This window comes from Capra hircus, chromosome 10 (genome assembly GCF_001704415.2).
Source record: "Capra hircus breed San Clemente chromosome 10, ASM170441v1, whole genome shotgun sequence".
Classification (NCBI taxonomy): Eukaryota; Metazoa; Chordata; class Mammalia; order Artiodactyla; family Bovidae; genus Capra; species Capra hircus.
Genome location: NC_030817.1, coordinates 85,477,305 through 85,549,393, shown reverse-complemented (window position 1 = coordinate 85,549,393; position 72,089 = coordinate 85,477,305). Strand labels below are relative to the sequence as shown.

General features: G+C 38.6%; 1 protein-coding gene across 1 annotated transcript; it reads left to right on the top strand.

Moving 5' to 3' along the window:
• On the top strand, positions 36,318 to 71,368 carry SPESP1 (sperm equatorial segment protein 1). The gene is made up of 2 exons (XM_018053814.1): positions 36,318 to 36,460; positions 70,183 to 71,368. The coding sequence occupies exons 1-2, from the start codon at positions 36,388 to 36,390 to the stop codon at positions 71,202 to 71,204; spliced, it is 1,095 nt and encodes a 364-aa protein (XP_017909303.1). The 5' UTR covers positions 36,318 to 36,387; the 3' UTR covers positions 71,205 to 71,368.

Genomic DNA, 72,089 nt, shown 5'->3' with positions numbered 1-72,089 from the left:
GTTTTTGCCCCACAACAAAAGATCCTACATGATGCAACAAAGATTCTGAGTGCCACAACTAAGACCCTACACAGCAGAACAAACGAAGAAACAGACAAACAAAATAAGGTACCCCAGAGATTTGAGTTTTGATCTCTTTATAGTATCTTCTGCTCTGTTGAAAGTGAAATTTTTCCTCATTGCTCTTAAAAAAAAATTCCCTGAATACTCTTGCATGTTTGATTTTCCAGGTGAGTTTTTGAGTGAGCTTATCAAGTTTTATAAACAATTCAAATAAGATTTTTGATCTCACATTGAATCACCATTTCTAACGTGACAATTCAAGCTTCAGAAAAAATTGTTATTTATTGAAACAAGCTAAGGTTCGTGGCATTGTACAGGAGACAGGGATCAAGACCATCCCCATGGAAGAGAAATGCAAAAAGGCAAAATGGCTGTCTGCGGAGAACTTGAAAATAGCTGTGAAAAGAAGAGAAGCAAAAAGCAAAGGAGAAAAGGAAAGATATAAGCATCTGAATGCAGAGTTCAAAGAATAGCAAGGAGAGATAAGAAAGCCTTCCTCAGCGATCAATGCAAAGAAATAGAGGAAAATGACAGAATGAGAAAGACTAGAGATCTCTTCAAGAAAATTAGAGATACCAAGGGAACATTTCATGCAAAGATGGGCTCGACTGCAGCCATGAAATTAAAAGATGCTTACTCCTTGGAAGGAAAGTTATAACCAACCTAGATAGCATATTTAAAAGCAGAGACATTACTTTGTCAATAAAGGTCCATCTAGTCAGGGCTATGGTTTTTCCAGTGGTCATGTATGGATGTGAGAGTTGGACTGTGAAGAAAGCTGAGCGCTAAATAATTGATGCTTTTGAACTATGGTGTTGGAGAAGACTCTTGAGAGTCCCTTGGACTGCAAGGAGATCCAACCAATCCATTCTAAGGGAGATCACCCCTGGGTGTTCTTTGGAAGAAATGATGCTAAAGCTGAAACTCCAGTACTTTGGCCACCTCATGCAAAGAGTTGACTCATTGGAAAAGACTCTGATTCTGGGAGGGATTGGGGGCAGTAGGAAAAAGGGACGACAGAGGATGAGATGGCTGGATGGCATCACTGACTCGATGGATGTAAGTTTCAATGAACTCCGGAAGTTGGTGATGGACAGGGAGGACTGGTGTGCTGCGATTCATGGGGTTGCAAAGAGTCAGACACGTCTGAGCGACGGAACTGAACTGAACTGAACTGAAAGGACAGAAATGGTATGGACCTAACAGAAGCAGAAGATATTAAGAAGAGGTGGCAAGAATACACAGAAGAACTGTACAAAAAAGATCTTCATGACCGAGATAATCACGATGGTGTGATCACTCACCTAGAGCCAGACATCCTGGAATGTGAAGTCAAGTGGGCCTTAGAAAGCATCACTACGAACAAAGCTAGTGGAGGTGATGGCATTCCAGTTGAGCTATTTCAAATCCTGAAAGATGATGCTGTGAAAGTACTGCACTCAATATGCCAGCAAATTTGGGAAACTCAGCAGTGGCCACAGGACTGGAAAAGGTCAGTTTTCATTCCAATCCAAAAAAAAGGCAATGCCAAAGAATGCTCAAACTACCGCACAATTGCACTCATCTCACACGCTAGTAAAGTAATGCTCAAAATTCTCGAAGCCAGGCTGCACCAATACGTGAACTGTGAACTCCCTGATGTTCAAGCTGGTTTTCGAAAAGGCAGAGGAACCAGAGATCAAATTGCCAACATCCGCTGGATCATGGAAAAAGCAAGAGAGTTCCAGAAAAACATCTATTTCTGCTTTATTGACTATGCCAAAGCCTTTGACTGTGTGCATCACAATAAACTGTGGAAAATTGTAAAAGAAATGGGAATACCAGACCATCTGACCTGCCTCTTGAGAAACCTATATGCAGGTCAGGGAGCAACATTTAGAACTGGACATGAAATAACAGACTGGTTCCAGATAGGGAAAGGAATATGTCAAGTCTGTATATTGTCACCCTGCTTATTTAACTTATATATTCAGAGTACTTCAAGAGAAATGCTGGGCTGGAAGAAGCACAAGCTGGAATCAAATTGCTGGGAGAAATATCAATAACCTCAGATACACAGAAGACACCACCATTATGGCAGAAAGTGAAGAGAACTACAAAGCCTCTTGATGAAAGTGAAAGAGGAGAGTGAAAAAGTTGGCTTAAAGCTCAACATTCAGAAAACAAAGATCATGGCATCTGGTCCCATCACCTCATGAGAAATAGATGGGGAAATAGTGGAAACAGTGTCAGACTTTATTTTGGGGGGCTCCAAAATCACTGCAGATGGTGATTGCAGCCATGAAATTAAAAGATGCTTACTCCTTGGAAGGAAAGTTATGACCAACCTAGATAGCATATTTGGAGAAGGCAATGGCACCCCACTCCATTACTCTTGCCTGGAAAATCCCATGGATGGAGGAGCCTGGTAGGCTGCAGTCCATGGGGTTGCTAAGAGTCAGACACGACTGAGAGACTTCACTTTCACTTTCACTTTCATGCATTGGAGAAGGAAATCTCAACCCACTCCAGTATTCTTGTTTGGAGAATCCCAGGGACGGTGGAGTCTGGTGGGCTACTGTCTGTGGGGTTGCACAGAGTTGGACACGACTAAAGCGACATAGCAGCAGCAGCAGCAGCAGATAGCATATTAAAAAGTAGAGACATTACTTTGCCAACAAAGGTCCGTCTAGTCAAGGCTATGGTTTTTTCAGTGGTCATGTATGGATATGAGAGTTGGACCATGAAGAAAGCTGAGCGCTGAAGAATTGATGCTTTTGAACTGTGGTGTTGGAGAAGACTCTTGAGAGTCCCTTGGACTGCAAGGAGATCCAACCAGTCCATTCTAAAGGAGGTCAGTCCTGGGTGTTCATTGGAAGGACTGATGCTAAAACTGAAACTCCAATACTTTGGCCACCTCATGGGAAGAGTTGACTCATTGAAAAAGACTCTTATGCTGGGAAGGATTGAGGGCAGGAGGAGAAGGGGATGACAGAAGATGAGATGGCTGGATGGCATTACTGATCGATGGACGTTAGTTTGATTAAACTCCGGGAGATGGTGATGGACAAGGAGGCCTGGCATGCTGCTATTCATGGGGTTGCAAAGAGTTGGACACAACTGAGTGACTGAACTGAACTGAACTGAAGTCTATTTTAAAAGCCATGAGACCCTAATGACACCAAATAGAGAAGCTCTTTTATTTTCAAATAAATAGTCCTATACTCAGGTTAATTTTATTCAGGTCAAAAATATTTTGTTTAATTTTAACTGTAAGTAATAAACCATAATTGAAAAGAAAAATATTAACTGAAAGGATATTTTCAGGATGTTTTCATTATACCCTTACAAAAGGTTAAGACTCTTCCCATGGATTGTCAGTGATGATGCTCATGAGACTTTCTGCTCCTTAAACATACGATGTTGGAAGAGGGAGGGGCATGGAGGGTGTTGGGGAGGAATCTAAAGAGTGAAATTACAACCTCAAAATTTCAAAATAGGTTTGTATCAGACAACCTAACATTACTAACTAGATTTTAGCCATCTTGTGCCATAAAATAGTTTGATTTTCCCTAAATTCCATCCATTGTATCCCAGCCCACTGCAGGGTGAGTTTCGTTGACCCTCACAAATGCTCTAATTCAATATGGTATGTGGAATTTTTGTAGCCCCGTAGTCCTTAAGGTATTGTCTCATAATTATACTCTCTTTGATAGTGAATGTACATCTTTAAGAACACTTTTAAAATTATGCCTAGGACCATGGAGCTTATAATGTGATGTAGGATAGGGTGCCTTTCCCCAAAGAGAAATCTATTAAAACCCTACCAGTTCCCTCTTCTAAGCAGAGGCAAACAGCTTATTTCATGTAGTAAAAAGATTGGAGAGGGTTACCTAGGAGCTGGAACTCCCAATATAGAGAGTAAATGAAGATAAATGGAATAAATGCACAGAGTCCTTCCTTAGTGTGAGTGGTAGAATTTGGTGTTGGAAAATTCCTAGACTGATCATCAGATCAGAATCCAATGCATTATAGTTCTGTTTTTAGAAGCGTCCTGGCTTCACCCATCTTGGTGATGATTGTTCCATGTGTTCTAGAACATTGAAAGTCTTCTCTGGATGGCATTTTAATTGTACCAAATTTGAATTAACCACTTCATAAGTTGAATTATTTAAAAGGTATATAACTACATGCTTAACATCAAAATTTATTTTTGTCTGAATGAAATAATGTATTTGCAGCAACATGGATGGACCTAGAGATTATCATACTGAGCAAAGCAAGTCACAAAGAGAAAGGCAAATACCTTATGATATCATTTATATGTGAAATCTAAAACACAAGTGAATCTATCTCCGAAACGGAAACAGACTCAGACATAGAGAACAGACTTGTGGTTGCCAAAGAGGGAGCGGGGAGGAGGAGGGAAGGGTTGGGAGTTTGGGATTAGCGGATGCAAACTGTCTCATATAGAATGGATGAATAACAAGGTCCTACTGTACAGCGCAGGGATCTATGCTATAATGAAAAAGAATGTGTATAACTGAATCGCTTTGCTGTACAGTGGAAATTAACACAACATTATGAATCAATTATACTTAAATAAAATTTAAAAAAACACAATTTTTTACAGTGCACATTAGAAAAAACACTCCCCTCCGTATTTTACATAGAGAACTTATATTTGTAATTCCTAAGATAATTTTTATATGATTTTGATTATTTTTCATATATCAAAAAGAAATAGAGTTACATCCCTCATTTAAGGCTGTGTGGTTTATGCCATTTGGCATTATTAAGAATGGGACAACCGGTTGTACTGTGTCTCTTGAAGAGATGCAGAATGCAGTGCAGAGCTGCACATCAGCAGTGCTCTTGCCTGAAAAAAAAAAATCTTGAACCTGAGTCTAATCAACCAGTGGCTCCAACAACACTAAACAACATCACAAGGACATAATCAGCCTAAAGCTACTTTTATGTTAAAGAATATCACTACCTTTCAGATAATTGGTATACACATTTGAACTAGTTTCAGAAAATTAAAAAACATGTTAATTCACCATAGTCAACAAGACTTCATCTTACTGCACCTTGACTAGCACTGCTTATTGTAATTAATTTTTAATAATGTACACTATTTGAATTAAGCAAAATGGCATTTGTTATATTAATTTGTATACAGTTGAGGTGAACTATATTTTTACCTATTAATTAGCTAATTATTTTTTTCTTTTTTTGAACTATTTATATTTTTTGCCTGTTAATCTGTTTGATCCTTGATGGTTTTCTTGTTTCTACATGAGATCTTTATTTGGTAAAGACATTTGTTATTCCTCATATTTGTTGCAATCTTTTTCTAGCTTCTAGTTGGTCTTTTAATTTTGTTTATAGTCTCATATAGATTTCAAACATTTCAATGTTAAATATGTTGCTACTTTCCTTTGAATTTCTAACATTGCTCTTTAGATATGCAACTCTTTTTTCTCTTTATGGCTTGATGCTTATATATTTAACTGCTTGATCTACCTACACATTTTTTGCCATAAGGTATGAAATAGGTATGAAAAGAACTTATTTCCCCCCAAATAAAAAAACAGAGGCTTGAATACTATATTGAATAATTCCTATTTTCATGTAATTATTAGTAAGTGAAGCTATAATGTTATAAGATCTAGAAATACCAGTTTTGCCGAAATCTGAATGGCTTTTGTCTGAATATATTTTGCTCTATTTTGTTGTTTCTTTAAGGTGGAAATGGGGACTAGCTTTTTCCTCACTTATATTACTGAGTAACAAACAAGGAGATCAACTCATTGGCACTGTATCTTAGTGAATATTTTGCCTGTTTCACATTTTTTAAGTTAATATCATTAAACTTTCACTGGTAGCAATCACATTTTGATTCTGTTTGCATGCACTAGTCTAAAGTTAGGAAAGTCAGTTTCTTAAATCTCTAAAGGTGAAATCCTGACTGATTCTGGCTTTAAAATATACTCCTAAAGGGAAGTTCAAAAAAAAAATCAATTCACAGTGAGAATAAATAACAGCTAGCATGTCTATTGAATTGAAGGACCATATGAAATAAAGAGAAGGTAAATTTTGTCATGGGAGGAAGGGAGAAGAGGGCTGCCTGTCTGGGGACAGCGCCAGAGCAGAGCAGGCTGCCCAGACATTCCAGAGTCGCTGGGAGATCCAGGGAGAACCCAGCAGGGCTGCGTTCTGGTATGCTGCTGGAAGACGTCTTTTAATATATTTAAAACCCCATGGTGAAAACGCTGTCTGCCTCAGATATACCACTGGGTTTAGATACACTAAATGATGCCAAAGACGGAGCATGTGCCAAGTTTACATACACCTTGTACAGCCATTCCTGTGTGTCAGAGTCGAGCACAGGGACCGAGTAGAAAAACCATCCAGTGAAGATAGCGGAGCTGTGTTATCCCCTGAATTATTAATACATTATTAAACTATTTCACTCCTCACACATCTGACATTTTGAGTGCATTCCTTTACACATTAGTAAACAAACAAGTCAAATTGTTCAAGCTAAGTTATACAAACTTTTCAAAGGTAAAAGCAGAAAATGTTCATTGAGGGCACACACCCAGCTAGACCAGAATGTCTAAATAAAGATGCACCTTAGTTTACCATGCTTCCATAATAAATATAAAGTGTTTGTATTGACATTGTATTTTGTGTCCTCTCCCCACAGTGGGTAAAAACACCCATGAATGTCTGTCCTTAGAAGCAGAGAGTATTAAAGACATCTGTATGACTCATCACTGAAGGGTAGCCTGGGAAGAAAATGGAGAGCTTTGGAACAACCTGTGCCTTCATTGGACATGTAAAACATCTCTACCTGATGTCATTAACAGCATAATGGAACACTCTGTGACAGCGCCTAAGGTCTGTTTATATATTGGACCAAGGTGGAATTGGCCATGCAGATGAGTGGTACAATGCAACATCTTCACGTGTATGCTATAGGTCTCTCCCCAACCTCAACCACTAACTCCTGGGACCCTTTGTGGGTCTCACTTTGCCCATAAACTGGCAGGGATGAGGCACTAACCCCTGAATATTCTTGCTTCTGGTCTAGCTCTCAGCAAACTCTCTATGTACTCAATGAAGAGCATTCCAGAGGGGCCCACAGTTTACAGAGACGCTGTCTGGAAGGTCTCACAGAGAGTCATTTATATTTAGAAAAAAAGGAAAAGAAAACATTTGGGAGAACCATGGCTACTCTCGTGTGCAAAATAAAATTCTACACAAAAAGATGTTTTGCCTTGTAAACAATAGATTCTTTTGCCGCTGAACTTCTAGACCCACATTTTTTAGACCTTGAATTACGCTTGAAAAACGAGCAAGAACAGATGGTGAAAGATGTCTGCAAGGTTGTGGAAAGTACTGACGTCGGAGTCAGAAGAACAGAGTTTAAATTTCTGTTCGTTTAGTTTCTGACTGTGTGATCTTGAGCAAGCCACTTGACCCATAAAAGACACAAACAAAATAGAAGAAAACATTAACAGATATACACTAATGTATTTAACATCCTGTATCCTCTAAATAACCTTTACAAGATTGTTTTCTGTAATAATCAGTAATAATAATTTTCTTGATTTGTTCTTTAGCTTTGTAACAACTATTTAAAAAGAATAGCCAATATAAATCTTAAAGGAATTTCACACGTGAAGTAAAATTTGCACTTAACAATAAAAAATAAATTTCTCAATGACACACTATTTCAATTTTCAATTTTAAACACAAGTGAAAACTCCAAGTCAAACCAATCCATCCTAAAGGAAATCAACCCTGGACATTCATTGGAAGGACTGATGCTGAAGCCAAATCTCCACCTGATGAGTTTAGCCATCTGATGAGAAGAGCCAACTCTTTGGAAAAGACCCTGATGCTGGGTAAGATTGAGGGCAGGAGGAGATGGCGATGACAGAGGGTGAGATGGTTAGATGGCATCACCGACTCAATGGACATGAGTCTGAGTGAACTCCAGGAGATAGTGAGGGACAGGGAAGCCTGGAGTACTGCAGTCCATGGGGTCTCAAAGGGTCAGACATGACTGAGCCACTGAATAACAACAAGGAAAAAACTCCCAAGAGATCATGAAGAGTGATGAAACTGAAATACCTCAGACCCTGCTTCTTTATCTCTATAACTTGTGTCATCTTTGCTTATGCCAAATTTACCATCTAAATGCATCTAAATGCACCTAAAATCACATCACAAGCTTTGTGGGCACATACAACATCAAAGAGAACTTGAAGAATCATGAATGGTTTGAACTGAACCTCAAAACAAAAGTGCATAGGTGAGTGTTGGGGTCAGCTATAAAACTGAGAGTTCTTCAAATTAGTCTCCACGAAAAGTATGATGCTTACCAAAGTATGTGATAAACAAATGTGCTAATTCAGAGCTTACATGTATGTTCTTAAAATTCAACAATAACTACTATTGTTTAGAATGTAGGCCAATAACATTTTTTTTGGGGAGGGGAGGGAAGAGTATTTTTTTTTAAATTTTATTGAAGTATAGTTGATTTACAATGTTGTATTCATTTCTGCTATACAGTGAAGTATTTATCTAAGTCATATATATATATCTGAGTCATACACACACACACACACACACACACACACACACACACAGAGTCTTCTTGGGTCAGCAAGATCCCTGGAGAAGAAATGGCAACCCACTCCAGTATTCTTGACTGGGAAATCCCATGGACAGAGGAGCCTGATGGGCTACAGTCCATGGGGTTGCAAGTCAGGAATGACTTGGTGAATAAACCACCATCACCACCACTATATATATATATATAAATCAGATTCTTTTCCATTAGTTTATCACAGGATACTAAATATAGTTCCCTGTGCTACACTGTAGGAACTTATTGTTTATCCATCCTAGATATTAATATAATAGTTTGAATCTGGTAATCCTAAACCCCCAATGCTTCTCTCCCCCTGGAGAACAGTATTTTATCATTGATATTTTTTAGAATTGTCAGAAGTAGTGATAACAAAAAGGAGATCAGCTTTTAGTCAGTTTTATTTTTTTTTATTTATTTTTTTATTATTTTATTTTATTTTATTTTTAAATTTTTTATTTTTTTTAAATTTTAAAATCTTTAATTCTTACATGCGTTCCCAAACATGAACCCCCCTCCCACCTCCCTCCCCACAACATCTCTCTGGGTCATCCCCATGCACCAGCCCCAAGCAAGCTGCACCCTACGTCAGACATGGACTGGCGATTCAATTCTTACATGACAGTATACATGTTAGAATTCCCATTCTCCCAAATCATCCCACCCTCTCCCTCTCCCTCTGAGTCCAAAAGTCCATTATACACATCTGTGTCTCTTTCCCTGTCTTGCATACAGGGTCGTCATTGCCATCTTCCTAAATTCCATATATATGTGTTAGTATACTGTATTGGTGTTTTTCTTTCTGGCTTACTTCACTCTGTATAATTGGCTCCAGTTTCACCCATCTCATCAGAACTGATTCAAATGAATTCTTTTTAATGGCTGAGTAATACTCCATTGTGTATATGTACCACAGCTTTCTTATCCATTCATCTGCTGATGGACATCTAGGTTAGTCAGTTTTATTATTTTAAAATTCTCTTCAATGTTTCCCTGTTGCCTGCTTCCTTTGCTCTTGGTAATCCACCCTCCCAAGTTACTTGCATTTTGTGACTTTAACGTGCGACAACCACTGACTCATTCCCACCCTCACCCCCCAGCCAGCCTATCATGGCCCAGACCTCATATGCACAGAGAGTTGTACATTTAGATGTACCATCTATATGAGGCTACCCTTGTGGCCACAGAGATAGACCAGCAAGAATGAAGGAAGATGTTCACCTTACAATTTTTGACTTGTCTCATTCCTGGACTCTACATGTACATTCAGTTCAGTTCAGTTCAGTCGCTCAGTCGTGTCCGACTCTTTGCGACCCCATGAATCGCAGCATGCCAGGCCTCCCTGTCCATCACCATCTCCTGGAGTTCACTCAGACTCACGTCCATCAAGTCCGTGATGCCATCCAGCCATCTCATCCTCTGTCATCCCCTTCTCCTCCTGCCCCCAGTCCCTCCCAGCATTAGAGTCTTTTCCAATGACTCAACTCTTTGCATGAGGTGGCCAAAGTACTGGAGTTTCAGCGTTAGCATCATTCCTTCCAAAGAAATCCCAGGGCTGATCTCCTTTAGAATGGACTGGTTGGATCTCCTTGCAGTCCAAGGGACTCTCAAGAGTCTTCTCCAACACCACAGTTCAAAAGCATCAATTCTTCGGCTCTCAGCTTTCTTCACAGTCCAACTCTCACATCCATACATGACCACAGGAAAAACCATAGCCTTGACTAGACGAACCTTTGTTGGCAAAGTAATGTCTCTGCTTTTTAATATGCTGTCTAGGTTGGTCATAACTTTCCTTCCAAGGAGTAAGTGTCTTTTAATTTCATGGCTGCAATCACCATCTGCAGTGATTTTGGAGCCCCCAAAATAAAGTCTGACACTGTTTCCAGTTTCCCCATCTATTTCCCATGAAGTGATGGGACCAGATGCCATGATCTTCATTTTCTGAATGTTGAGCTTTAAGCCAACTTTTTCTCTCTCCTCTTTCACTTCATCAAGAGGCTTTTTAGTTCCTCTTCACTTTCTGCCATATGGGTGGTGTCATCTGCGTATCTGAGGTTATCGATATTTCTCCCGGCAATCTTGATTCCAGCTTGTGCTTCTTCCAGCCCAGCGTGTCTCATGATGTACTCTGCATAGAAGTTAAATAAGCAGGGTGACAATATACAGCCTTGACATGCTCCTTTTCCTATTTGGAACCAGTCTGTTGTTCCATGTCCAGTTCTAACTGTTGCTTCCTGACCTGCATACAGATTTCTCAAGAGGCAGGTCAGGTGGTCTGGTATTCCCATCTCTTTCAGAATTTTCTACAATTTATTGTGATCCACACAGTCAAAGGCTTTGGCATAGTCAATAAAGCAGAAATAGATGTTTTTCTGGAACTCTCCTGCTTTTTCCATGATCCAGCGGATGTTGGCAATTTGATCTCTGGTTCCTCTGCCTTTTGTAAAACCAGCTTGAACATCTGGAAGTTCACGGTTCATGTATTGCTGAAGCCTGGCTTGGAGAATTTTGAGCATTACTTTACTAGCATGTGAGATGAGTGCAATTGTGCAGTAGTTTGAGCATTCTTTGGCATTGCCTTTCTTTTGGATTGGAATGAAAACTGACCTTTTCCAGTCCTGTGGCATTACATTTACATGTACATTAATTTTGTTTAAAAATCTGAAAATTTCTTGTGATTAGCACAAGCATAATGGATTGTACATTTGAGGTATTTAAAATAGGTATACTACCCAAAGCAGAAAGTAACACCACATTGTAAATCAACTATACTCCAATAAAACTTTTGAAAAAAGTTATATAAGTAAATATTAAAATATACCAAATTTTTAATAAGTTTTGTCATTTCTATAAAATGACAAAATAATAGGTGTATTGAGCCTGTAAGCACTGCTAAAGTGACCAATCCTATGAGTTTTCCAGGGACTAAGAGGCTTTCCAGGATACAGGACCTTCAGTACTAAAATTGGGACAGTTCAGGCAAGCCCAGGTTGTTAGCCACCCTACCTGAGCTCCTCGGAGAGCAGCACACCACAATCTCATAGAAGACTGGTTTCTCACTGACCAAGTCTTTTCTGGAGGGATGGAGAAGCCAGCCGTTTCTTCTTGATGCTGAAACAGGCTCTCAGACTAGGAGGCTTCAGCCTAGAAGCATGGCTGCCTCTTTATACTGATGTCCTCCCTTCCCTAAACTGACCACCTCTCTCTGATTCAAACAGAGGATTTGTTTGATGACAACAGCAAATGCTATTAGGGAATGTCCTTTATATAAGTCACCATAGAGTGTTTTACAACTAAACACACAGTGAATGTAGAAATTTTGCAATTTTTAAAGAACATAGCAGAGACTTAGGTTTCTGAAGATCCCCGAGGCTGCTGCCACACCTGGGTGATGTAAATCAGAAAGCCCTAGATTTGAGGTTCCAGAGTTGAAATTTGAAGTGTCCAAGATAGTTGGGGGATCCAAACCCTTGAATATGTAATGAAACAAGAGGCTTGGAGAGTATATTATCCTGCTAAAACTGTACCCCATGTGAGTAAAATAACTAAAAAATCAATACATAGTGTCACTGACAACCAAGCTATTGTCTTTTGGTGATTCTGTGCTGAAACAGATAATTGTAAAAGAGAATGATGGTGTTTTTCATGCATCATACGTTGCCCTCAAACCAATAGCGTGATCTATAAATAATGATTTGTGGCAGGACTCAAGCACTGAAATAAAGTCATTTGTGAAAGTTTGATGAACACCTTTGCCTGTTTTTATTTTCAAAACAGTAAAATAAAAGATATCTAAGCCTGAAAGATAGTGTTTAAAGAATAGGTTACAGCTTTCTGGTGACAGAGTCTGGAAAAGATGTGTAGAAATGATACTTCATAAGGGGAATGGAAGAAGGAAGAGCAGGCCATTTTCTCCTTCAAGTTTGGCCCTCAGGTGGCTGGAGAGAGCATGTATGTGGTATTGCACATCTGTGCATCCTTCAGTGACACTTCTGTCCATGTCACTGACCCTTCTGGCAAGGAAGCCATCTCCTGTGTAACTGGTGGGATGAAGGTGAAGACCGGCTGAGATGAACCGTCTGCATATGCTGCTGTGCTGGCTGCCTGGGATGTAGCCCCGAGGTCACAGAGCTGGGCATCATGGCTGTCCACATCAAACTCCAGGCCACGGGAGGAGAGAGGACCAAGACTCCTGGGCAGGGGTCTCAATCAGTCCTCAGAAGTCTGCTTGCTCAGGAACGAAGATTGGGCAGATTGAGGATGTCACACCCATCCCCTCTGACAGCACTCACCAGAAGGGGGTTGCTTTGATTGCCATCTGTGAACAGGACTCCTCAGATTATTATTGTTTTCTGTTAAATTGCCATGACGTAAGCTCAAAAAAAAAAAAAAAAAAGAAAAACTAGGTTACAGAAACTTCATCGACTGACCACTTAAAATTTGGCCTTTTGCCCACCTGCGAGACTTTTTTGTTTGTTTGTTTTTTAATTTTTATTTTTACTTTATTTTACTTTACCATACTGTATTGGTTTTGCCATACATTGACATGAATCCACCACGGGTGTACATGCATTCCTAAACATGAACCCCCCTCCCACCTCCCTCCCCATAACATCTCTCTGGGTCATCCCCGTGCACCAGCCCCCAGCATGCTGTATCCTGCATCGGACATAGACTGGCGATTTGATTCTTACATGATAGTATACATGTTTCAATGCCATTCTCCCAAATCATCCCACCCTCTCCTTCCCCCTCAGAGTCCAAAAGTCCGCTCTACACATCTGTGTCTCTTTTGCTGTCTCGCATACAGGGTCATCATTGCCATCTTTCTAAATTCCATATATATGTGTTAGTATACTGTATTGGTGTTTTTCTTTCTGGCTTACTTCACTCTGTATAATCAGCTCCAGTTTCATCCATCTCATTAGAACTGATTCAAATGTATTCTTTTTAATGACTGAGTAATACTCCATTGTGTATATGTACCACAGCTTTCTTATCCATTCATCTGCTGATGGACATCTAGGTTGTTTCCATGTCCTGGCTATTATAAACAGTGCTGTGATGAACATTGGGGTACACGTGTCTCTTTCAATTCTGGTTTCCTCAGTGTGTATGCCGAGCAGTGGGATTGCTGGGTCATCAGGCAGTTCTATTTGCTGTTTTTAAAGGAATCTCCACACTGTTCTCCATAGTGGCTGTACTAGTTTGCATTCCCACCAACAGTGTAGGAGGGTTCCCTTTTCTCCACACCCTCTCCAGCATTTATTGCTTGCACACTTTTGGATCGCAGACATTCTGACTGGTGTGAAGTGGTACCTCATTGTGGTTTTGGACACCTTATCTTTGACAAAGGAGGCAAGAATATACAATGGAGTAAAGACAATCTCTTTAACAAGTGGTGCTGGGAAAACTGGTCAACCACTTGTAAAAGCATGAAACTAGATCACTTTCTAACACCACACGCAAAAATAAACTCAAAATGGATTAAAGATCTAAATGTAAGACCAGAAACTATAAAACTCCTAGAGGAGAACATAGGCAAAACACTCTCCGACATAAATCACAGCAGGATCCTCTATGATCCACCCCCCAGAATTCTGGAAATAGAAGCAAAAATAAACAAATGGGGTCTAATTAAAATTAAAGGCTTCTGCACAACAAAGGAAAATATAAGCAAGGTGAAAAGACTTCTGAATGGGAGAAAATAATAGCAAATGAAGCAACTGACAAACAACTAATCCCAAAAATATACAAGCAACTTATGCAGCTCAATTCCAGAAAAATAAACGACTCTATCAAAAAATGGGCCAAAGAACTAAATAGACATTTCTCCAAAGAAGACATACGGATGGCTAACAAACACATGAAAAATGCTCAACATCACTCATTATCAGAGAAATGCAAATCAAGACCACAATGAGGTACCACACCTGCGAGACTTAAACTGCAAGGTCAGTCAAAACAAAGGCAGTTGCTGTTGATGAATGATTGAACATTAGCTATGTGAAAGTGGAGCGCCAAACAGGAAGGTCCCACAACTAGAACACTAGCATCTGTGTTTGTTGGAAGGGATATTGGTACAAATTTTTGGAAGGTCGTTTGACCTTATAAACAAAATTTTAAATGCAATGTCCTCTGATTGAGCAAGGCCATTTCTAAGAATTTGGTACATTGACATAATGGCACGGATTTGCAAAACAAGGAAAGCTTATTGCTGAACGTTGATATTATTTGTGATCGTTGTCCATCTAGACAGCCTAAATCTATCAGTAGAGTTAAGAACTTCATTGTAGTTACCAGAGGCAGAGGTATGGGGAGGAGGGATTGGATGAAGATAGTCAAAAGGTACACACTTTCAGTTATAACGTACTAGAGATGTAATGTACTAGGGATGTAATAAATGTCATTAACACTGCTTTAATTTATAGAAGAGTTTAGAGAGTAAATCTCAAGAGTTCTCTTCATAAGAAAAATACTTTTTTTTCTATTTCTCTACTATTGTTACCCGCATGATCACTAAGTTTATTGTGATAATCATTTCATATGTATGAAAGTCAAATCATTGTGCTGCCACACCTGAAATTTATGCAGTGCTCTATGTTAATTGTATGTCAATAAAACTGGAAGAAAAACAACTTTATCGGCATTCCACATTGAAGAAAACTAGCCACCAGGAAGAAGGAGGTAGGTTATGTGCATTGGCTTGGGAATAAGGCTAGAATATACTGGGGAGAAATGACAAGTTGCAGAGCAGCATGCATTGTGTAATTTTATTTTGTAAAATAAATATAAGAAAACAATCTGAATACACATTTGTGTGTGCACTCATAAATCATTTAGAAAATATGTTCGCGGCAAACTGTTGAGTGGTTAATGCTTAGAAACGGGAGCAGAGGTGCTTCATTTGAATTTTTGGGGATGTACTTACATTGCTTTCTCTGTTTGAAGGCAGAATTTCCTTTTTGTTTCTTTTAAGAACAAGAAAGCATGTTGTCAGTTAGGTCCTAACTGAAAATCATTGTACTTCTTTCTTGCACTGACCATATCAGAGACAAATGGCAGTGGTGACTGGATATAAAAAGACACCATGGACAGTAGGTAAAATCAGTCCTCTCCATCTAAAGAGAGAGCCACTCTACCCTACAGTACTTCTGGCAAAAGGCTTCAACCAGGTAATGTACTAAAATCACTTATCAAATAAAGGTAATATATTATTTAAGGAATTAAAGTTATCTATTTGTATCTATTTATATCACTCTATTTCAAGTTTGGAGGATGAAGGATGCTTTTTCCTCTTACCCAAGTTATTTCTCTTCCCAGGCCTACATCTGTCTCTCTCTAGACACTACTCAATTAAAATAAATTTTAAGATATTTTAAAACAGGAGGCAGAAGCTATCTCACGAATGGTTCTAAAAGAAGGGTTATTTCTGGAGGTTTCCAAATGGGCTAAGGGAATAGAGTGGGTCGGCACATACTTGTGGGATCCAACAAGTAACCCAACAGTTACTGAGAGACTGAAGAGCAACTACCCAAAGACCAAGAGTAACTCACCAATATGGCACTTGTATCTCCACCTGTTAACAATGCCTGTCTATCAGTTTAGTACCTGTGATAGCAACCCAAGAACTAACAGAAAGTATTAAAAATATAGTACTCAATTACTTTGAATAATAGCAGTTTAATCTTGGAAAACATCATTTGAACTCTTTTAAAGGGGTTAAAAAATGTTCATTGCAGTATATAAACACAAAATTACACATATAATAAATGAACAGCTTGTTAAATTTTCACAAATGCAACTCTTCCATGTAAGCAGCATCCAGATTAAGAAACAGTACATTAACAATACCCCAGAAACAACTAATTTTTTTAAATGTCAGGGGACAATATATTTTTGGGCCTGTTTTTGGATTGCCTTGGAAAAGATCAATGTCACAATATTGAATTCTCCAATTTATGAAGGTGGTTTATCTCTTACAAAGGGAAGCTGTGTAATTTAACAGCCTTCCTGGAAATGCTGGAAAGTCAGGAAGAGTGACTAAGTCCATCAGTTTCTTCTGAGAGTCCCTGCAGGGAGATGTCCTGCTTCACCGCTTCCTCCAGGAAGGATATGGATGTGCTCCTTGACTTCGTTGTATGGGTAGACTTGCCAGGTGACGCCTCCAGTTTTCTAGCCATCACTCTCATTTTACCATCCCAGTCACGGAAGGTGTTCAGTGTCTTCCTCCCTGCACAGAACATACTCCATCATCTTATGCCACGTTTTCCCCTCCATTTCCTCTGCCAAGAATTTTTAGGTTGGCTCAGAGCAACGCACTTTGGTGATCTTCCATCTTAGGGCGAGGCTCTTGGTCCAGCCTCCTTCTTTGCTGGTTGTTCTAGTGGTGCTGCTGGCTGTTCCTTGTGGATTTTGACCTCCTATCCAGGAAATTTCCTAAATTTATTCTTCATACAAGTATGTCTCCAGGGCAAACAGGGATATATTCTTATTTTTTATAGAAGTATACTTGATGCACAATATAAGTCACAGGTATACGCCATAGGATGCACAACTATTAAAGGTTACAGTCCACTTATTAAAAACATTGCCTGTATTCCCTGTGTTCTATAGTATATCCTTGTAGCTTAATTTATACCTACTGGTTTGTACCTCTTAATCCCTGCCCCTATGTTGCCCCTCCCTTCTCTCTCCCCATGGGGAACCACTGGTTTATTCTCTATGCCCATCAGTCTGTCCTTTTTCTTATAGTATTCACTAGTTGGTATATTTTCAGATTCCATATATAAGTGATACCATACAGTATTCGTCTTTCTCTGTCTGACTTATTTCACGTTAGCATAATGCCCTCCAAGTCCATCCGTGTTGCTGCAAATGGCAAAATTTCATTCTTTTTTTAATGGCTGAGTAGTATAGCATTGTGCATATGTATACCACATCTTCTTTATACATTTATCTGTTGATGGATGTCAGCAAATATCTTGGCATGTCCCGTATGCCATATCTTGGCAATTGTAAATAATGCTGTTATGAATATTGAGCTGCATGTATCTTTTTGAATTAGTCTTTTAATTTTCATTGGAGTATAGTTGATTTACAATGTTGTGTTAGTTTTAGGTATAGAGCAAAGTGAATCCGTTATACATATATGTATATCCATCTTTTTTAGATTCTTTCTCCACATAGGCCACTACAGAGTACTGAGTAGAGTTCCCAGTGCTCTACAGTAGGTCGTTATTAGTTATCTATTTTATATAGTAGTGTGAGTATATAAATTCCCATCTCCCAATTTATTCTTTCTCCTTCTTCCCTCTGGTAACCATAAGTTTATTTTCTACATCTGCAGATATAGCTAGAAGTGGACCTATACCCAGGAGTGGAATTGCTGGGTCATATGGTAGTTCTATTTTTAGTTTTTTGAGAAACTACCGTATTGTTTTCCACAGTGGCTTTACCAGTTTACATTCTTACCAACAGTGTACAATGGTGCCCTTTTCTCCACATCTTCCCAACATTTGTTATTGGTCTTCTTTTGGATGATTGCCTTTCTGACAGGTATGAGATGGTATCCCATCGTGGTTTTGTTCTGCGTTTCTCTGATGACTAGCAATGTTGAACATCTTTTCATGTGCAGGTTGGACACCTACATTTCCTCTTTGAACAAAGTGTCGATTGAGGTCTACACCCCATTTTTTGATTGGGTTGTTATTTTTATGCTGAACTGTATGAGCCAAAAGGGATACATTCTTAACCTGAAATGCTTCCCCCTAATTTCCATGATAAAATTTTTAACATAAAAACAGAACAAATTGAATAGTTCAACAAATAAGCTAGAGTTAACAATTGTTAATGCTGACCATATTTGCCACACTGATCTTGTTAAGATGTTGTAAATACAGATATTATCATATTTCACCCTAAATATCAGAAGGCATCTCTAAAGTTAATACCTTTTCCTACATAACCAGAAAACATTATCATCTCTAACAATATTAACAATAATTTCTTCATATAATCTAATATCTAGAAGTTACTTAATATTACCAACTGTTTCCAAAATATCTTTCAGTTCAGTTCAGTGGCTCAGTCGTGTCCGACTCTTTGCGATCCCATGAATTGCAGCACGCCAGGCCTCCCTGTCCATCACCAACTCCCAGAGTTCACCCAGACTCACATCCATTGAGTCCGTGATGCCATCCAGCCATCTCATCCTCTGTCGTCCCCTTCTCCTCCTGCCCCCAATCCCTCCCAGCATCAGAGTCTTTTCCAATGAGTCAACTCTTCACATGAAGTGGCCAAAGTACTGGAGCTTCAGCTTTAGCATCATTCCTTCCAAAGAAATCCCAGGGCCGATCTCCTTCAGAATGGACTGGTTGGATCTCCTTGCAGTCCAAGGGACTCTCAAGAGTCTTCTCCAACACCACAGTTCAAAAGCATCTATTCTTTGGCGCTGAGCTTTCTTCACAGTCCAACTCTCACATCCATACATGACCAAAGGAAAACCATAGCCTTAACTAGACAAAACTTTGTTGGCAAATTAATGTCTCTGCTTTTGAATATGCTATCTAGGTTGGTCATAGGTTTTCTTCCAAGAAGTAAGCATCTTTTAATTTCATGGCTGCAGTCACCATCTGCAGTGATTTTGGAGCCCCCCAAAATAAAGTCTGACACTGTTTCCCCTGTTTTCCCATCTATTTCCCATGAAGTGATGGGACCGGATGCCATGATCTTAGTTTTCTGAATGTTGAGATTTAAGCCAACTTTTTCACTCTCCACTTTCACTTCCATCAAGAGGCTTTTTAGTTCCTCTTCAATTTCTGCCATAATAGTGATGTCATCTGCATATCTGAGATGTGTGTCATCTGCATATTTCTCCTGGCAATCTTGATTCCAGCTTGTGCTTCTTCCAGCCCAGCATTTCTCATGATGTACTCTGCATATAAGTTAAATAAGCAGGGTGACAATATACAGCCTTGACGTATTCCTTTTCCTATTTGGAACCAGTCTGTTGTTCCATGTCCAGTTCTAACTGTTGCTTCCTGACCTGCAAATAGGTTTCTCAGGAGGCAGGTCAGGTGGTCTGGTATTTCCATCTCTTTCAGAATTTTCCACAGTTTATTGTGATCCACTCAGTCAAAGGCTTTGGCATAGTCAATAAAGCAGAAATAGATGTTTTTCTGGAACTTTCTTGCTTTTTCCATGATCCAGCAGATGTTGGCCGTTTGATCTCTGGTTCCTCTGCCTTTTCTAAAACCAGTTTGAACATCAGGGCGTTCACAGTTCACGTATTGGTGAAGCCTGGCTTGGAGAATTTTGAGCATTACTTTACTAGCATGCGAGATGAGTGCAATTATGCGGTAGTTTGAGCATTCTTTGGCATTGCCTTTCTTTAGGGATTGGAATGAAAACTGACCTTTTCAGTCCTGTGGCCACTGCTGAGTTTTCCAAATTTGCTGGCATATTGAGTGCAGCACTTTCACAGCATCATCTTTCAGGATTTGAAATAGCTCAACTGGAATGCCATCACCTCCACTAGCTTTGTTCATAGTGATGCTTTCTAAGGCCCACTTGACTTCACATTCCAGGATGTCTGGCTCTAGATGAGTGATCACACCATCATGATTATCTTGGTCATGAAACTCTTTTTTGTATAGTTCTTCTGTGTATTCTTGCCACCTCTTCTTAATATCTTCTGCTTCTGTTAGGTCCATACCATTTCTGTCCTTTATTGAGCCCATCTTTGCATGAAATGTTCCCTTGGTATCTCTAATTTTCTTGAAGAGATCTCTAGTCTTTCCCATTCTGTTGTTTTCCTCTATTTCTTTGCATTGATCACTGAAGAAGGCTTTCTTATCTCTCCTTGCTATTCTTTGGAACTCTGCATTCAGATGCTTATATCTTTCCTTTTCTCCTTTGCTTTTCACTTCTCTTCTTTTCACAGCTATTTGTAAGGCCTTCTCAGACAGCCGTTTTGCTTTTTTGCATTTCTTTTCCATGAGGATTGTCTTGATCCCTGTCTCCTGTACGATGTCACGAACCTCCGTCTGGTTTATTCATGTTATTTCATTGTATGTTTCATCTTTTTTATGTGTACCATTTTAAAAGTCTTTATTGAATTTGTTATAACATTGCTTCTGTTTTTTATGTTTTGGGTTTTTTTTTTTTTTTTTGCAGCAAGGCCTGTAGGATCTTTGTTCCCTGACCAGGGATCAAACCTGTACTCTCTGCATTAGAAGGTGAAGTCTTAACCACTGGACCGCCAAGGAAATCCCTGTATGTTTCATCTTGAACTACCTTACCATTCACTTGTTAAAGCACCGTCTAGATTTGTCTGTTTGCTTCCTCAGAGCAGGGTGAGTTGTTTCTTCATCTCTTCTACTTCCTTTTATCTAGAAATTAAACATTTTTCGGCAGAAAATACTTCATAGGAGAGGTGATATATACTTTCTATTTCATCATATTAGAAGGCACATGAAACTGATTCTCTTAATATTTGCAATGCTAAGATTGATCCTTGGATTAAGATGATAAAAGCCTGATCCTAGGATTATAAAATTACATTCTCTTGCTTGTGCATAGCAAGTAATCTTTGAGGTGAAATTTTGCAAATATGTAAAACACTGGTTCCCCATTGATCTTCACATAACGCTTTTAACATCTTTGTTGATCCTTGCCTGAATAAACTATTTCACTAAGGGATTGTAAATTGATTTCCTAATTCTATTATTTTTTAAATTTATTATCTAAAATTCTTCTATTACTAAGACTCTCTCTCATCAGCAAGGTTTAGTTGATTATGCTGATAATAATTCCTAATGGAAAGTGGAATAAATGCCTAATTACTTTCTTTTAAAAACCTGTTTTCCAAGTAAGAAAGTAATTACCAATTTTCAAAGTTACTGTTATAGCCACCACCACTGATAAGAAGTGAGTTTGTTGTTTTATTCTTGTTTGAATATTTTCGTGGATTTTTAGTATGATATCATTATGAATTATAAATATTTCAAACAACAACATTAAGTATTTTTTGGTGTTCACATTGTTATACTTTTGGCCAGTAAAACCCCTTCAAGCTGGCTTATTCCTTTGACAAACTTAAAAGCCTTTGAAAGTTCTTTACTGTCTGACATAACAAGATCACCCAGGCTCACCAGTTCATCAGCTTGAACAAGTCTCTTAAACCTCCCAAGCTCCAGCATCTTCATTTACAAGATACTAGTAGTGGTACCTACCTCATAGGATTAATATGAAGAATAAATGAGATAGTGTAGTTTGGCATAGTAACTGACGTTCAGTAGGCAGGCAAGGAGTTACAGTATCTTTTATTATTATTGGTCCAAGCTCTGCCTTTAACAACTCTAGTGTTCTTGTTGCTTACTCACTCAGTTGTGTCTTTGTGACCCCATGGACTGTGGCTCACCAGGCTCCTCTGTCCATGGGATTTCTCAGGCAAGAACACTGGAGTGGGTTGCCATTTTCTACTCCAGGGGATCTTTCCGATTCAGGGATCGAACCTGAGTCCCCTGCATTGGCAGGCGAATTCTTTACCGCTGAGCCACCATGGAAGCGTCAATAACACTAGTAACCTTGGATAAGACATTTGTCCTCTTTGGGCCTCAGCTTCTCTCTGTACAGTGGGAGATTTAAATTTGAAGTCCTTTCCACTTAATTTTTTTGGGTAACCAGATCAGTGGTTTTGTATGAACTTAATAAGAAAACACAAACAAAACAACAGAAAAGTCCCAAGAAGGGAATTTATGAAAATCCCATGGCTAACGTCATATTCAGTGATGAAAGACTGACAGTTTTCTCCTTTCTCCTGAAAGTTTGATCCTTAAGATCAGAACCAAGACAAGGCAAGAATGTTCTCTTTCATCACTGCTGTTCAACATTATACTGGAAGTGCTGGCCAGAGCAATTGGGAGTTGAAACAAATTGAGGAAGCTTTGGAGGAGTGCCCTAGGATGGAGCCAGAGTGAAAGGGTTAAGAAAGGTTTTTCTCTCTGTGTATCTCTCTATGTCTGTCTCCCATTCAGTTTGTGGTATCCAAGGAAATCTGTCAAAATGTTAGCTGAACGTAAGTTAAATGCTAGCTGAACAAAGCTAATGGAGGTGATGGAATTCCATATAAGACTTCAGAGACCACATATAATGGAGATTACAGACTTGACAAAAATAATTTAGAAAAGTAATTCAGCAAACAAACAGCTAAAGCCTACAGCAAACAATGAAAACAAACACTGAAAAAGAGGACAATCTGAATTTCCAGAGTTGCTACATTATAATATTCAAAATGCCCAGTTTTCAAAAATTATGAGGCATGAAAAGAAACAAGAAAATATAGCCCATTCACAGAAAATGTTAACGGAAACTGTCCCTAGGGAAGTTATTGAACTTAAAAGACTTAAATCAATCGTCTTTATTATTCTCAAAGAGCTAACGGAAACCACGAACAAACAGATAAAGGAAAGCTGGAGAACAATATGACAAAATGTGAAATATTAACACAGAAACAGAAATGCTAAAAAAGAGCCAAACAGAAGTTCTGGAGGTGAAAATTACTATAATGGAAATGTAAACTCACTAGAAGATTTCAAAAGCAGACTTGAGCAGGAAGAAGAAGAAAATGGAAAACTTGAAAACAGATCAATTGAAAATACCCAGTTTTAGGGACAGAGAGAAAAAAGAATGGATAAAGCCTGACAGAGCCCAAGAGACCTTTAGGACACATCTAGCATACCAATGTATGTATAGTGAGGAGAGAGAGAAAGGTACACAGAGAATATTTGAAGAAACAATGGTCCCAAACTCCCCAAATTTGATATAACATGTGAATCTACACATTCAAGAAACTCAACAGATTCCAAGAAGGATGTGTGGATCCTGTGTGGATCACAACAAACTGGAAAATTCTTAAAGAGATGGGACTATCAGACCACCTGACCTGCCTCCTGGGAAATCTGTATGCAGGTCAAGAAGCAACAGTTAGAAGTGGACCTTAAGCAACAGACTGGTTCCAAATCAGGAAAGGAGTAGATCAAGGCTGTATATTGTCACCCTGTTTATTTAACTTATATGCAGAGTACATCATGTGAAATGCCAGGCTGGATGAAGCACAAGCTGGAATCAAGATTGCAGGGAGAATATCAATAACTTCAGATATGCAGATGACACTACCCTTATGGCAGAAAGTGAAGAGGAGCTAAAAAGCCTGTTGATGAAAGTGAAAGAGGAGAGTGAAAAAGCTGGCTTAAAACTCAGCATTCAAAAAATGAAGATCATAGCATCTGGTCCCATCACTTCATGGGAAATAGATAGGGAAATAATGGAAACAGTGACAGACTTTCTTTTCTTGGGCTCCAAAATCACTGCAGATGGTGACTGCAGTCATGAAGTTAAAAGACACTTGCTCCTTGGAAGAAAAGCTATGACCAACCTAGACAGCATATTAAAAAGCAGAGACATTACTTTGCCAACAAAGGTCCATCTAGTCAAGGCTATGGTTTTTCCAGTGGTCATGTATGGATGTGAGAGATGGACTGTAAAGAAAGCTTAGCACCGAAGAATTGATGCTTTTGAATTGTGGTGTTGAAGAAGACTCTTGAGAGTCCCTTGGATGGCAAGGAGATCCAAATAGTCTATCCTAAAGGAAATCAGTCCTGAATATTCATTGGAAGGACTGATGCTGAAAATGAAGCTCCAATACTTTGGCCACCTGATGCGAAGAACGGTCTCATTTGAAAAGACCTTGATGCTTGGAAAGGTTGAAGGCAGGAGGAGAAGGGGACAACAGAGGATGAGATGCTTGGATGGCATCACCAACTCAATGGACATGAGTTTGAACAAGGTCCTGGAGTCGGAGATGGACTGGGAAGCCTGGTGTGCAGCAGTCTATGGGGTCACAAAGAGTCCAACATGACTGAGTGACTGAACTGAACTGAAAGGAGAAATTGGAACATCCCTGTGTGTGTGTGCAAAGTCACTTCAGTCATGTCTGACTCTTTGTGACCCTATGGACTGTAGCCCACCAGGCTTCTCAGTCCATGGAATTCTCTAAACAAGAATATTGGAGTGAATTGCCATGCCCTACTCCAGGGGATTTTCCAGAACCAGGGATTGAACCCATGTCTCCTGCGGCTCCTGCATTGCAGGCAGATTTTTTACCATAATGCCACGGGGGAAGCCCTAGGACGTTCCTAGATGGATACAAGCTAAGAGAATTTATTGGTAATAGAACTGCCATATCAGAAACACTGAAGGTGTTCTTTAGGTTGAAAGAAAAGGGCACTAGCAGTAACCCAAAGCCATATGAAAAAAAAATTCTTTTGTAAAAATAACTACATAGGTAAATGTAAAAGCCAGTGTTACTGGTTTCTAACTCCACATTTTACATCCTACATGAATAAAGACAAACGCATAAGACAATTATAAGTTTGTGTCAGAGGGTGCAAACATATAAAGATATATTTTGTGAAAACAACAATGTAAAGGGGGAAATGGGGCTGTATAGGAGCAGTTTTGCACACTAATGAAATTAAGTTGGAATAAATTCAAGCTACATTGTTATAAATTTAGAACATTCATTGTAATCCCCATGGAAACTACTGAGAAATTATCTAAAAGATACACAAAAGCAAATGAGGAGGCAAAAATGGCACGCTACAAAAAATTAAGTGCAAAAGAAGGCAGTAATAGAGAAAATGAGGAACAAAAAGGTGTAGACATACAGAAAACAAACAGCAAAGGGCAGAAGTAACTCCTTCCTTATTAGTAGTTACTTTAAGTGTAAATGAGTGAAATGACTCTAAAAAAGGCAGAGATTGGCAGAACTTAAAAAAAAATTATCTAGCTATATGTTGTCAATAACGGAGGCACTTCAACTCTGAGAAGATGCATGGGTTGAAAGTAAAAGGATGTAAAAAGATATTCCATGCAAATGCTAACCAAAAGAACTGGAGTAACTAAACTGAAATCAGAAGAAATAGATTTTAAGTTAAACACTATTACAGGAGACAAAGAAGGACATTATATATTATTTGTAAAAGGGTTAATTCATCAAGAAGTTACAGGGACTTCCCTGGTGGTCCAGCAGTTAAGAATCTGCCTTCCAATGTACGAGATGCTGGTTCAATACCTGGCTAGGGAACTAAGATCCCATATGCTGCAGGGCAACTAAGCCTACATACTGTACAGCCCAGGCCACAGCTAGAGAGAAGCCCGTGTGCCACAGGGAAAGATCCTGCATGCTGCAACGAGATCCTGCGTACTGCAACTAAGATCCAACACAGCCAAAATAAACATAAGACAGGCCCCCCAAAATGTATGAAGTGAAGAGCCACGGAAGAAACGGTCCTACAATAGTAGTCGGGGATTTCAATATTCAACTTTCAATAATGGACAGAACATCTAAACAGAAGGTCATAAGGAAATAGAACGACAATATAATAATAGAGCAACACTATACACCAACTAGATTTGACAGACATATTGGACAGTCTACCCAACAGCAGCAGAATACACATTCCGCTAAAGTGCACGTGGAACATTCTCCAGGATAGCCCATGTTTTAGGCCACAGAAAAATCTCAGTACGTTTAAAAAGGCTGAAATCCTCTGAGGTATCTTTTTCAACCACCATGGAATGAAGCTAGAGCTGAGCAATGTAAGGAAAACTGGGAAGTTTTAAACTGTGCAAATTAAACAGTGTAGTCTTAAACAACCAAGGGTCAAAGAAGAAAGGGAAACTGTAAAACGTTTAGAGATGAGTGAAAATGAAGACACCATATACCAAAACATATGGAATGCAGTGAAAACAGTACCTGGAGGAAAAAATCTATAGCTGTAAATGCCTGTTTTAAAAAAGAAGAATGATCTCAAATCAGTAACCTAAATTTACAACTTAAGGAACTAGAAAAGGTATAGAAAATTAAACCCAAAAGAAGCAGAATGAATTAAGTTATAGAGATTAGAGAGGAGATAAGCAAAATAAAAGATAGAATTACCTATTTTTATAGAGATTATCAATGAAATCTGAAGTTGGTTCTTAGAAAAGATTAATAAAATTTACAGACTTTTAGCTAAAATTACCATGAAAAAAAAAAGAGAAGAATGAATTTAAACAACTAAAATCAGAAATGGAAGTGGAACATTAATACTGACCTTACATGAATAAAAAAGATTGTAGGAGAATATTGTAAACAACTGGATGCCAACAAATAGGATAACCTAGATGAAATGGACAAGCTCCCACGAAAACTGGCTTAAGAAGAAATAGAAGATCTCAGCAGACCACCACCAAATAAAAAGACTGCATCACTAATTAAAATTCTCAATATAGAAAAGTCCAGAACAAGATGGTTTCAACAGTGAATTCTGTGAAACTCTAAAGAGTAATTAATACTAACCCTTCTCAAACTCTTCCAAAAAATAGCGGAGGAAGGAACACTTCCTCAGTCATTCTACAGAGCCAGTATTACCTTGATACCAAATCCAAAGATGTCATAAGAAAGAAAACTATAGAACAGTATATAAATGTAGATATAAAAATTCTCAACAAAATACTAGGAAACCAAATTCACAGCATATTTAATAGGGACTATATACCATGATCAAGTGTGGTTTGGCTTTTTTCATTCAGAATTCTTTGGAGATTCATCTAAGTTGTCACATCAATAACTCTTTTTATTGCTGAGTAATATTCTGTGGCATAGATGTACCAGAGTTTGTTTAACCATTTATCCATTGAATGACAATTGAGTTGTGTCTAGTTCTTTGATTATTATGAACAAAGTTGTTATTCACATTCAGGTTTTGTATAAATACATTCTTAAGTATCTTGGATAAGTGCCCAAGACTGTGATTCCTGAGTCATATAAATGTTTCATGTTTAGTTTTATAAGAAAATGCCAACTGTCTTCTAGAGTGGCTCCATAATTTTATATCCCACCAGCAATTCACAGTGATCCTATTTCTCTTATCATCAGTAACATTTGATGGTGTCGCTATTTTTATTTTAGCGACTCTGATGTGTGTGCAGTGGTATCTCATAGTGATTTTAATTAGCAGTTCTCTAATGCCCAGTAATGTTGGGCATCTTTTCCTGTGTATTATTTGTCACCTCTATATCCTCTTCAGTGACGTGTCTGTTTCTATCTTTTGCTTATTTTCTAATTGAATTTTTTTCTTTTCATCTTGAGTTTTGAGAACTCTTTATATATTCTAGATACTAGTCCTTTGCCAGATTTGTGGTTTGCAGGTATTCTCAAAGTTGGTAGCTTTTCACCTTCTTAACAGGGTCTTTCTTGGAGCAGATGTTATTAGTTTTTATGTTGTCTAACATCACATTTTCTTTCTTGTATAGATCATGCTTTTAGTGTCAAGTCCAAGAATTTTTCACTTTGTCCTAGATCCTAAAGATTTTATCCATTGTTTTCCCTTAAAAGTTTTATAGTTATATCTGTAATTCATTTGAAGTTAATTTTTATATAAGGTGTAATGTTTGGGTCAAGTTTCATTTTTTAAACTATGAACGTCCAATTGCTTCAGCACTATTTCTCAAGAAAAAAAAAATTATCCTTTTCCATTGAATTGTTTTTGCATTTTGGAAAATATCAGCTGGGCAGATATGTCTGGGCCTATTTCTGGATTTTCTATTCTGTTCCATTGATCAATGTATCTATCTTTCTGCCAATACCACATAGTCTTGATTACTGGTTAACATTTTTAAAGCTCTGCACTAATTATAAAGTGCAGTAAGGACTGCTGGAGTTAGAGAAAAGGTCCCAAGAGATATAACATTTGATGAAAAGTTTGCTGCACTTAGATTCAAAAGACCTGGGTTTTGTAGTCATTGCATCAGGATGTGACTGGGTGACCTGGCCAAATCATTTAGTCTGAGACTCATTTTTCTCATCCATAGAACTGGGATGCTAATACCTGTGTAGCCTACCCTCCCAGTATCCTTGTGAGCATTAAAGAAAAATATGGAGTCTATAAGGTTTAGACTAAAGCCAGTATTCAAATATAAAGGGTTATTATTTGAGGGATAAGGACAATAGATATTAAGGTCCTTCTTACCTAAGGTCATCTTCAATTTGATTAGGTAGCATTAGCCAGAAAGGTTCATATGTTATTCAACAGATTACACATTCTTCCAGACACTGTGAAAAGTCCGTGGGACATAGATACAAAAATATATAGTCCTGTCCTTATAAATCTTCCTTTTCTGTGGGAAAGTATTCCATTTTTCAAAAGTTCAGTTCAGCTCAGTCGCTCAGTCGTGTCCGATCTTTGCGACCCCATGAATCATAGCACGCCAGGCCTCCCTGTCCATCACCAACTCCCGGAGTCCACTCAGACTCACGTCCATTGAGTTGGTGATGCCATCCAGCCATCTCATCCTCTGTTGTCCCCTTCTCTTCCTGCCCCCAATCCCTCCCAGCATCAGAGTCTTTTCCAATGAGTCAACTCTTCGCATGAGGTGGCCAAAGTACTGGAGTTTCAGCTTTAGCATCAGTCCTTCCAAAGAAATCCCAGGGCTGATCTCCTTCAGAATGGACTGGTTGGATCTCCTTGCAGTCCAAGGGACTCTCAAGAGTCTTCTCCAACACCACAGTTCAAAAGCATCTATTCTTTGGTGCTGAGCTTTCTTCACAGTCCAACTCTCACATCCATACATGACCACTGGAAAAACCATAGCCTTGACTAGAAGGACCTTAGTTGGCAAAGTAATGTCTCTGCTTTTGAATATGCTATCTCGGTTGGTCATAACTTTTCTTCCAAGGAGTAAGCGTCTTTTAATTTCATGGCTGGAATCACCATCTGCAGTGGTTTTGGAGCCCCCCAAAATAAAGTCTGACACTGTTTCCACTGTTTCCCCATCTATTTCCCATGAAGTGATGGGACTGGATGCCAAAAGTTAAGTGAATTCAAATTAAATGTATATTGAGCACTTCTTTAGAATTCTGGAACATTTCTAGGTAGATGGATCCATGGAGCTAAAATCATAGTGAATTCTATGAAACTCTAAAGAATTAATACTAATTCTTCTCAAACTCTTCCATAAAATAGAATAGGAGGGAACACTTATTCATTCTACAGAGCCAATATTACCTTGATGCCAAATCCAGACAATGATGTCACGGGAAAGACTATAGAACAGTATATAAACATAGACATAAACATTCTCAACAAAATACTAGGAAGCCAAATTCATAGAATATTTAAACAGATTGTACACCATCCTCATATTTTCAGGGGCTGCACACTGACCTTAGCAGAGCCAAAAGGAAAGGGGGAGGGTTTTCCTGGACAAAAGCAAAAACACTCTGAGGCTCACATTCTTGTCACCCTTTCCAGCTAGTTTCATCCCTAGTTCCATTTCTTTGCATGCATTTATTAAAATGAAACGAAAACATCCCATGGAGCCAATTTAGAGTCCTGTACACTGAATAAAAAACACATTTTGCCTACCTCAAATAGGACGGAACCTATTGAAAGGGTCAGCCTGCCTCATCTCTGTTTTCCCAGGTCTCATTTTACAAATTGACTTCAGTTCCTTGTCTACATCGTACATTGCTGAAATCAATTTGTAAAATGAAGTAGTTTTAACAGTCAGAGAAAGACTGGTATGCATCATTCCTCTAGACAGCCTGCAATAAAGAAAATCTCACTTGGAGAATAAGGGCTATTGGTATGTAAAGTGTTTTTACATGCTACTTGGTGCATTTAGAAAACAAAGCATGAATGCAAAACAAAACACACAATAGCAAAATATGCTTCAGCACAACAAAATCAGAATCCTGTTCCTAGACATGTAGCTGGAGGGATATTTGGAAATAACTGCCAAGTATAAGGAGAAGGCAATGGCTCCCCACTCCAGTACTCTTGCCTGGAAAATCCCACAGATGGAGAAGCCTGGTGGGCTGCAGTCCATGGGGTCGCTACGAGTTGGACACAACTGAGTGACTTCACATTCACTTTTCACTTTCACTCATTGGAGAAGGAAATGGCAACCCACTCCAGTGTTCTTGCCTGGAGAATCCTACGGACGGGGGAGCCTGGTGGGCTGCCGTCTATGGGGTCGCATAGAGTCGGACACGACTGAAGCGACTTAGCAGCCAGCAGCCAAGTATAATATCATCCTAGCCATTGGTGGGGCTCTGCTGCCTCCAGGTGGCTGAAGCCCTTCTCTGACAACTCCAGTGTTCTAATGCAGAAGTTGGTGATTTTCAGAACGGAGCAGAGAATGTATGGATAGGCTGATGATTGGGATTCCTTCACTTATTTATTCAATTAATAAATATAGAATTTCAACTATATTGCCAGGCACTGTGCCAAGTGCTGTTAGGAAATGACATTTGAGATCAAAGATCTGAAAACTGCTTTATCAGTAAGTCAAGGGCCATGCTCAGGGCTGCCCTGGGCATTGGTCTCAGGAGAACAGTAGGAGGTAGCAAGGACTGGGGAAGTGACCAATGATAATGGAGGCAGGATTTTCCAAATATGTTTCTTCCCCCAGGGGCACAAACGTATCTTATAGCCTATTATTAAGAATTGAAATCCATTGGGTTAACAAGAGAAAGAATAGAAAGTAAAGGTAAATGTGAGCATTAGATATAGACTAGAAGGTTTATACAGGGAAAGTTTGAGGTGGGGAGAGGAAGAGAATAGTCAAAACCCTTTGCTTCACTGAAAAAAATAAACAAAACAGATCAGAAAAAAAAACCCAGGATGCCATATTTAACATGGCTTATCCTCAGACATTATGACAGCCTGTATTAGTAAGTCACTGTAGTACTGATGGGTATGGAAACTGGCGCATTCCATTTGACACAGCAAATCCAGCGTTAGAAATTCATTGTACAGAACTACCTGCGGAGGTATGTAGAGAAAAGAGCAGATGATAAGACCATGTGCCCTTCATTTCACCTAGGCTTAAATGATGCCATCACAGATGCGTAGAGTTCCTTAGTTCTTCAGATCGAAATTGAGTTGTCAGTTGTCTCTGTGGCTGGTTACTACTCTTATCTCCTGTTATGATTCTGTAAAAACGTTTATAAAATCTCCAACCTTTTAATTTCAGTTGACCTCAAACATTCATTTGCTGAGCTCCCGTTGAATGTAAGACTTTGGCTCCTTGGGAAGAACAATGAAGGGATGACTTAGATTTGGTTCCTTGCACTGAAAGACCTTGGTCTAGAGAAGTCTGACTTGTAAAAACATAAGCTACAGTGATTCAGTAAAATAATGGCTATAACACAGCATTATGGAAATATGTGATAAGGAAGATACAGTTCATTGTAATTAGAGAGATAAGGGAGGGGTGGATTCCTAGTAGATGTTATATTTGAGACATGAAATATTTGAGTCAGGTGCACTGTGGTAAAGAATCTGCCTGCCAATGCAGGAGACACAAGAGATATGGGTTTGATTCCTGAGTCAGGAAGATCCCCTGGAGTTGGAAATGGCAACCTGTTCCAGTACTCATTCCTGGGCAGTCCTGTGGACAGAGGAGCATAGAGGGCTACGGTCCATGGGGTCACAGAGTTGGACATGACTGAGTGACTGAGCACGCACACGCCACTGCCCTTACCGCCTCTAAGCTTCTAGATTTTGAAAAAAAAAAAAAAGTTATTGTTTTTATTTTCTACCATATGAGCAATGCATGTTTGGAAAAATCCAAAGGATAAGAAAAATAGAGTAAAATTCTCTCTTTAAAATCGTTGAGTCCCTGCCCAATCTCATTTCTTTTCCTAAAAGCAAACAACACTCTCAGCTTATTGTTTTTTTTTCAGAATGATCTCTAGTGTATTTATGTGACTATATAACTCTGCTGTGATTTTACATAAATGGATATATGTGTCTTTCTGCACTTCAGAAAAAACTCAGTACCATATTTTGGATATTTTTCTATGATAGTACATACAGTTTAAACTCCTCCTTAACTAGAATTTCACAGTAAGGCTATTTCACCTTGTCCATTTTGATGGTCCATAAAGTGAGAGAAACTAAGGTCTTATCTTCTTTGCATAAACAAAGCAAACAAAAAAAACCCCACCTCAACACTGGACCTAACAGACATCGTTTTTCTTTCATATTTATTTATTTTTATGAAGTATAGTTGATATGAAATGTGTTAATTTCTGGTGTACAACACAGTGATTCAGTTATATGTATATTTATATTCCTTTTTCACTATAGTTTATCAGAAAATATTGGACATACCTCTCTGTGATATATTATATGAGTTTTGTTTTTGTTTACTTTACATATAGTAGTTTGTATCTGCTAATCCCAAACTTCTAATTTATCCCTCCCCCACGCTTTTCCTCTTTGGTAACCATAAGTTTGTTTTCTACGTCTGTGAGTCTGTTTCTGTTTTTTAAATAAGTTCATTTGTATAATATTTTAGATATATAAGTGATATCATGTGATATTTATCTTTGTCTGATTGACTTCACTCAGTATGATAATCTCTATGTCCAACCATGTTGCTGTGAAAGGCATTATTTCATTCTTTTTATGGCTGAGTAGTATTCCATTGTATACATAATATACCACATCTTCTTTATCCATGTCTCTCAAACAGATATCTTATTTGAAACTCTCACTTAAAGCTCCTCACCCAATTCCCTTGAACTCTACCCTGGAAAGAGAGACACAAACAATCTTTGCAACCTCCAAACCTGTCCAGGGTTCTGTCTGCAAACTGCAAACTCTATTCTCTACTCCAAGAAATTTTACTCTGCATGGGGGGAGTAGACCTTCCATCTCCTGAATCCACCCCAATCTATGGACTTTCCTCTCCCACTGTCAGTTTCCTTGATTTTTGATATCCGAAGCAAGTATGTCCACTAGAACACCAACAAAACAAGTTTACAAAACAAAACTTTTTACCTAAGCAGTAGCTCCTACAACCGTGTTTTGACCTTCAGTCCCACCATGAATTGGTAAAAACTCAGGTCCTCTTTTAAGTCTCTGAGATTCTAGCTGGCCTTCCTTCCCTAAGGAAGGCATGGATATCTCAATGGTGGAATGAAAGGGAACAGGACAAGGAAGCCCAGATGATATCTCAAATATGATCTACTAGAACTTGAACATTTTCCCAAATTAAGTATATTTTATAAACATCATTTTAATGGTTGCCCAGTATTCTAACCAACAAATATAATTTACTATTCTCTTATTTTTAAAAATTATATTATAGATGATCAATATGGTTATCTTATGACATATTCTCCCTCACCCTGAATTTGTATAATTTACACAATCTTCAGTCAGTCAGTTCAGTTGCTCAGTTGTGTCCAACTCCAGCACACCAGGGTTCCCTGTCCATCAACAGCTCCCAAAGCTTGCTCAAACTCTTGTCCATCGAGTCAGTGATGCCATCCAACCATCTCATCCTCTGTTGTCCCCTTCTCCTCCTGCCTTCAATCTTTCCCAGCATCAGGGTCTTTTCACATGAGTCAGCTCTTCACATCAGGTGGCCAAAGAATTGGAGTTTCAGCTTCAGCATCAGTCCTTCCAATGAATATTCAGGACTGATTTCCTTTAGAACAGACTGGTTGGTTCTCCTTGCAGTCCAAGGGACTCTCAAGAGTCTTCTCCAACACCACAGTTTAAAAGCATCAATTCTTTGGCACTCGGCTATCTTTATAGTCCAACTTTCACATCCATACATGACTCCTGGAAAAACCATAGCTTTGACTAGATGGACCTTTGTCAGCGAAATAATGTCTCTACTTTTTAATATGCTTTCTAGGTTGGTCATAGCTTTTCTTCCAAGGAGCAAGTGTCATTTAACTTCATGACTGCAGTCATCATCTGCAGTGATTTAAGAGCCCAAGGAAAGAAAGTCTGTCAGGTTTCCATTGTTTCCCCATCTATTTGCCATGAACTGATGGGACTGGATGCCATGATCTTCGTTTTTTGAATGGTGAGTTTCAAGCCAGCTTTTTCACTCTCCTCTTTCACTTTCATCAAGAGGCTCTTTAGTTCTTCACTTTCTTCCATAAGGGTAGTGTTATCTGCATATCTGAGGTTATTGATATTTTTTCTCCCTGCAATCTTGATTCCAGCTTGTTCCAGCTTGCTTCATCCATGATGTACTCTGCATCTAAGTTAAATAAGCAGGGTGACAATATACAGCTTGACATACTCCTTCCCTGATTTGGAACCAGTCCGTTGTTCCATGTCTGGTTCTAACTGTTGCTTCTTGACCTGCATACAGATTTCTCAGGAGGCAGTTAAGGTGGTCTGGTATTCCTATCTCTTTAAGAATCTCCATAGTCTGTTGTGATCCACACAGTCAAAGGCTTTGGCATAGTCAATAAAGGAGAAGTAGATGTTTTTCTGGAACGCTCTTGCTTTTTCACTGATCCAATGGATGTTGGCAATTTGATCTCTGGTTCCCCTGCCTTTTCTAAATCCAGCTTGAACATCTGAAAGTTCACGGTTCACGTACTGTTGAAGCCTGCTGAGAGAATTTTGAGCACTACTTTGCTGGCGTGTGATATGAGTGCAATTGTGTAGTAGTTTGAACATTCTTTGGCCTTGCCTTTCTTTGGGATTGGAATGAAAACTGACCTTTTCCAGTCCTGTGGCCACTGCTGAGTTTTCCAAATTTGCTGGCATACTGAATGCACTTTCACAGCATCATCTTTTAGGATTTGAAATAGCTCAACTGGAATTCCATCACCTCCACTAGCTTTGTTCATAGTGATGCTTCCTCAGGCTCACTTGACTTGGCACTCCAGGATGCCTGGCTCTAGGTGAGTGAACACACCATCACGGTTATCTGGGCCATAAAGATCTTTTTTGTATAGTTCTTTTGCGTATTCTTGCCACCTCTTAATACAGTCAGCTTCTGTTAGGTCCATACCGTTTCTGTCCTTTACTGAGCCCATCTTTGCATGAAACGTTCCCTTGGTATCTCTCATTTTCTTGAAGAGATCGCTAGTCTTTCCCATTCTATTGTTTTCTTCTATTTCTTTGCACTGATCACTGAGGAAGTCTTTCTTATCTCTCCTTGCTATTCTTTGGAACTCTGCATTCAAATGGGTTTATATCTTTCCTTTTCTCCATTGCCTTTAGCTTTAGCTTCACCTATCCTATTTGCTTCAAATGCCAAATGACAGTAGAATGATTGACACCGAGTTCAATGACTGCTCTCAACTGGTCAGTTGTTAACTTCAGATGGCTGGCCACTATGCTTCCCCATTATGACATTTCCAAGTTGTTGTAACGGCCAGGCTATTTGTCTGTCTTTCCACCAGTCACTTCCTTCTGCACAGCAACCTTGTTTTAGGTACAGCAAGTCCAGTTCCTGGAATAGGCCAAGGCCACCACACCCACCCTTTAAAGCCTCAATATTCCCCTGGGCATCAAGATTTTCCCCTGCCTTCCCCTGATAAGGGCTTCCAAGGCTTAGCAACCATGTGTAGGAGGGCGGGGCCAGGCGCCGTGGCCCCACCCCCTGTGTGCGGCGCTAATAGGGGGCGTGGCCACGGCCGCACGCGCTCCTCAACACCTTCTGCGCTTGCGTGCTTGGGACAACCGTTGCGGGGCGCCTGGGGCCCCGAGGAAGGACGGTCGTCCCGCCAACCCCCTCCCCTTTCGGACTGAGGTACCCGGCCTGGTGGCCCCAGGACGTTCCCGACGCATGGCGGAGTGCTGTGGATGATGCCCATGAAGTTCTTAGTCCTTCTAGTTGCGCTGCTGCTATGGCCTTCGTCCCTGCCAGCGTATCGAAGTGAGTGACTGGCCAGGGGCGGCTGCCCCTCCAGTGACACTTGTGTGGGAACCTCCCGGGGTTCCCGGGCCCGCCTGAGACTCAGCTCTTCCTTTTCTGGGTCCTACATGCCTCCCAAACCCCATTCTCCAGGGGCTCGGCCTCAGGTGCCGAGTTGTGTCCCAGTTGTGGTCCGCTCCACCTGCGCGCGGTCAGGCAGTGATCCAGCCTTTGGGTCCCAAGCGTGGCTGGGGTGAGCCAGACTGGGCACCTGGGACTGTGCAAGTGACCGGGCAGAGACAACCCTTGTTCACCTGGCCTCGTTTACTGGAGAGTCGCTGCAGGTGTGGTAAAGCAGGGCGGGAGCACCTGCGGCCAGGTTTTGGATGGCTGCCTGGCTGGCTGGGGGGCATGGTTTTTACGTTGTTCGCTACCTTTTTCGCTGTAAATGTAATCTTCCGTGACATGTGCAAAAGTATGAAATTCCAGTTTCATTGTTCGTCAGGTTTTGTTGAACCACAGCCAGCCTATTGTCCAGGTTGCTTTCCCGCCTTTTAACAGCAGAGTTCAGTAGTTGCCACGGAGACAGGATGGGCTGCAAAGCCTGAACTATTCTCTCTCTGGCCCTTGACAGAAAGACTTTGAGCCCATGTTTAAACAAGGAGAGTGTGTGGATTGTGGACAGCTGTCTAGGACACTCGCTGACCTCCTATGCATGCCCACTGAGCATCCTCAGGTGCACAGGATTCAAAACCTTAGCAGAGCAGAATTATGACTTAACTACTTGTTCCTCCCCAGTGGCTGAAAACTAATGTCGTATTTAGGGGTGTTGAGACTACTATATTAATATCACGTGAACACCTTAAGGTATTTAAGGGTCTGATATCTGGTATTCCAGATAGACCATGGAGGCCTATTCATCTAGACTAACTTTAGTTCACTGTAGTATCTAGTGATGTTGGGGTTTGGTGTAACTAACTAAATAAAATTTAACAGGTAGGTGTGAAAAAAAATACTAAGTGCATGCTAGTTATGCAGAGCTATATTTCAGACTTGTTAAAAGCTCTTAGTTAACAATTAAATTTCAAAAATGAAAACACAGCACAACCAAAGTCATAAATAGTAGTGGATAAAGTTCTGAATAAAGTGCCCTAGGTAACAAAAGTCAGCCCTTTCAATACTAGCATTTAATGATTGTTATTTGTTTTAAACAAAAGTCTTTGTAAAATTTTTGGCTGTAAAGAACAGAGCATACTGAAGGTGATAATTGTCTTTTCTTGCTGCTACTAGTGGTCATTATTGCTAACATCAGAGATTGAATTTTGGTAGTTGTAGAGCAGTAGGTCACAACTGACTAATATATATGCAGACTTCAGCTGAAGTGAAATTAATACTGTCACACAGTAGTCTCTGAGACTGCTTGAGAGCAATACCTGGATACTCAACTCAGTTTGATCTCTTGTCTAACTCCAAAACTCCATGGCCTGTGCTCTTTCTTTATACCCTCTTAACCTAAACTTTCTTAAGGCTTGTAGGAAATGAAAAGATACTTCTCAGAAAAAGGAATGATTTTGTGTTGAATATACAGATGATACAAGAGAAAAGGAAATATATATATACAGGTCATAGATGACAAAGATATGTTAGAAAATGTAATTTACATCTTTTTCATAGAAGCAGATTAAGGGATATGAAGGGCAGTGCTAACATGGCTACTTTCCCTGTGAAACCAGGTTTATCACTGTGTTCGATTTAAATTGGGTATGTATTCTTTGTTTTGTATGTCTGCTCTTCTAACAGTATTGTCAAGAGAGCCATATAAAAAACTGCTCTCTCATGCCAAATAAAAGACAGATTGTTTTTTTTTAAGGAAAAGGGCATCTTTAACAATTTTTTAAGAATACAAGATAGCTTTGAGGTTACCTTAAGCAAACATCACAGGAATTATTATATTTGTTGAAAACATCAGTACTTCTTTGGCATCTGTCTTTGTCTTTGGGAAAACTTTAGTCCTAATGGACCACAGAAGGCAAAGGAAGTAGTAAGGCAATAAATAAATATTCATATCTATTGGTAACTGATTGGAATTGAAAGGGAAAGCATATTGCTCTAATTTCAAGAACATTGAGAAGGTGAAAGTCACTTGGTTCTGGTGCTGCAAGTTCATCTTTCACTATTTCAAGGCTCAAGGCCATGGCACTTGGGAGAGTCTTTCAAACCTGTGAATGGAGTGTTATGACACACTTCATTAATGTTTTGGATAATGAGGAGTGTGTCTTCTAATGCAGATGTCAGAGGGTGGCCTTTGGGGATATAGTAGTTTCATTAGCCTATTAATATTTTCTGGGAAAAATTCTGTCTCTCTGTTCTTTGGAGCTCTTGTCTGTGTTGTTTTGATAGGGTCTTGTGTTTTTTAAGACTTCTTGTTTTCTGACAGTAACCAGTTAAGACTACTTTGTATATTCTCTGTTCTGAATGAAATTAGCCATCCTTCTGAGAAGACAAAATAGTACATAGTGTTAGAGAGCTGAGTATTTGGGATATATATCAATGCTGAAGTAATATTATTTAGGTCATTTTACTCAACAGAACTAAAAGAGCTATATTTCATGGTCATGAATTTGTTTGGGTTCTGATTAAATTTTAACATTACTCATAAGATAACTTTCTGATTTTTGACTCTTTACCTTAACTAAATTTGTGTTCCTTTTTCAAAATATAATTTAGTATAGTTATTTTGGTTTTCTGTTGCAGCATAAAAGACCACCCTCAAATTTTATCATTTCTCACGATTCTGTGGGTTGTCTGCACTCAGCTGAACAGTTCTTCTTCACATGGTGGAACTGAAGAAGCTCAGTTTGGATGAGAACATCCAACATGGCTGCTCATCTTTCAGGGTCTTTCTCTACATGACTTCTCATTTTTCAGTAATCTAGCCCAAGTGTCTTTATATCATGGGAGCTTGCTTCCAAGACAGAACTTTATAAGCCCTCAACATGCAAGTTTTTATAAAGCCTATGCCATGTCAGATTTGCTAGTGTCCTGTAATAGGCCAAGACAGTCACATGGGGAGAACCTATGTTCAGCATGGGAAGAGACATATTAACCAAAAACATAAATACCAAGAAGAGGAAAGCCATAAAGTTATGTTTCTTCTCTTTTTACTGCTTCATTGAGACATAAATTGATTAATAAAAATTATATTTAAAGTGTACAATATGATAATTTGACATATGTATTAATATATATATTAACGCCCACCACAGTGAAAGAGGAGAGTGAAGAAGTTGGCTTAAAGCTCAACATTCAGAAAACAAAGATCATGACATCTGGTCCCATCACTTCATGGGAAATAGATGGGGAAACAGTGGAAACAGTGTCAGACTATCTTTTTGGGCTCCAAAATCACTGCAGATGGTGATTGCAGCCGTGAAATTAAAAGACACTCTTTGGAAGAAAAGTTATGACCAACCGAGATAGCATATTGAAAAGCAGAGACATTACTTTGCCAACAAAGGTCCACCTAGTCAAGGCTATGGTTTTTCCAGTAGTCATGGATGGATGTGAGAGTTGGACTGTGAAGGAAGCTGAGCGCCCAAGAATTGATGCTTTTGAACTGTGGTGTTGGAGAAGACTCTTGAGAGTCCCTTGGACTGCAAGGAGATCCAACCAGCCCATTCTAAAGGAGATCAGCCCTGGGATTTCTTTGGAAGGACTGATGCTAAAGCTGAAACTCCAGTACTTTGGCCACCTCATGCGAAGTGTTGACTCGTTGGAAAAGACCCTGATGCTGGGAGGGATTGGGGGCAGGAGGAAAAGGGGACGACAGAGGATGAGATGGCTGGATGGCATCACTGACTCGATGGACGTGAGTTTGAGTGAACTCCGGGAGATGGTGATGGACAGGGAGGCCTGGCGTGCTGCAACTCATGGGGCTGCAAAGAGTCGGACATGACTGAGCAACTGAACTGAACTGATTGAATTAATTAACACATGTCACCTCACATCTTTACCTTTTTGTATCATCAGTTGTTGTCACCATATTATATGTTAGATCCTGAGGCTTTTTCTTATAACTAAAAGTTTGTATTTTTTTTTTCCAGTCGTTCTCCCCATTTCCTTTGTCCTTAACCCTGAAGTTATATTTCCTTAATATGAACACTTAATTAATATAAACATAATTACGTTTGTTTTACTTGCTAGCAAAAGTTAAAATTTGAATTAACAAATTATAGGAAAACTGTTGCATGAATAAGAAGATGTGACATTTTCTTTTCTGATCATTCTTTGAGTATACCCTACTAATGAAGCGTAGTTATTACAGCTTTGAGTTGGAAGTACTTCAGCTCAGTTATTCAAGTTTCTTTTAACTTGAAGGTATTGGTGTTTTAGCTGGAAGTTCTTACATGCTGACAGCTTTCAGGTATTCTTACTTGCAACACTTCTGTAGAGTATGGGAAGTCCGTTCTTTATGAGCTCATTTCATGACTTGGATGGGAAATACAAGCAATTTGTTCTCTAGAGCTAAGACATTCAGGCAGAGTCTGGCCCATTTATAAATGATTCAATGCGTGGGTATATGTTAAGCTTTATATACATGAATTCTTTGTTGACAAAGCTATTCACTCTTGTGGTAATACAAATACTAGTTATATTTGAATCTTTTAAAAGATGAGCATCCATGATTCTTGTTTTAAATTGGGTGCAATCACCAAGTATTATGTTATGATTACAGTAAAAACATGAGTTCTAAAGCACAATGACCAATCATATTCCGTTGAACTTTAACTACTTTTGTCTGTATCTGAAATGTTTAAAAATGTATTTTTCCTTATTTTCTGAGCTACTATGTTTCCCAAGTTATACTGAACATTTTGTTGTTATCTTTAACTTACCAGGTATTTATTGTTATGCCAATTTTTTTTTGTTTAAATCAATAATATTATTGGGCTTTAAGGCCTTAGTTTTTTAAAACATAAATTACATTTTAAGCACATGATCAGATAGCACTCATCTTATTTTGTTGTTCAGTCACCAAGTCCTGTCTGACTCTTTGTGACCCTGTGGACTGTAGCACGCTAGGCCTCCCTGTCCCTCACCATCTCCCAGAGTTTGCCCAAGTTCATGTCCACTGAATCAGTGATATAACCAACCATCTCATCCTCTGTTGCCCTTTTCTCCTTCTGCCTTCAATCTTTCCCAGCATCGGGGTCTTTTCCAATGCATCAGGTGGCCATCAGTGGAGTTTCAACTTGAGCATTAGTCCTTCCAATGAATATTTGGGGTTGATTTCCTTTAGGATTGACTGGTTTGATCTCCTTGCTGTCCAAAGGACTCAAGAGTCTTCTCTAGCATCATAGTTTGAAAGCATCAATTCTTTGGCACTCAGCCTTCTTTATGGTCCAACTCTCACATCCATACATGACTACTAGAAAGACCATAGCTTTAACTATAAGGACCTTTGTTGGCAAAGTGATATCTTTGCTTTTTATACGCTGTCTAGGTTTGTCATACCTTTCCTTCCAAGAAGTAATCATCTTCGAATTTCATGGCTGAAGTTACCATCTGTAGTGATTTTAGAGCCCAAGAAGAGGTAATCTGTTATTGCTTCCACCTTTCTCCCATCTATTTGCCATGAAGTGATGGGACCAGATGCCATGATCTTAGTTTTTTTTAGTATTGAGTTTTAAGTCAGATTTTTCACACTCTTGTTTTACCCTCATCAAGAAGCTCTTTAGTTCTCTGCTTTCTGCCATTGGAATGGTGTTATCTGCATATCTGAGGTTGTTGATATTTCTCCTGGCTGTCTTGATTCCAGCTTATAGCTCATCCAGCCCAGCATGTCACATGATGTACTCTGCATATAAGTTAAACAAACGAGGTGACAATATACAACCTTGTCATACTGCTTTCTTGATTGTGAACCAGTCAGCTTTTCCATATAAGGTTCTTGACCTGCATACAGGTGTGTCTTCTGCGTACCTCATAAGACAGGTAAGATGGTCTGATATTCCCATCTCTTTAAGAGTTTTCCGCAGTTTGTTATGATCCACACAGTCAAAGGCTTTAGCATCGTCAATGAGATAGAAGTAAATGTTTTTCTGGAATTCCCTTGCTTTCTCTATGATCCAGCGAATGTTGGCAATTTGGTCTCTAGTTCCTCTGCCTTTTCTAAACCCACCTTGTACATCTGGAAGTTCTTGATTCAAGTACTATGGAAGTCTGGCTTGAAGAATTTTGAGCATAACCTTACTAGCATGGCAAGTGAACACAATTGTCTGATAGTTTGAACATTCTTTAGTACTTCCATTCTTGGGAATTGGGGTGAAGAATGACCTTTTCCAGTCCTGTAGCCACTGCTGAGTTTTCCAAATTTGCTGACATTTAGAGTGCAGTACTTTAATAGCATCATTTTTCTTTTTTTTAAATTTTAAGTAGCTCTGCTGGAATTTCATCATTTGCATTAGCTTTATTGGCAGCAGTGCTTCCTAAGGCCCACTTGACTTCACACTCCAGGATGTCTGGCTCTAGGTGAGTGATCACACCATCATCGTTATCTGGGTCATTAAGATCTTTTTCTGAACAGTTCTTCTACGTATTCTTGCCGTCTCTTCTTGATCTCTTCTGCTTCTATTAGGTATTTACCCTTTCTGTCCTTTATTGTGCCAATCTTTGCATGAAATGTTACTTTGATATCCCCAATTTTCTTAAAGAGATCTCTAGTCTTTTCCCTTCTGTTGTTTCACTCTTTCTTTGCATTGTTCATTGAAGAAGGCCTTCTTGTCTCTCCTTGCTATTCTCTGGAACTCTGCATTCAGTTAGGTATACCTTTCTCTTTCTCCCTTGGTTTTCACTTCTCTTCTTTGTTGTCGCTATTTGTAAGGCCTCCTCAGATAACCACTTTGCCTTCTTGCATTTCTTTTATCTTTGGGATAGTTTTGTCAGTGCCTCCTGTATAGTATTACAAATCTCTGTCCATAGTTCTTCAGGCACTCTGTTTACCAGATCTAATCCCTTGAATCTATTCATCACGCCCACTGTATAATCATAGGAGATTTGATTTGGGTGGGATTTGATTTAGGTCATACCTGAATGGCCTAGTGATTTTCCTGGTTTTCTTTAGTTTAAGCCTGAATTTTGCTATAAGGAGCTGATGTTCTGAGCTACAGTCAGCTCACGGTCTTGTTTTTGCGGACTGTATAAAACTTCTCCATCTTTGGATGCAAAGAATGCATAATCAATCTGATTTCAGGATTGACCATTTGGTGACATCCATGTGTAAAGTCATCCCTTGTGTTGTTGGAAAAGGGTGTTTGCTATGATCAGTGTGTTCTCTTGGCAGAATTTTGTTAGCCTTTGCCTTGCTTCATTTTGTACTTCAAGGCCAAACTTGCCTATTACTCCAGGTATTTCTTGACTTCCTATATTTGCATTTCAATTCCCTATGATGAATAGAACATTTTTTGTTGATATTAGTTCTATAAGGTCTTTTAGGTCCTCATAGAACTGGTTGGCTTCAGCTTCTTCGGCATCAGTGGTTGGGGCATAGACTTGGATCACTGTGATGTTGAATGGTTTGCCTTGGAAAAGAACTGAGATCATTCTGTTTTTGAGATTGCATCCAAGTACTGCATTTTGGACTCTTTTGTTGATTATGAGGGTGACTCCATTTCTTCTATGGGATTGCAAGGGAACTCATATTGAGAGAGAGAGATTTTTTTTTAGGATTTAGGATTTTTTAGGATTCTCTCTTAACGTGTAGTGTTTTTGAGCATATTTCTTTGTACTGCCTGGGTATAACATTATGTATACATAACTTACTACAGTCTATTGGTATCAGCATTTTGCCAGTTTCAGTGAAATGTAGAAACCTAACCTCCCTTTATGTTCTTTTACCTTCTCTCATTCATACTGTTGTCATATATATTTCTTTAGCATACATAGAGAACCACATCAGATAGTATTATAATTTTACTTCAGCTGTCAATCATAGTTTGAAAAACTCGAGAGGAAAAGAAAAGTTCACTGAATTTTCCCATATTTTTGCTCCTTCTGTTGCTCTTTCTTCCTTGCCGATGTTCAGGATACCTTCTTTTATGATTTCCTTTATTTTTTTATGTTGTTGTTTTATCCCATGGATGGAGGAGCCTGGCAGGATAGTCCATGGGGTTGCAAAGAGTTGGACCCGACTGAGCGGCTTCACTTGTTTAGTTACTAAGTTGTGTCTGACTGTTTTGTGACCCTCTGGACTATAGCCCACCAGGCTCTTCTGTCCATGGGATTTTCCAGGGAAGAATACTGGAGTGAATTGCCGTTTCCATCTCCAGGGAATCTTCCTGACCTAGGAACTGGACCTGCGTCTCCTGCATTGCAGGCAGATTCTTTACTGCTGACCCACTAGGAATGCCCTCCTTTCTGTTTAATGAGCTTAATTTAGTTATTCTTTTAGAATAGGTCTTCTGGCAACAATTTATCTTAATTTCCCTTCATCTGAGAGGTTTTGATTATCCTTTCATTGCTGAAGGATATTTTCCCTTGATAAAGAATTCTAGATTGATAGTCCTTTCCTTTTATCACTTGAAAAATATGCCATTTCCTTCTGACATTAATGATTTCTCTTGAGAATTCAAATTGTAATTTAACCTGCTTCTTTCAAGATTTTTTCTTTGTCTTTAGAGTTTTCAGAAGTTGACCATGATACATCTTAACATGAATTTCTTTGGGTTTATTCTGTTTTGAGATTCAGATTCTTAAATCTGTAAATTCATGTCTTTTGCCAAATTTGGGAAATTTTCAGTCATTATGTTTTTGAATACCATTTCTGTTTATCCTTTTTCTTTTCTCTTTCCAAGGCTCAGGTGACACGAATGTTAGATCTTTTTGTTACAGTCTCACAAGACTCTGAGGCTCTTTTCATTTGTTTGCATTTCATTTTTTCTCCTTTATTCAGATTGGGTAATTGCTGATATTCTATCTTCTAGTTCACTGCTTATTTCCTCTTTCCCTTCCATTCTGTTGTTGAACCTATCCACTGAGTTTTTCAGTTCATTTATTGTTACTCAATTCTAAAACTTAATTTATCCTTATATATTCTATTTCTTTGCTGAGATTTTCTACTTATTTATTAAGACTTTTTATTTTTCATTTGTTTCAAGAAATCCATAATTGCTTGTTGAAGCATTTTTATGACGGCTACTTCTAAATCCCTGTCAGATAATTCTAACATCTGCATCATCTCAGTGTGTTGGGTTTCTTTTCTTAATCAAATTGAAATTTTTCCTGGTTCTTGTAATGACCACTAGCCTTTGATTAAAACCTGGATATTTTGGGTATTATGTTGTAAGACTCTGGACCTTATTTAACTCTTTTGCTACAGATTTAAATAGGTCTCTGATACCACTTTAATGGTGGATGTGGGGTGTTGCCTTGTTGCCACAGGAAGGAGCTGAAAGTCCTAGCTCCTTATTTGGCCTTCTCTACTTGAAAAGAAGAGGTGTTCATATTTGTTGCAGCACTTTGTGGGATAAAGGCAGAGGAATTGGGGAAGTTTAATGAAACTTGATGAGGGTGAAAGTCTATGTTCTCCACTCAGCCTTTGCTGGTGGGGGTAGGATTGCAAGGTTTTCTGTGCTTTTGGCTTTTTTTTTTTTAATTGAAGGATAATTTCTTTACAGAATTTTGTTGTTTTCTGTCAAACCTCAACATGAATCAGCCATAGGTATACATATATCCCCTCCCTTTTCTGTCTTGCTAGTTTAGTCTTTTCCTGGTCCTTTGGCCATGAAGAAAGCAGTCTTTTTCTTTGAGCCTTTTTGGTCTGTGTCCATTGGTGTTTTTGGATTGCCAGCATCTCCAGTTCCCAGTCTTAGGATATATATGGCAAAAAGAAAACCCAGGGAACTCACTGCTGTGTCGTTACTCAGGTCCTGAAGTCCCTATTTGGTCTACCTTCATCACTCTACCTTTCAGAGTCTTCTCATCTCAGGCTTGTCTTACATATAATGTTCAGGATTTTTAACTCTTAGGAGGAAGGATAGAGGAAAAATACATATTGTCTATCTTTTTGGAAGTAGAAGTCCAAATATATTGTTTTAAAACATTTTATTTGGGGCTTATGGAAGAGGCATTACATTTTACAAGTAAACAAGATTACCTAAGTAGAACACACATAGGAATTGTTTGATTACTTATTTTTAATTTTGGTCAAAATATGTTGGAATGAAGTTTATAGTCATTTTGTCTATGTTATTTTCCAGTTTGTGTATAAAGTATGTCGACTTAAAAAAATGCACAATGTGAGTGTTGTGAGTTAAGTTTTACTTGGGAAAAAATGAGGAGTGCAGCCCGGGAGACAGCACCTTAGATTTTGGAGGAATTGCTCCAAAGAGGCAGGGGGGAAGGTCAGTATATATGTAATTTTGGTTAAGGAGGAATACATGCAACCAGACACATATTTTTCCAGAAAGTTTCTGCTAGTCCTGTGAAGCTTTCTGCCTGTCATGAGGATCATTCATCACCTTGCAGGATTTTAGTGCTATTTAAAATATGAGTAGATACAAGAATTGGGCTCATAAAATCGGCTCCTGAAAATATCTAATTATCTGAAGACCTGTCCTGCCAATTTTTCCCTGAGTAGGGTGCCTCCTTTCTGTTCACCCTGAACTCCTTTTGAGGGGGGCAGGTATTGAAAATCAGCAGCTGCAGCAGCACATGATTTAATCCTTGTAGAGGTGGATGGCAAGTGCCAGTGGCAAATGCCAATTTGTAGTTGATAGGCACTAGTTATTGGAAAGAAGAGAGGAGTCTTAACTGACGATCAGATACCCATTTAAGTTATTTAGATACAGTTTTATCTGAGTAGTGATTCATAGTACTCTAAATTAGAGAGAGACTATAAATAAACTCAGTATTTGAGAGTTTATTTAAAATTGTCCTTTAATTTATTATTATAAGCAACTAACCAGTATACTTTATTTTCCTAGCAACATTGTTTTTACTTTAAAATGTTTGATACCAAACCTCAAGTTTTTGTCTTTTAAAAGCCTTTAGATTAATACATATGCTATTAATTTAAAATTGTTCTAGTTTGCAGGTTCATAATTAAGAATTTCAGGAATTATAACCAAGTTAATGTCAAAATAAAATACAATTCATATTAAATGTTGTCAGAGAATTATAGCAGTTAAAGACTATAGATAGAACATTTTAATGGAAAAATTTTATTGGTCCTGATGATTTTACAGTATTGTGTAAGTTTTATAATAACCAGTTTTTGAGATTCCATATGTTTGATTTGTAATACATTTCAAGTGAAATCCCATATTTACATTTTATGTATGTGTTGTTCGATACCGTTGTTGAAAAGTTTAGCTATATGGACTTCAAGTGCAAAAATCCAAATTCTGTATAGATTTGGATGTGTCCTTACTTTCCAGTTTTGTATTCTGCAATAACTACACAATCACCACATAAATAAAACACAGAAGAATACGTTTTTAAAAGTAAATTTTTAAAAAAGTCTTAAGATTTACCACTTTTCTTTTGAGATTTTAAATTGTTACATTAAATAATGAACTTACCAAGAAATATTAAGATTACCTAGTTTTCTTATAGTCCTACATTTTATTACCCTTTGAAGTAAAAATTTTTCATATTAAAGCTTCCAAATTTGAGGTTATACATCTTTTAAAAATTTTAGCTCCTTTCCTTTTTTTTAACCAAAAAGCTGGAGTTTTTGGTTTAGTTTTCCTTTTTATTCAGCTTAGAAGCTATTGGTTCTTTGATCAAGATTTAGGGTGACATTTTTTTAAATTTCTTAATACTTTAGTCTCAGAAGAACTAAAGAACTAGGTATCTTTCAAATAAGCTTTTTAATATTAGCATTAGTGTCATTACTTTTTATTGTTATTTTTGGCATGTAGTCATCTCACGTACTAGTAAATAATGCTCAAAATTCTCCAAGCCAGGCTTTGGCAATATGTGAACTGTGAAATTCCTGATGTTCAAGCTGGTTTTAGAAAAGGCAGAGGAACCAGAGATCAAATTGCCAACATCTGCTGGATCATGGAAAAAGCAAGAGAGTTCCAGAAAAACATCTATTTCTGCTTTATTGACTATGCCAAAGCCTTTGACTGTGTGCATCACAATAAACTGGAAAATTCTGAAAGAGATGAGAACAACAGACCACCTGACCTGCCTCTTGAGAAACCTGTATGCAGGTCAGGAAGCAACAGTTAGAACTGGACATGGAACAACAAACTGGTTTCAAATAGGGAAAGGAGTATGTCAAGACTGTATATTGTCACCCTGCTTATTTAACTTATATGCAGAGTACATCATGAGAAACGCTGGGCTGGAAGAAGCACAAGCTGGAATCAAGATTGCCAGGAGAAATATCAATAACCTCAGATATGCAGATGACACCACCCTTATGGCAGAAAGTGAAGAGGAACTAAGAAGCCTCTTGATGAAAGTGAAAGTGGAGAGTGAAAAAAGTTGGCTTAAAGCTCAACATTCAGAAAACAAAGATCATGGCATCCGGTCCCATCACTTCATGGGAAATAGATGGGGAAACAGTGGAAACAGTGTCAGACTTTATTTTTTTAGGCTCCAAAATCACTGCAGATGGTGATTGCAGCCATGAAATTAAAAGACGCTTACTCCTTGGAAGAAAAGTTATGACCAATCTAGACAGCATATTAAAAAGCAGAGACATTACTTTGCCAACAAAGGTCTGTCTAGTCAAGGCTGTGGTTTTTCCAGTGGTCATGTATGGATGTGAGAGTCAGACTGTGAAGAAAGCTGAGCGCCCAGGAATTGATGCTTTTGAACTATGGTGTTGGAGAAGACTCTTGAGAGTCCCTTGGACTGCAAGGAGATCCAACCAGTCCATTCTGAAGGAGATCAGCCCTGGGTGTTCTTTGGAAGGACTGATGCTAAAGCTGAGACTCCAATACTTTGGCCACCTCATGCGAAGAGTTGACTCATTGGAAAAGACTCTGATGCTGGGAGGGACTGGGTGCAGGAGGAAAAGGGGATGACAGAGGATGAGATGGCTAGATGGCATCACCAACTCAATGGACGTGAGTTTGAGTGAACTCCGGGAGTTGGTGATGGACAGGGAGGCCTGGCGTGCTGCAGTTCATGGGGTCGCAAAGAGTTGGACACGACTGAGCAACTGAACTGACGGAACTGAGTCACTTTTTAGTTGCATAGAAACTCTTGCCCCACCCCCCTTTTTAGTGTAAGGTTTCTGGAAAAAATTGTTAGTTAGAACAGTTAATGTACTTTAGTTTTACTAATTAGGAAAATCTCTCCAGAAACAGATAAAGGTGTAACTGTTGAGGTTTTTCCAAAATAATGCGTTTATATAGTTCCATTCTTTTAAATGTATATTGTGGAAGAAATTGTTTTTACACCTATTATGAATTGTAGTTTTTATTCAATTAGATATATTCATGCAATTTTATATTAACTTCCTCATGCTTTAAAATAGTAAAATTTGGCATATGTAATTGCATAATGATCTACTCCAGTGTTCTTGCCTAGAGAATCCCAGGGACGGAGGAGCTGGTGGACTGCCGTCTATGGGGTTGCACAGAGTCGTACACGACTGAAGCAGCAGCATCGCATAATGGCATAATGAAAAGATATAGCATAATGAAACTGATAATGGGCTGCCGTCTATGGGGTTGCACAGAGTCGGACACGACTGAAGCAGCAGCATCGCATAATAGCATAATGAAAAGATATAGCATAATGAAACTGATAAATAAAACTCTTGGTTTATGCATGCCTTCAGTTAACTCTGCTAACTAAAATGAAAATAACTTCTGATAAATTTAAATTTTATTAATTCTAGTTCTTTTAAAATGATTTTTAAAATCTTTGTGTTAATGTCCAGTAAGTATAATGCAAACCAGTTACCAATATGAGATTTTAAATATATAATATACATAGAATAAGGTGTACAGTCTAATGTATAGTTTAATCAATTTTTATAGTTAATGCTTCTGGGTAAACAATGCATAAACAAACAAAATATTTCCAGCTAGTTTAGTTTGCAAGCGTTATATTTTAACATATAGAAATAGTTGAAGTCTTACATAGAAGTTTATTTATTTTTTATTTTTTAAAATTTATTTTAATTGGAGGCTAATTACTTTACAATATTGTAGTGGTTTTGTCATACATTGACATGAGTCAGCCATGGGTGTAGATGTGTTCCCCATCCTGAACCCCCTCCTTCCCTCCCAATCCTATCCCACTGGGTCATTCCAGTGCACCAGCCCTGAGAACCCCGTCTCAGGCATTGAACCTGGACTGGCGATCTGTTTCACATATGATAATATACATGTTTCAATGCTATTCTCTCAAATCATTCCACCCTTGCCTTCTCCCACAGAGTCCAAAAAGACTGTTTTATACACCTGTGTCTCTTTTGCTGTCTTGCATGTAGGGTTATCGTTACCATTTTTCTAAATTCTATATATATTGCTGGGAGAAATGTCAGTAACCTCAGATATGCAGATGACACCATCCTTATGGCTGAAAGTAAAGAAAAACTAAAGAGCCTCTTGATGAAAGTGAAAGAGGAGAGTGAAAAAAGTTGGGTTAAAGCTCAACATTCAGAAAACTAAGATCATGGCATTCAGTCCCATCACGTCATGGCAAATAAATGGGGAAACAGTGGAAACAGAGGCTGACTTTATTTTTCTGGGCTCCAAAATCACTGCAGATGGTGATTGCAGCCATGAAATTAAAAGCCGCTTGCTCCTTTGGAAGGAAACTTAGGACCAACCTAGACAGCATATTAAAAAGCAGAGACATTACTTTGCCAACAAAGGTCCGTCTAGTCAACGCTATGGTTTTTCCAGTAGTCATGTATGGATGTGAGAGTTGGTCATTAAAGAAAGCTGAGCTCAGAATTGATGCTTTTGAACTGTGGTATTTGAGAAGATTCTTTAGAGTCCTTTGGACTGCAAGGAGATCCCACCAATCCATCTTAAAGGAGATCAGTCCTGGGTGTTCATTGGAGGACTGATGTTGAAGCTGAAACTCCAATACTTTGGCCATCTGATGAGAGCTGACTCATTTGAAAAGACCCGGATGCTGGGAAAGATTTGAGGGCAGGAGGAGAAGGGGATGACAGAGGATGAGATGGTTGGATGGCATCACAGACACAATGGACATGGGTTTGGGTGGACTCTGGGAGTTGATGATGGACAGGGAGGCCTGGCATACTGCGGTTCAGGGGATTGCAAAGTGTTGGACATGACTGAACGATGGAACTGAACTGAACTGATACTGTATTGGTGTTTTTCTTTCTGGCTTACTTCACTCTGTATAAAAGGCTCCAGTTTTATCCACCTCATTAGAACTGATTCCAATGTATTCTTTTTAATGGCTGAGTAATATTCCATTCTGTATATGTACCACAGCTTTCTCATCCATTCATCTGTTGATGGACATCTAAGTTGCTTCCGTGTCCTGGCTATTATAAACAGTGCTGCGATGAACATTGGGGTACATGTGCCTCTTTTGATTCTGGTTTCCTCAGCATGTATGCCCAGCAATGAGATTGCTGGGTCATATGGCAGTTCCAGTTTTTTAAGGAATCTCCACACTGTTCTCCATAGTGGCTGTACTAGTTTGCATACCCACCAACAGTGTAAGAGGGTTCCCTTTTCGCCACACCCTCTCCAGTATTTATTGTTTGTAGACTTTTGGATAGTAGCCATTCTGACTGGCGTGAAATGGTACCTCATTGTGGTTTTAATTTGCATTTCTCTGATAATGAGTGATGTTGAACATCTTTTCATGTGTTTATTAGCCATCTGTATGTCTTCTTTGGAGAAATGTCTGTTTAATTCTTTGGCTCTTTTTTTGATTGGGTCATTTATTTTTCTGGAATTGAGCTGCAGGAGTTGCTTTTATATTTTTGAGATTAATTCTTTGTCAGTTGCTTCATTTGCTACTATTTTCTCCCATTCAGAAGGCTGTCTTTTCTCCTTGCTTATAGTTTCCTTCGTTGTGCAGAAGCTTTTAATTTAAATTAGATCCCATTTGTTTATTTTTGCTTTTATTTCCAATATTCTGGGAGGTGGGTCATAGAGGATCCTGCTGTGATTTATGTCGGAGAGTGTTTTGCCTATGTTTTCCTCTAGGAGTTTTATAGTTTCTGGTCTTATGTTTAGATCTTTAATCCCTTTTGAGTTTATTTTTGTGGATGGTGTTAGAAAGTGTTCTAGTTTCATTCTTTTACAAGTCGTTGACCAGTTATCCCTGCACCATTTGTTAAAGAGATTGTCTTTTCTCCATTGTATATTCTTGCCTCCTTTGTCAAAGATAAGGTGTCCATGGGTGCGTGGATTTATCTCTGGACTTTCTGTTTTGTTCCATTGATCTATATTTCTTTGTGCCAGTACCATACTGTCTTGATGACTGTAGCTTTGTAGTGTAGCCTGAAGTCAGGCAGGTTAATTCCTCCAGTTCTATTCTTCTTTCTCAAGATTGCCTTGGCTATTCGAGGTTTTTTGTATTTCCATACAAATTGTGAAATTATTTGTTCTAGTTTTGTGAAAAATACAGTTGGTAGCTTGATAGGGATTGCATTGAATCTGTAGATTGCTTTTGGTAGTATACTAATTTTAACTATATTGATTCTTCCAATCCATGCACATGGTATATTTCTCCATCTATTTGTGTCCTCTTTGATTTCTTTCATCAGTGTTTTATAGTTTTCTATATATAGGTCTTTTGTTTCTTTAGATAGATATATTCCTAAGTATTTTATTCTTTTTGTTGCAATGGTGAATGGGATTGTTTTCTTAATTTCTCTTTCTGATTTCTCATTGTTAGTGTATAGGAATGCAAGGGATTTCTGTGTGTTAATTTTATATCCTGCAATTTTACTATATTCACTGATTAGCTCCAGTAATTTTCTGGTGGAGTCTTTAGGATTTTCTATGTAGAGAATCATGTCATCTGCAAACAGTGAGAGTTTTACTTCTTCTTTTCCAATCTAGGTTCCTTTTATTTCTTTTTCTGCTCTCATTGCTGTGGCCAAAACTTCCAAAACTATGTTGAACAGTAGTGGTGAGAGTGGGCACCCTTGTCTTGTTCCTGACTTTCGGGGAAATGCTTTCAATTTTTCACCATTGAGGATAATGTTTGCTGTGGGTTTGTTATATATAGCTTTTATTATGTTGAGGTACATTCCTTCTATTCCTGCTTTCTGGAGGGTTTTTATCAGAAATGGATGTTGAATTTTGTCAAAGGCTTTCCTCTGTATCTATTGAGATAATCATATGGCTTTTATCTTTCAATTTGTTAATGTGGTGTATTACCTTGATTGATTTGTGACTGTTGAAGAATCCTTGCATCCCTGGGATAAAGCCCACTTGGTCATGAGGTAGGATCTTTTTAATGTGTTGTTGGGTTCTGTTTGCTATAATTTTGTTAAGGATTTTTGCATCTATGTTCATTAGTGATATTGGCCTCTAGTTTTCTTTTTTTGTGGCATCTTTGTCTGGTTTTGGTATTAGGATGATGGTGGCCTCTTAGAATGAATTTGGAAGTTTACCTTCTGCAATTTTCTGGAAGAGTTTGAGTAAGATAGGTGTTAGCTCCTCTCTAAATTTTTGGTAGAATTCAACTGTGAAGCCATCTGGTCTTGGGCTTTTGTTTGCTGGAAGATTTCTGATTACAGTTTCAATTTCCATGCTTGTGATGGGTCTGTTAAGATTTTCTATTTCTTCCTGGTTCAGTTTTGGAAAGTTGTACTTTTCTAAGAATTTGTCCATTTCTTCCAAGTTGTCCGTTTTATTGGCATATAGTTGCTGATAGTAGTCTCTTACGATCCTTTGTATTTCTGTGTTGTCTGTTGTGATCTCTCCATTTTCATTTCTAGTTTTGTTGATTTGATTGTTCTCCTTTTGTTTCTTGATGAGTCTGGCTAATGGTTTGTCAATTTTATTTATCTTCTCAACGAACCAGCTTTTGGCTTTGTTGATTTTTGCTATGGTCTGTTTTGTTTCTTTTGCATTTATTTCTGCCCTAATTGTTAAGAACTCTTTCCTTCTTCTAACCCTGGGGTTCTTCATTTCTTCCTTTACTAGTTGCTTTAGGTGTAGAGTTAGGTTATTTATTTGACTTTTTTCTTGTTTCTTGAAGTAAGCCTCTATTGCTATGAACCTTCCCCTTAGCACTGCTTTTACAGTGTCCCATAGGTTTTGGGTTGTTGTGTTTTCATTTTCATTCATTTCTATGCATATTTTGATTTCTTTTAAAATTTATTCTGTGATTTGTTGGTTATTCAGCAGCGTGTTGTTCAGCCTCCATGTGTTGGCATTTTTAATAGCTTTTCTCCTGTAATAGATATCTAATCTTACTGCACTGTGGTCAGAAAAGATGCTTGGAATGATTTCAATTGTTTTTGAATTTACCAAGGCTAGATTTATGGCCCAGGATGTGATCTATCCTGGAGAAGTTTCCATGTGCATTTGAGAAAAAGATGAAATTCATTGTTTTGGGGTGAAATGTACTATATATATCAATTAGGTCTAACTGGTCTATTGTATCATTTAAAGTTTGTGTTTCCTTGTTAATTTTCTGTTTAGTTGATCTATCCATTGGTGTGAGTGGGGTATTAAAGTCTGCCACTATTACTGTGTTATTGTTAATTTCTCCTTTCTTACTTGTTAGCATTTGTCTTACATATTGTGGTGCTCCTATGTTGGATGCATATATATTCATAATTGTTATATCTTCTTCTTGGATTGGTCCTTTGATCTTGATATAGTTAGTGTCCTTCTTTGTCTCTTTTCACAGCCTTTATTTTAAAGTCTGTGTTTTCTGATATGAGTATTGCTACTCTTGCTTTATTTTGGTCTCTATTTGTGTGGAATATCTTTTTCCAGCCCTTCACTTTCAATCTGTATGTGTCCCTTGTTTCAAGGTGGGTCTCTTGTAGACAACATATATAGGGGTCTTGTTTTTGTATCCATTCAGCCAATCTTTGTCTTTTGGTTGGGGCATTCAACCCATTTACGTTTAAGGTAATTATTGATAAGTATGATCTCATTGCCATTTACTTTGTGGTCTTGGGTTCGAGTTTATACACCCTTTCTGTGTTTCCTGTCTAGAGAAGATCCTTTAGCATTTGTTGGAGAGCTGGTTTGGTGGTGCTGAATTCTCTCAGCTTTTGCTTGTCTGTAAAGCTTTTGATTTCTCCTTCATATTGGAATGAGATCCTTGCTGGGTACAGTAATCGGGGCTGGAAGTTTTTCTCTTTCATCACTTTAAGTATGTCCTGCCATTCCCTTCTGGCCTGAAGAGTTTCTATTGAAAGATCGGCTGTTATCCTTATGGGAATCCCCTTGTGTGTTATTTGTTGTTTTTCCCTTGCTGCTTTTAATATTTGTTCTTTGTGTTTTATCTTTGTTAATTTGATTAATATGTGTCTTGGGGTGTTTTGCCTTGGGTTTATCCTGTTTGGGACTCTCTGGGTTTCTTGGACTTGGGTGACTATTTCCTTCCCCATTTTAGGGAAGTTTTCAACTATTATCTCCTCAAGTTTCTCATGGTCTTTCTTTTTGTCTTCTTCTTCTGGGACTTTTATGATTCGAATGTTGGGGCATTTAACATTGCCCCAGAGGTCTCTGAGGTTGTCCTCATTTCTTTTCATTCTTTTTTCCTCTCTGCTTCATTTATTTCTACCATTCTGTCTTCCACCTCACTTATCCTATCTTCTGCCTCCGTTATTCTACTGTTGGCTCCCTCCAGAGTGATCTTGATCTCATGTATTGCATTATTCATTATATATTAACTCTTTTTTATTTCTTCTAGGTCCTTGTTAAACATTTCTTGCATCTTCTCAATCCTTGTCTCCAGGCTATTTATCTGTAACTCTATTTTCTTTTCAAGATTTTGGAACATTTTCACTATCATTATTCTGAATTATTTTTCAGGTAGATTCCCTATCTCTTCCTCTTTTGTTTGGTTTATTGGGCATTTATCCTGTTCCTTTACTTGCTGAGTACTTCTCTGCCGTTTCATCTTGTTTATATTGCTGTGTTTGGGGTGGCCTTTCCGTATTCTGGCAGTTTGTGTTTCCTCTTTATTGTGTAGGTTCCTTGCTGTGGGTGGGGTTGGACAGGTGGCTTGTCAAGGTTTCCTGGTTAGAGAAGCTTGTGTCAGTGTTCTGGTGTGTGGAGCTGGATTTCTTCTCTCTGGAGTGCAATGAAGTGTCCAGTAGTGAGTTTTGAGATGTCAGTGAGTTTGGTGTGAATTTGGGCAGCCTGTATATTGAAGCTCAGAGTTATGTTCCTGTGTTGCTGGAGAATTCGCATGGAATGTCTTGCTCTGGAACTTGTTGGCCCTTGGGTGGTGCTTGGTTTCAATGTAGGTATGGAGGCTTTTGATGAGCTCTTATCGATTAATGTTCCCTGCAGTCAGGAGTTCTCTGGTGTTCTCAGGTTTTGGACTTAAGCCTCCTGCCTCTGGTTTTCAGTCTTATTCTTACAGTAGCCTCAAGACTTCTGCATCTCCTTTCAAAGACAACGGGCTACCTATCTGGGTGCCTGATGTCTTCTGCCAGCATTCAGAAGTTGTTTTGTGGAATTTTCTCAGCGTTCAAATGTTCTTTTGATGAATTTGTAGGGGAGAAAGTGGTCTTCCCGTCCTATTCCTCCTCCATCTAAGGACCGCCTCCTAAAGTGTTTTCAAATAACCAATATTTTTAAGTCTATGAGATAAAGGGCAGATTTAGTATCTTAATTCTATAGTTAAGTAGATATTCAGAGAAATTTAGTAGGTAGTAATTTAGTAGTAGAGAAATAAGGTCATGATGCTAGAAAGTGGTAGAACCAAAACCAGAATGAAAGATATTTTTTCACTGCACTAGGTCACAAGTTAATTTTCCTTAGTATTTTCCTTCAGAAAAACCTCTAGATTCAGGACAATGCATTTTATAAATATTTGCTGTTGTTTAATCGCCAGGTTGGGTTCAACTTTGCTACCCCATGGACTGTGGCACACTAGGCTCCTCTGTCCTCCACTGTCTCCTGGAATTTGTTCAAACTCATGTCAGTTGAGTTAGTGATGCCTTAACCATCTCATCCTCTGTACCCCCTTCTCCTCCTACCCTCAGTCTTTCCCAGCATCAGGGTCTTTCCCACTGAGTCAGCTCTTTGCATCAGGTGGTCCAAGTATTGGAGCTTGAGCTTTAGCATCCTTCCAATAAATACTCAGGGTTGATTTTCTTTGGGATTGATGACTAGTTTGACTAGTCCAAGGGATTCTCAAGAGTCTTCTCCAGCACCACAATTTGAAAACATCAGTTCTTTACCTCTCAGCCTGTTTTATGGTCCAACTCTTACATCCATACATGACTACTGGGAAAACTATAGCTTTGACTAGATGGACCTTTGTCTGCAAAGTGAGGTCTTTGATTTTTAATATATTGTTTAGATTTGTCTTAGCTTGCCTTCCAAGAAACAAGTATATTTTAATTTCATGGCTGCAGTCACCATGCAGTGATTTCATCCCCAAGAAATTAAAATCTGTTAGAGCTTCCACTTCCCCCTTCTATTTGGCATGAAGTGATGGGATCCGCAGCCATGATCTTAGGTTTTTGAATGTTGAGTTTCAAGCCAGCTTTTTCAGTCTCCTCTTTCACCCTTATCAAGATACTCTCTAATTCCTCTTTATTTTCTGCCATTAGAATGGTATCATCTGCATATATGAGGTTTTTGATATTTCTATGGGCAGTCTTGATTACAGCTTGTGATTCATCCAATCTGACATTTCACATGATGTATTTTGCATTTAAGTTAGATAAGCAGGATGATAATATACAGCCTTGTCATACTCCTTTCCCAATTTTGAACCAGTCAATTGTTCCATGTCCAGTTCTAACTGTTTGCTTCTTGACCTGCAAACAGGTTTCTCAGGAGACAGGTAAGGTGGTCTGGTATTACTCTTTAAGAATTTTCCACAGTTTGTTGTGATACACAGTGTCAAAGGCTTTAGCCTAGTCAGTGACGCACAGGTAGATTTTTTTTTTCTTTTCTGGAATCCCTTTGCTTTTTCTGATACAATGAATGTTGGCAGTTTGATCTCTGATTCCTCTGCCTTTTCTAAACTCAGGTTGTATATCTAGAAATTCTTGATTCACACACTGCTCCAGCCTGGCTTGAAGAATTTTGAGTATAACCTTATTAGCATGTGAGCACAATTGTATGGTAGTTTGAACATTCTTTGCCATTGCTCTTCTTTGGGATTGGAATGAAAACTGATCTTTTCCAGTCCTGGGGCCATGGCTGAGTTTTCCTAATTTGCTGGCATATTGAGTGCAATACTTTAACAGCATCATCTTTTAGGATTTTAAATAGCTTAGCTGGAATTCCATCACCTCTGCTAGCTTTGTTGGTAGTAATACTTCCTAAAGCCCATTCGACTTCACACTTCAGGATATCTGGCTATAGGTGAGTGGCCATACCATTGTGGTTATCTGAGTCATTAAGGTTTTTTTTTGTTTGTTTTGTTTTGTTTTTGTATGATTCTTCTGTGTATTCTTGCCACTTCTTCTTAATCTCTTCTTTTTCTGTTAGGTCCTTGCTGTTTCTGTGCTTTATTGTGCCCATCCTTGCATGAAATATTCCCTTGATAGCTCCAGTTTTCTTGAAGAGTTCTTTAGTCTTTCCTATTCTGTTATTTTCCTCTATTTCTTTTCATTGTTCATTGAAAAAGCCCTTGTTATCTCTCCTTGCTCTTCTTTGGAACTCTGCATTCAGTTGGATATATCTTTCCCTTTGTCCTTTGCCTTTTGCTTTTCTTCTTTCCTTAGCTATTTGTAAAGGTTCCTCAGACAACCACTTTGCCTTCTTGCATTTCTTTTTCTTTGGAATGATTTTGGTCGCTGCCTCTCCTGTATAATGTTACTAATCTTTATCCATAGTTCTTCTGGCATTCTGTCTACTGGACCTAATCTAATTTATACACAGAAGAATATATAAATAAGTATTTTCTTTTTAAAATATGGCCTTTAATTGTTTACTGTGTTAAATGATTGGGCGTGTGTGCTTAGAGAATAAAAGTTTATAAATAAGTCCAAAGACCCCTTTAATGTCCAACTTCAGTCCCATTCTCTCTCCTCAGGGGCAAATGCCCACATGAATTTGATAATGTTATCTTTCTGTTGATTACTACGAGTGAAATGACACAGAACATACGAGACATACGAGACGCACACAAGAGACATACACTCTGGCCAGAGGGACAAGAACTGCATGCGCCAGCGAGCTCGCGGTTTGTTTATATACATCCCCTCTGGGCAGAATTCCAGACTGTATGACCAAACTTGTTCAGTACAGTGCATGTGCACAAATGTTATCGTACAGCAAAAGGGAGTGAAATTCCAGCCTACTGCAGAGTCTGTCCAGAACCCTTATCACAAGAGGGAATGTTCCCTTATTTGCAAGGGACCATTAATCTCAAGGCTGTGTCTGTCTCCTTGGCAGAACATCCTGTTTGCAAGCAGCACATCTCCACTTTCCCAACTGTGGCCGCATTAACCCTTCATCTCCCCCTTTTTTATTTTATTTAAGCCCTCGAGACATTTGTATTGATGTTCTGTAGAGCAAGGTGTAAAGCTGTAGGCGGCCAACCTCCAGCCTTGCCAGCCCCTCTCGTGGCTGTGCCTGTCCTAGGTTGCCCTCCTCTGAGGGTCTTACCCATCATTGGCTATCCAGCCACCTCTTGGGGGCTAGGCGGAGTCTCTCTAGATGATGGGCATCTAGAACTCTTTTTATTTATATGTCTCAGTTAATTTCTTGAAGGGCTCATGTTAAATGGTACAGGCGTTATACAAAACTGAGAAGAATTCCAATCACATTTCAACACACTTCGTGTAGATAAAACAGCTAATTGATCTCCAAGCCAGGAAACGGTGTGTTGAAGATTGAGCACGTCGGTAGCAAGTTGTGCATCCAAATCTCGCTGTTGTTGCCTTAACAAATGAGTCTTTATGCCAGTCCCGAACAAAATTAGCTGTTTGAATCCCTTGGTGTACCACGAGGCCTGCTATCGCCGCTGTTGCAGTTACTAATGCAACTGCTAGAATCAAAGCAATGACCATACCAAGCATGTGTCGAGATCGATGTAGCAAAGTCTGTACAGCGGTTACTAGATGAGAGACAGCAAAAGAATCTGACCATGGCCTATTTAGATTTATAGGCAACCATATTTCTGTCCGAGCTTTAGCAATTACTAATGAAAAATTAGAGTTATAGGTTCATCTTTCAAATTCTTTCCACCAAGACTGATTTACACATTGAGTTAGATTACAATAATCACATGACATAGGCCCCATAGTATCATTCCAAGTCCAATTCCCATATAACAATGCAAAAGGATATTTTACACATGCCATTGCGGAATAAGATCTATTAACATGTAAATTAACATGAAATGGATCCGAAGAGTCATCACTATCCATAGTATAATTTCCTGACCAAACAGTAAGATTACCAGAAATTGCCCATAGTTTCCAAATATCCCCTTGAATGTGTGGTTATCCCTGCAATTGTAATTGAGGAGGGACAAGTGCAAATTGCTGCCATTTAATTGTTTCATTTCCATTGCCCATCAAAGTACCATTTGCACGATGCCATCTAAGAGATTTATTCGACCATTTTTCTAAGAATTGCCCATGATCTGGACTCCAGTCTACAATGATAGACCCAGAATAATTCATGACTTTAAAGGGTCGATGACCTCGGCAATGTTCCCATTCCAAAGATTCTAGAGAAGGAGCAAAAAAGTTAACAGGACATAGTGACATATGTATTCCATTATGAATGTCTATTGGTTCTGTCGAGGTGTTAAAGCCCCTGGTGGAAACAAGCACAGTAAAAGTAGCAAAATGATAATTATTGTACTTTATCCCCCATGTATTATAGGAATGATGAGAACGTTCCTTGGTGGACAGACAAAAGGGGTGCCCTCCTATGCACAAAGGAATACCTTCCACTGCAATGGTCAAATTACTAATATTATATTGTTGTTTATGATGAGGTAGTTGTTCTATTCCCCCGCAAGCTGGTGGGGGAAAGAAGGCAGTCTCATTAGTGCATACCTGCACTTCTGGTCCCCCCAGGAAACTGCTCTTACTAATGGGGGATTAGGTATATATGCCCAATATGCTTGCTGATACAGTGATTACCTGACATGTTACTACCGCCATCATGGCAAGCAAAAGATTGGTAGGATTCAGAGGTTGTCCTGCTTTCATTAACGTTTTTTTTCTGCTTCCTGGGTTAACTTTTTCATTTGACCCCATGTAGGAGGTGTTGCTTCCCTTGTACGAAAAGTAAAGTTCCTCTGCATAGTAAGCTGTTTGAATTTTTGAACAAAGGAATCAGCCATTGTTGATTTTGATTAATCTCACTGGGGTCCAAAACCTGTAATTATTAACAGAAATGAAAGCATACCCTCATCCCAGACATATTAATGATGTTGGGATCTAGCCTTTCTCTTTATCTTTATATCAAATGGGTGTATTCAAGATCTTCTTGTCTTTTTTCCCTTGAAAATGCAACTCTGCCGCTGATAGATTTCCCTTGCTCCAAATATTAAAAAAATTTAGGGTAAGTAAGGTTTTATTCAAAATGTCTTTAGGTTTCATAAATCTCTCCTGTTCCCCCTTTTTTATTTTTCAAGATATTCATGCAAGGTACGATTAACTCTTTCAATGATAGTTTGCCCTTGACTATTATAAGGAATACCAAAAGTATGAGTTATATGGTATTGGGATAAAAAGTGAGCTAATTTCGCGGATTGGTAGGCAGGTGCATTATCAGTTGTCAATTCAATTGGTAATCCCATAATTGCAAAACAAGATAACAAATGAGTAATAACAGTGTCAGTCTTTTCAGAATGTAATGCAGTGGCCCACTGAAAATGTGTATACGTATGTATGGTATGATGCATATATTTTTGTTGTCCAAAAGAAGAAATGTAAATTACATCTATTTGCCGTATTTGATTTGCTTGTTGTCCTCTTACGTTGACACCTGGTGAGGTAAATGGTAAAGCAAAGGGTGCACATATGGAACAAGAACGAACAATATTTTGAGCTTGTTTTCGAGTAATAGCATGAGATTTTTGTAACCCTTTGGAATTGGTATGCTGTAAGAGATGTTCTTGTTTTGCTGCTTCTATAGGATAAAGTAAGGCATCAATTGTAGTATTTTTATTTGCATCCTTAAAAATAGTGGGTCCCTTAATTGGAACATCTGAAATTGGGGATTGAGATATCATAGAGTTAGTCCGGAGAAGGTCAATCAATTTAGATGATGGATAATGATTAGAAAAGGAACCAGGAAATGAGGCAAGAGAAATTTGCCAGTTTTCATTAAATTGTAAACATCGAGATATTTGAGCAGTTGTTAACTGAGTAACAATCTAGTGTGGTTCATATCCTGACAATTGTAAAATGCGATGGCCACCTTTCTGTATGAGGAAGGCTGATTTATCCATATATGTAATCAATTTTTTTTTTTGAAAAGCTGTTAGGTAAGAAAACCCATTCTATTAATCCTTTTTCTTGAGCAATTATACCAGATAGGGAATAAGGGGTATGAAATATTATAAATGAAATAGGTTGAGACGCATGTAAGTAAGTAAAAAAACCGTCATTTAGTCGTTGCTCAACAAATTGAAGTTCCTGTAAAGCCAATGGGGTTAAAGTTCGGGGGCTATCCAGAGCTGTATCTCTCTCTAAAGTAGAAAACAAATGTCATAATTGATAAGTAGGAATCTCAAGTACTGGGCGTAGCCAATTGATATCTCCCAATAACTTTTGAAAATCATTTAAAGTTTTGAGGTGGTCTCTTCTGATTTGCAACTTTTGTGGCCTTATTCTATGTTGTTCCAATATCGCTCCTAAATATGGAATAGAAAAGTCTTTTTGAATCTTTTCTGGGGCTATTTGCAAATTGTATAGTTTTAAAGCCTCCTGTACTTTTAGAAAGAATTCATCATGTTCAGCAATACTAGGAGCTGCTAATAGGAGATCATCCATATAATGATATAGAATATAATTGGGGTATTCTTGACAGAGGGATTGTAAAGAGCATAGAGCTATGAATTCTTGACATAAAGTAGGACTATTTGTCATTCCCTGTGGTAAGACTGTCCATTGATAACGCTTAATAGGCTGAGCATGATTAAGAACAGGAATTGTGAAAGCAAATTTATCTCTATCTTGTAATTATAGGGGAATGGCAAAAAAACAGTCCTTAAGATCTAGTACCATTAAGGACCAATTCTGAGGAATAAGAGCTGGAGAGGGGAGTCCCAATTGTAATGCTCCCATAGGTTCAATACATTTATTAACTTCTCGTAAATCAGTTAATATTCTCCACTTTCTAGATTTCTATTTTATAACAAAAACAGGAGAATTCCAGGGAGAGGTAGAGGGCTCTATATGACCAAGTTGGAGTTGTTCTTGTGCTAATTGTTTTAACGCCTCGAGCTTCATTTGTGGTAATGGCCACTGTTCAACTCATTTTGGAGTATTAATTAACCATTTTAATGGGAGGGCTCAAGGAATTTGAGCAGTGGCTACTAGTTTTCCGGGGGAATGGTTACAGAAGCCCCCAAAGGAGAAAGAAGATCTTTTCCCCATATATTAATAGGTATATTTACAATATAAAAGGTAACAAATATTGATCTTCCATTATGGAATTGGCATTGTAAGGAATGGGTACTCTTCCAGATACCTGCAATAGAGCCCAATCCCGTCATCATTAAAGGGCTTTTTTCTTTTTCCCAATCTTGGGGCCATTGTTGAGAAGAAATAATTGAAACATCTGCGCCAGTGTCTAATAGTCCTTTAGTTTTTTCCTTGTATAATCAAGGAGAGAACAGGGCGAGAATCTTTGATAAGCATTTCCCAAAATATACGTCGTCCAGTATTTCTAAATCCTCCTGTTCGTTCATTAGGAAGAGCCAAAAAGAGATGAAGCTCTTCTGACATTAGCAAGGGGCTGTCTCTGACCCAAAGAGTTAACTTAGGGCTCTAGTTGATAAATCTCCTGGGCATGAAAGGAGCATTTCAAACCCTCTGTTAGCATTTTAGCTTACATGGCAGCTTTATCCAGACTCTTGCAACATTGTTGAGCCTATGCAATGCTAGCTGCCAAGTTCTTACATCCCTTATCCATTGTGTTCCTGGGAGTGCATATAGTCAGGATGTAGAAGAAGCAAGTAATAGCCTTAGCAATGGCAACATTAGACTTTGAGTTAATAAGTTCTTTCTTTGCTGTAACCTGCTGAATCTTTGCTCCATAAGAATGTAACTCTGTATTTTTTACCTTGCTGTATGTATAACTCAGGGTAAAAAAGCCCCGAGAAGAATAAAGTAAATGGGCCTTGCTCGAAGAATTTGAGCAATATGTTCCCCAGCTAGTAATGAAAGCGTGGTAGAAGTAGAAACCATAATCAAAATTTCCCTAACATAGTCAGAGTCTATTACCCCAGGAATTATGGTTAGACCTCTCAAAGCTGCATTGTTATAGCCTAATATTAAGCCAAAGGTGCCTTTAGGCAGTGGTCCGAATACATTTGTTTTTAATTTGTAAATGCCTCCTCCTGGTGACAAAAGAACATTCTCAGCTAGTGGCAAGTCAGCAGTAGCACTCCCTGAAGTAGCAGACCGAAAGCCTGAAATCATCATTTGAGGTCCTTTTAATGAGGCGTTGTATGCGGGACGGCAGGAGGACAGGGAGGAAAAGTCCCTGATATACGTTTGCATTCAGTATTTGCATTCTCAAATGCTAAAGTTTGTAATAATATCTCTGAAATTGTATCTTTCCCCAAGTTGTCTTTTCCCCAATGAATCTAGCATAGCCAAAGTAAAGGGAGATTGAGGACCGTATTGTGCTACTGCAGCTTTAAGATCTTTAAAAAATTTATATTCCAAAGGAGTGTACTGAATATTTATCACGTTGTCATCTTGCTGTCTCTGGATGGGGAATAATGGTGGAGGATCGATAAAACCACTAGGAGGAGCAAGCAAGTCATCATCATGAAGCATAGACAGAGGAAAGGAGAACCGACAATGTTCCCTGCCCACATTGGGCCGATCAACTGCAGTGGGGAAAAGAGAAGCGTAAGGAGGAGCAGAAGGTGCAGATTTCCTCTCCTCCCTATGGGATCTCTACCATTCCTGAAATAGATGGGTCATTTCTTTAATCTCTTTACCCTCCTCTGATGAAACCGAAGAAGCCTCTGAATCTGATTCTAAACTATCAGATGTTTCACCATTTCCAGAAGGGGGCTTACTTTTATCCTTACCCTCAGGCAATGCAGAAATTCTACCAACATTTGGCACATCTTCATAAATTGCCTCTTCCTTCACTGAAGCATTAGATTTAGTCTCATTATCAGTAGATAGCAAAGTCAATGCCTGTGTTATAGCATTATATAAATTCCATAACTTCAAAGGGATCACATTACCCTTCTGATGTTGCTTTCTCAATTCCTTTTGAATTATTTTCCATTCCTTCAAGTTTAACTGTAACTTAGTTTGATATTGAAACAATGACAATATTGCTCCACTAAGTGAAAGAGCTCACTCAATTGACGAGTCGAGGCTTTAACGCCTATGGAGTGGAGAAGTCCTTTGACTAACTCCATGCATTGTGCCTGTAATGAACATTTATTTCTTCCTAGCAGGATTTCCCCTCTGCTAGGGTGAGGAATTCCCCATGATTATGTACATGAATTCCCCTAGCAATTTTTCTTAAAGTTCCCTTCCGCTATGGTGAGGAATTCCCCATGTTCCCGAAAGCTCCCCTGCTATGGATCTAAAATTGCCCCGGGGTTTCTTACCTCTTTCGGTTTCACTCGAGCCCCATCCATTGGGCGCCAGATGTTGGTTCCTAAGAATGAAATGACACAGAACATACGAGACATACGAGACACACACAAGAGACATACACTCTGGCCAGAGGGATAAGAACTGCGCACGCCAGCGAGCTCACGGTTTATTTATATACATCCCCTCTGGGCAGAATTCCAGACTGTATGACCAAACTTGTTCAGTACAGTGCATGTGCACAAATGTTATCGTACAGCAAAAGGGAGTGAAATTCCGGCCTACTGCAGAGTCTGTCCAGAGCCCTTATCACAAGAAGGGAATGTTCCCTTATTTGCAAGGGACCATTAATCTCAAGGCTGTGTCCGTCTCCTTGGCAGAACATCCTGTTTGCAAGCAGCACATCTCCACTTTCCCTATTGTGGCCGCATTAACCCTTCACTTTCTAATTGGTAAAAAAAAAAATCTCAATTTCCAGACAAATGTATGATGCTATATCATTTATTCATAAAAAATATTGAGGATAATATACAAATAAATCTATGTTCTCTTTCTTTTTTCACCTATCATCAAATGGATCTTGAAGTATGTCAGACTTTTCTAAACATGACATAAAATGCAGAGTCTGCTTTTAGAATCTAGATCTCTAGTAGACATGTCTAGTATCTTTCCACTATCACATTGCCTATTAAACTTCTGATTAAGACTTTTTTAAAATTTAGAAATATGTTTTCAAGTTTGATTAAAATTCCATCTGGTCTAAATTTAACAGATAAGAAAGAGAGGAGGAAAAGTATTTGGGGACTACTTTGTGCTTGCTCTGCATGTAAGTTAAATAAGTAGGGTAACAATATACAGCCTTAACGTACTCCTTTTCCTATTTGGAACCAGTCTGTTGTTCCATGTCCAGTTCTAATGGTTGCTTCCTGACCTGCATACAGATTTCTCAAGAGGCAGGTCAGGTGGTCCGGTATTCCCATCTCTTTCAGAATTTTCCACAGTTTATTGTGATGCACACAGTCAAAGGCTTTGGCATAGTCAATAAAGCAGAAATAGATGTTTTTCTGGAACTCTCTTGCTTTGTCCATGATCCAGCAGATGTTGGCAATTTGATCTCTGGTTCCTCTGCCTTTTCTAAAACCAGCTTGAACATCAGGAAGTTCACGGTTCATGTATTGCTGAAGCCTGGCTTGGAGAATTTTGAGCATTACTTTACTAGCATGTGAGATGAGTGCAATTGTGTGGTAGTTTGAGCATTCTTTGGCATTGCCTTTCTTTGGGATTGGAATGGAAACTGACCTTTTCCAGTCCTGTGGCCACTGCTGAGTTTTCCAAATTTGCTGGCATATTGAGTGCAGCACTTTCACAGCATCATCTTTCAGGATTTGAAATAGCTCAACTGGAATGCCATCACCTCCACTAGCTTTGTTCATAGTGATGCTTTCTAAGGCCCACTTGACTTCACATTCCAGAATGTCTGGCTCTAGATGAGTGATCACACCATCGTGATTATCTTGGTCGTGAAGATCTTTTTTGTATAGTTCTTCTGCATTCTTGCCACCTCTTCTTAATATCTTCTGCTTCTATTAGGTCCATACCATTTCTGTCCTTTATCGAGCCCATCTTTGCATGAAATGTTCCCTTGGTATCTCTAATTTTCTTGAAGAGATCTCTAGTCTTTCCTGTTGTTTTCCTCTATTCCTTTGCATTGATCACTGAAGAAGGCTTTCTTATCTCTTCTTGCTATTCTTTGGAACTCTGCATTCAGATGCTTATATCTTTCCTTTTTGCTTACTCCTTGTAAGAAAAGTTATGAGCAACCTAGATAGCATATTCAAAAGCAGAGACATTACTTTGCCAACTAAGGTCCTTCTAGTCAAGGCTATGGTTTTTCCAGTGGTCATGTATGGATGTGAGAGTTGGACTGTGAAGAAGGCTGAGTGCCGAAGAATTGATGCTTTTGAACTGTGGTGTTGGAGAAGACTCTTGAGAGTCCCTTGGACTGCAAGGAGATCCAACCAGTCCATTCTGAAGGAGATCAGCCCTGGGATTTCTTTGGAAGGACTAATGCTAAAGCTGAAACTCCAGTACTTTGGCCACCTCAGGCGAAGAGTTGACTCATTGGAAAAGACTTTGATGCTGGGAGGGATTGGGGGCAGGAGGAGAAGGGGACAGAGGATGAGATGCCTGGATGGAATCACCAACTCAATGGACGCGAGTCTGAGTGAACTCCGGGAGTTGGTGATGGACAGGGAGGCCTGGCGTGCTACAATTCATGGGGTCGCAAAAAGTCGGACACGACTGAGCGACTGGACTGAACTGAACTGAACTGAACTTGTGCTTGCTAAAGAGCTGAATAAAAGTGCCTCCTGGGCAGAAAGTTTGTTATTCCGTTTTGCCTGCAGAGGGAATGTTCAGTTAGAACTTATTCATTAGTGTTTGGGAAAAAGTAACTTACCTCGAATTAAATCAATTTATATCCATCAGAGTAGGGGAGTTGAACAGAATTTCGGAGTATATTATTGAGTAATCTTTTCTGTTTTCCACATTGGTAATGAGAAATGCTACAAAATACCAGTATAAATAGAACTGCCATTTTATTGTAAGAGTAAAATTTTGATGATTTAAACCAGAAATCAGTAAACTTTTTCTGTAAAGGCCCAGATAGTTTTCTAGGCCATAAAGTCTCTGTTCCAACTATTCAGCTCTACTGAACAGCAAAGCAGCTGTATACAATACATAAACAAAGGAGCAAGACTGAGTGAAAAAAAAAAAACAAACTCGCTTTATTTATAAAAACATTTGGGTGGATATGACCCAGAGGCTGTAGTTAGATCTTTTCTGGGTTGAAAGGAGTGTTGATGGTCTAGTTGCTAAGTTGTGTCTGACTGATATACTGGTAAATGTTTAACAACTGGCTTTTCTGAGAGATGAGTACACCCTGACTTATAGCATTTGCCCATTTACATGGTATAAATACTCTCACCATGGTCGATTTCAATCTACCTACTTGACATTGCCCAACAGGGAGGTGAAAGAGATAAACAGAGGCATATAATATGGTATGCCTCTGTTTATCTCTTTCACCTCCCTGTTCAGCGATAAACAGCATTAAACCTATAAATCCCATTATATAGGATTTATAATGTACTACATACAAATTTTCCAAACAAGAACACTGGAGCAGGTTGCTATTTCCTACTCCAGGGGATCTTTCTGATCCAGGGATTAAACCCACGTTTCCTACAGTGGCAAGAAAATTCTTTACCACTAAGTGACCTGGGTAGCCAACCACTACATAGCATTTATAACATACTAGATATAAATAACCTCAAGAGCATAAATAATAGTAAGATGAAATAAAATAATAAAGGATGAGTTTTGAATATTTATTACCTTGTTTTGAATATATTTACTAATTGTAAATACAGAATTTAATTTTTAATGATGTCTATGTTTACCATCTGGCTCATGATGTTCATTAAAATTTAATAGTTGGCTCTAATGAGCCACTGTGAGTCTACTATAACACACCCCTGTGTTATAGAACATAACTAAGAATTTTGTTTTAATAAGCTACCTATTGAATCGTAAGTTATATGGGAGAGTAAAAGCAAAGAGAAATAGAGAATTGTGTTAATATGCAATTTTTACAGTAATCTTGCTCATGTATTTTAATAAGAATCTTTAAAAATAATTTTGTTTATTGAGGTGAGAGTTGACTGTGTCAGAGGTGCTTTATTTCTTGGTTCTTTATCTCAACTTTTAAGTGATAGCATGTGAAGTAAACTTAGGTGAGTAGATACTGTCAGTATGTCATATATAATAATAAATGTTACTTTTTTTTTTTTTCCTTAAGGAGTAACTGTGACGCCTGATGAAGAACAAAACTTGAATCATTACGTACAAGTTTTACAGAACCTAATACTAAGTGTTCCCACTAAGGAGCCAGGTCGTCAGAAAAAATCAAAGTCTCCAAATAATGCTAATTTCATAGGACCGAGAGTATCAAGAGTTAAGGAGCTAAAATATACACATGATGTAGGTCCAGGTGACAATGATGTTTTAATCAATCCTGTCAGTGAAGAAACTACAACTTTCCCTACTAGGGGCTTCACATTGGAAATAGACAAGAAAAAACGTACTAAAAGCACAGCATTCTGGTCGATTAAACCAAATAATGTTTCTGTTGTTTTACATGCAAAAGAACCTTTTATTGAGAAAGATGAGCCAGAGCCAGAACCAGAGCCAGAGCCAATTGAACCTCGCACTGAGGTATCAACGCAAGTGCCAAGTGTTACTGAGCCAAGTCAAGATGTCACCTATTTAAGCAGGAGCACTGACTTGGATACCGCCACGGAAGAAGATGTTCCTCAGCTCTCAGGTGACAATGAAATGGATTATCTTGAATCACATGATGTGTATAATGAAGACGTTTTGAAAAGAATTGCAGATATTAATTCACAGTTGCATCACGTACCTCTTCCTGAGAGCTACAAGCCAGAATATAGAGCAGACATTCGAGCCTCTAAAGAACACCTAAAACGAAGCCTTGCTCTAGCCATAGCAGCAGAACATAAATTAGAAAAAATGTATAAATCCCAGCTGTTACCACAAGGACGAAGCAGTGGTGGAGTTTATGACATTGTAACTGTTATTAACATGCTGTATAATTCTAGATATAAATTATCTGAATATTTAGATATAAAATATGTTCCATCAGAGATGAGAGGAAAAGCTACTGTAGTAGTCCATACATTGAAAAAAATACTATGTGTTGGTCATGGAGAAGAAACTCACAACCTCCTTAAGCAGTTATTAAATAATAATATAAAAATTTTACACATACTTGATACTCATGACAAAGTTGATTCAAGCTAACTATGCATTCATTCGTGGGAGAAATAAGCATGTTAGTGATTCAAAAATTGTATGAAAATATTTTCTATTGTAGTTCACTGTGTTAACATCTTTATATGTCATGTGTTATGAAAAATTCATATGCACTGAAACCTAACAAATTAAAATAAAATTTTGGTTCAGGAGTTTGTAGTTTTCTCATTAATTTTAAAAGTTATGAGTATCTAATGTTTAAAGTGTTTAAGCTTTGATTTTACTTGATAGGTTAGTAAATTCTTCCATTTTATAAGACTTAAGAGACTGTGCAGTCCACTGTATATGTAGTAGTAGTAGTGTTAGTTGCTCAGTCGTGTCCAACTCTTTGCAACCCCTTGCACTGCAGCCCACCAGGTATCTGTCCATGGGATTCTCCAGGCATGAAAACTGGAGTGGGTTGCCATTGCCTTCTCCAGAGTAGCTAGTTTTAAATAATTGCATATAAATGTAAAATATTAAGATATGTTATCTTATTACTCTTTTAGAGGATCTGAGTATTCTATCCAAATAGCATAATTGGAGCTTGTAATCAAAACTACTTTTATCTGAATATTATATATGTGCCACTTTTGAAAGGTGGATGATATATTAAGATACATCCCTATTCCTTTGTTGTTAAATACTTCTGGAGTATTAGTGAAGGACTGTAACCTGGATTTGTAATGAGATCATTCTCACTTATTTTCTCCTTTTGTTTGTTTATACACATATACATGGAAGCTTTCCAAATTTTGTATTTGGGAGTATGACTAACATGGTCTTCCCTGGTGGCTTAACGGTAAAGAATCCTCCAGAAGTTCAGGAGTTTCAGGAGATGCAGTTCCGATCCCTGGGTCAGGAAGATTCCCCTGGAGGAGAGTCAACCCACTC

What these genes read in the sequence shown, in the direction of transcription:
- SPESP1 (XM_018053814.1), top strand. Translation starts at nt 36,388, where the DNA reads ATGATGCCCATGAAGTTCTTAGTCCTTCTAGTTGCGCTGCTGCTATGG. An exon ending in GTCCCTGCCAGCGTATCGAA is followed by an intron (nt 36,461 to 70,182) that starts GTGAGTGACTGG and finishes TTTTTCCTTAAG; the next exon opens with GAGTAACTGTGACGCCTGAT.